Source organism: Oreochromis aureus, unplaced genomic scaffold (genome assembly GCF_013358895.1).
Source record: "Oreochromis aureus strain Israel breed Guangdong unplaced genomic scaffold, ZZ_aureus HiC_scaffold_362, whole genome shotgun sequence".
NCBI classification, from domain to species: domain Eukaryota; kingdom Metazoa; phylum Chordata; class Actinopteri; order Cichliformes; family Cichlidae; genus Oreochromis; species Oreochromis aureus.
The window spans coordinates 1-72089 of NW_024108911.1; the positions used below are offsets into that span (position 1 = coordinate 1).

The window sequence follows — 72089 nt, forward strand, 5'->3', positions numbered from 1 at the left end:
AGAGAATATTGTATAATATGATCAGCTATATGAAATGTATCTTTTATCTTATTATTAAGCACATGTTTATGTGACTTTTCACCTAGTAACTTGTGTGATGAACCTATGCAGCTACTAACCGCTTCCTGTCTTCAGAGAACATTTAGATATAAAGACAAGAACACGCAAATGAAGAAAAGGGAAAAACCCGCTGCTCTGAATGACGACCGTTGTACACACACACACACACACACACACACACAGAAAAGTATAAATAAAAGTGGAGACAGTCAATAGAGCGCAGTTCGTGCGTTCTAGGACTGCCCCTCGCGAGTGAAAAACTTCTGCAGTGTTTGTGTGTTTTCTGACTCAGACGTCTCAACTGAAGAACGGCAGGGTGATTTAAAGAAATCCCCTGTCAGTCACAATCAGCCAATGTTTCAGGTGAACCCACTGTGAGACCTGGCCCCACCCTATCATCTGACTCCCTGAGGTCAAATGGCTCAGGATGTGAGTGGGTGTTAAGGCCTGTCTCAAAACTGGATCATAGATAGCAGACAGTTGGTGTTTGTTCAAAGATCTATAAAACTGATGAATTCAAATTGGGAAGTTTCCCAAACCAACAGAGAGCTGATCCTGCTAACATCTGTTTTGTTAGTATTTAAAGCCTCACTCTGTCACAGAAAATCCACATAGAAAACAACAGAAACTCCACGTATCACTAAGTATAAAGTCTAAAAATAATGAATGAATCGAACCGCTCCTTTCTTGCATTATAAATTGTATTAGAATCATAACTATAGTGTTGCTGCTTGCTGATTTGAACATACTTTATCATTAACAATTTGTAACAGTAAAGTGGTTTCAAACCAGGATATGAGCATATACCAGTATTACCATATGATGTGAGGTGGCGGTAAGCCAGAACATTCACAGGGAATCGTGATGTCATCGCCATCAACAGCCTTATAGATGACCCCGTCAGGGAAACAAGTGAGGTCTGAGAGAGGGAGACCATCATTACTAATCACAGATTAGACAGAATAAAGAGCTTGAAGATGAATCTGAGTCCACATGAAACACACCAACGACATAAAGGAAGGTGTAGTGGCAATTCCTTTTGTTTGACAAACCAAACATCCCACAATTAAAAGTCCACAAGCCACTGCTGCACTGAGATAATATTTCGTACGCAGGCAAAAGAAGTCCACTGTCCAAACTTGAAAGTTGCGTTTTTATGGTTTATTCATCCAGTTTGGCAATAAGATCCATTTTTTTGTTACTTCCTGCTGCTTCTCCTGCTCTGGTAAAAAAACCATAGGCCCACCCCAGTGCATGCTGGTCCTATACCAATGTCCTTATTTATAGAAACAAAATGGCCCTACAGCTCTTACTGACTGATTTAACAAGGTAAACACCAAACAAACAAAACATTGAAACAAATATTAACCTACAAATAAACTTGTAAATAAACCCAAAAATGTAAGTAAACTAACAACAAACTTTAACAAATTTCAAAATAATAAAAATAAAGAACAAATAGCTCCAACAGAAGGCATTGATGACGATGGAGCTGTGCACATTAGTGGCATCGGCTGTGTCTCCAATGCTAACGTCTCTCAGTATCATCAACCCGCTCGTTACACTGCGCCGAGGCTCGTCATCCACTTCTACGAGGAGTGAGGGGGAAGAAGTGAAGAATAGGTCAATAATGTGAGTTTCTCACACAAAAATATTTAACAGATAAACTGTGGTCTAGTAAGATAAGCAGCAGCTGGTCCGGGGTCCTCCCTCACTTCCTCTGCTGAGATCTTATGAATTATTACCTTAGGACCTAAAACTTAGCAACACAGCCACCAGGTCGAAAGAGACAGACATGTATTTTGGCAACTCTAAGTTTTTTCTTTATAAGACAATACAATCAGACTCAAAGTGCAGCGAGAGGAGGTTTCACTGATCTGGTGATCTGTAGTAACTGAAACAGAGTAGTTTGGTCACGTGTTTGGACCCAGGTCATAAACTGCAAACATTAAATAAGGATTGACACCAAAATGTTTATAAACATTTGATTTATTTATTTAATATTAAACCTAAATCACAATTCATTTAGAGAAATGAAGCCCCAAATTTCTCTCACACAAACTTTTTAAGTAATCAGTTTGCTCATCAAGGACTTCGTTCTATGGCAACACTTCAAAGACAAAACCAAAAAAGTCACTTGCTGTACCTGTGAACAGCTGACCGTTGATTCTCCAGGTGATGCTGGGCCTCGGGATGCCGTCTCACAGTTTTACCCAGAGTGTACATCCCGTTCTGGGGCTCCTTCACCCAGTAAGGAGCCGCTGGAAAAAGAAGCAAACATTTAGCAATACAATAGAACAAACACATAGAAAATAAACTAGTCAGTGATAGATAGCACATTGTTGAATAAGCAGCAACACAAAGGCTGTGTTATGGTTTAATCTGAGCAATGAATCCCACATTTTCTGCCATGCCAGGAAATGCATCCTACAATTCTCAAAGTGCATTTTGAGAATTGTAGATCCATTGTTGTGGATTATTGTTATGTAAATGACACTACCTCGGCCTCTGCCAGGTTTTAAAACTGTTTTGTTAAAACCTGCACCCCTTAACATGGAAATCACGTCTTCACGTTCAGCAGAGCATCATAACCAGACTTGTTTGTTCCTGTGCGCTCAGCTCAGCAGCCTACCTTCCACAGTGACTGTGAAAAAGTGTGTGGTGGAGTCGTGGGTGTTGGAGGCGTTGCATTCATATTCGCCAACATCCTCCAGGGTGATGCTGTCGAAGTAAAGCCAGCGGTCAAAGTTAATAACATGAGCAGTTGTGTTTGCCAGGACACCATCCTTCTTCCATTCCACCTTAGGAGTGGGCCTGTAGAGACAGACAAATATAAGAACAGAGAAAGAAAAGTGTGACTGAGACAGAAGTGAACACGGAGGTAAAGATGTTGTTGGGATTCAGAGATTCTTTTATTGCTATCATATAATCTGCCTTATGATAAATGCATTAATAACATGTTTTACAGTATTATTTTATCAGTAATATTTCTTACAGGGTTCATATTGCATTGAATATGTTTGTCATCACATTCATTCTATTCACAGGTTGAGTTCATTTTATACACAATGCATATCTGTGCTTGTTTAGAGTTGATGTTCCATCCAAGAGGGTTTTAAGCTTCACTGGTGAGAGTGTCCAGGTGATACATGTTGAGGGAAGATGAGAACATAGCAGGTTAATTGCATGCATGCTTACAATACACATATTAATCTAGTAGCAGGCCTGAGCGAAGGCCCAAGTGTCTTCTGCTTCTTATTTGAGACCTGCGCCAATTCAGTCTACTTAGTGATTGATGACGAGGGTCCATTATTAGCTCTTAGACACCCTGAAGCTTGAAGTTTATTACCTTAAAAGGCAGGTGTTATCAAAAAGAGAAGTTACATGTCTGTTTATAGTTATTAGAGATGTACATGATGTACTCTTGTCTGTAAACAATGTATTTTTGACCTGTATTGACGTGTATGTGTGGGCGTTAATTTTCTATGCTATAAAACCAGCATTCAATGTATTTTTGTCAGAGGAAGACATATGCTGATGTTTCCTCTCCGGTGTTAATAAACTCATCGTTTGATTGCACTTTTCTGGACCCTCCGTCGTTTGTTGTCTGGTCTCCAGTTGATCGATCTCGCTTCAATGTGGATGAACAGAAGGACGAACACAAGAGAAAGTAGAGCTGAATGAACAGAGACTGCCCTAAGATTGATGTAATACACTTGGATCAGTGGTGTAGTGGTTAACACAAATGCCCAGCAGGTTTGCATCACCCATTCACACATATGTGAATATGTGAAGCCTTATACTCTGCAGATAGAACTGGCTATAATGGCGTAGATCAGGGGTAGGCAACTCCTGCAGGTTTTAGATGTGTCCTTAATCCAGCACAGCTGATTCAAATGGCTAAATTACCTCCTCAACATGTCTTGAAGTTCTCCAGAGGCCTGGTAATGAACTAATCATTTGATACAGATGTCTTGACACAGGGTGAGATCTAAAACCTGCAGGATGCCGGCACTCGAGGCCTGGAGTTGCCCACCCCTGGCATAGATCATCACCACCTGAGCTAGTGGGTGAAGTTGGGAGATATTAATTAAATATTGTTGGCTTAGATTCAACAACCAGCCTCCTGGAAAGGGGCTGGACTCCACCTGGAGGCCACCTGTGGTCCCATTTATATCACCACAGATTAGTGACTGCATGTTGGCTGTTTAAATATTGATTTTTTTCCCCTAGCAGTTTGATTTCCTGGGCTTTCGAGTCAGGTTACAGGTCCTGACTCTCATTCACGGCTGCGTGTCAAATGATAATTCAGGGTGCTCAGCAGAGGTGGGTGCCTGTCCTTCCCAGGGACCTCAGTGCTGATGTAGGCAATGAGCCGGTCACCTGGTGTGACCTGGAGGAGGGTAGCCGATCTATTCACCTGAGGTGAAAACAGCAGACTGCTGACAGGTGCGAGCAACCAAACAAAATGCAAAAACTTGGATGTTTCCAACTGGAAGAGCTGGAGGAAGTGGCTCAAATATCACAGTCAAAACGAGGGAGGAAAAGCCCCACATAAGTAAACTGTGTCAGGCTGACATGCATGACACATGTGCTGCATGTACACAAGCACACAAACACAGATACTTACAAGCCACTGGGCAAACATTCAAGTGTGACACTGTGACCCCTCAGGCCTATAACGCTGGAGAGACTGCCAGTGGGATGGAAAAGTTTGGGTTTTCTGCCAAGAAGAACGTCACCTAGGCAAAGTGAAATGAAAATGAGGTCAGTGTGCATGATCTTGCAAAAGTTTGCACACACAACATTTTGTAAACAACCTCATTGTATCTGGTAGATTACTAAGTTATTAAATAAAACTTTGTGTGACAGTGTGTTCCTGGATATATGGTTGGCACACACATCACCAGAGTGTAACTGAAGGTGTTTCAATTATTGATTGAAGAAATACAATCAATGGACACTGTGTCAAATTTACCATTCAACTGCTCAGCAAATATCCAGTTACTCATTTAATGCATTTACAACCTGCTGAAGTTCTGTGAAGAATTGGGGAGAAAGGTGATTGAAGTAACTTTAACCGGGCTGCTCTGAGTATTTTAGAAACAGCTGATCTTTAGGGTTTACAAAGAATGGTCTGAAAAAGAGAAGAGAGCAGTTCTCTGGGTCAAAGTTCATTTTCTTCATCTGGATGCAGCATTTTCAGTGGGACAGACATTTCATCCTTCATCCTAGTGACCTCTTCATCTGACTGGCCTCCTCAGCTTTATAAACAGTACAGAGACCAAAACTAACACCACTGTCTAACATTGAGCCACGAGTTCAGTTTCATGATTGTTCATGGGAAAACTGCCATGATGATTAGGCAGTTGTGTAGAGTTTGGCTGTGAAGTGTTTTACCTGTGCGCTCACTCGGCTTGACAGAGAGGGAGACAACAGTGGCAGGGAGAATAGTCCTGGCCTCTCTGTACTGGGCGTGGCAGATGTAGTCCTCTTTGCTGTCACTCGTCATCAGGTTCGCGAAGTCAGTGGCGGTCCTAGCCTGTTTGGCGCCCCCCCCCCACACGCACACATAAAACATATTAGGGATTGTACATTAACATAAAACTCTTGTCGGAACCATACTGAATTTCACCAGAGAAACACACACACACACACACACACACATATATGAAGAGAGAGAGAGTATGCATAGTATGCAAACGGCCACCAAACAGCCATCATAATTCGTCGTACAATGAGAACAGGACAAATCAACATAATGTATTGTTTGGAGTTTCGTCTGTTACTGTTACTATTTTTACCATTTCTTTTTGGAGCAACTGTAACCCACATTATTTCCTTAGGGATTAATAAAGTATTCTGATTCTGATTCTGATCGTTTCAGGATGACCTGCCATTATCCAATGACACATCTGCTTACCTGTATCTTTTGCTCGTTTCTCCTCCTCTTCTTTTCTATTTTTTCTAAACTGAGCACCTGATGGCTTTCAACTTTTCTTGTCCATCTTCCTCTATATACTGGACTGTATGTAGCGGAGGTGACAATAAAGTTTACTTTGACTTCAGCAGCGAGCAGGCGCACCGAGGGCTCTCGCGCTCACTTTTCGCGTATAGAATTTCGAAAAAACCTCGGTGCAAATTATAAGTCTGTATCATGATGTCTGGTGTTTTCGTGTTTGTTGTTTTGTTCTTATTTTGTTTTATTTTGCGAGTTGGTTATTAGATGCTGCGCCAGCCAGCCAGAGAATCCCCCGCCGCCCCGCCCTCTCCTCCCTGTGCCGCAAGCAGCAGGCGCACCTCGCAAACGGAGGGCGCCCTTACTCCCAGCAAATGGGCGATAGAAAACCGATCGGTGCCTATGCCATTCAATTTTTTTTTTTTTTTTTTTTTTTTTGCCGATGCCCGTGATGCCGCCCCGGGCAACTGCCCGTGTCGCCCGTATCAAAAACCGCTACTGCACGAAGTACAGCTTCCCGTCCAGGCCGATCGTCACTCTCTCACTCCGAGTAATGTGCATCAAATCTGAGCCAGGACGGGGACAGTTTAATGTAGGTGGGAAATAAAGTTCAAAACATGGAAACTGCAGTGAAAGGTAAAAATGTTTTTAATGTCAGTGTAAAATTAAATTGGTTAGTTTGCCTCAAAAATGCACAATAAGCACCTCGCTTTATTGCGCTGCAGCCTCAATATTGATAAGCTGATAACAGTTGTAGAAAAATGGAGGCAGAGTGGACATAAACAAAGAGCCTGTGTGCCACAGAGGCTGGCAGCTGATGACCGGGACAGGAAACAGATCGGCACACTCACTCGTGTTTATCCAGTGGATGCTGGGAGGAGGCGAGCTTTCTGGACGGTTGCAGGACAGAACCATACTGTCTCCCTCGAGTCTTTGCTCACGCACGACTTGCTGTTTTATGAGAACTGGCTGAGCTGAAACACAAAGCAGCAGAATACAAGTTAATGGGGTTTGGGGGAAGGCTGCTAGTGAGTCATGAGCGAGTGAAGCTGTTATGTGCTGGACTATCTCAGGGGCATGCATCCAGATCAGACTGGATTTATACCCCAGAGAAATTCATTTTTTAAATCTCAGGCGACTATTTAATATTATTTACTCCACTGCCAGACCAAAAGAAGGGTTAGCAGTTTTGGCACTTGATACCGAGAAGGCAGATTGAATGGCCCTATTTGTTCGAAATATTGGAAAGATTTAAATACGTAAAGATCCAACTATTTTTGGTTATATGATATGTTATACTGATACAACTACTAATAAAAATTACACTCTACATGGATGATGTGCTATTATATATCACCCAGCCAGAAAAAACTATTCCTGCCATAGTAGACAAAATTAAGTTATTTGGGTCTTTCTCTGGATAAATACACATACATACAAAAAATTTGAATATTACAATGTTTATTTATCGGATAAAATAAGTTAAATGTCACTGTTATTATTGTCCGGCCGGAAACAGCGGGGGTATCCAACTTCAGAGGCTGCGTCCACCTGAGGACCCGGCCTTCGCGGTCTAAGTGGGCCGGGACCCCCAAAAGCCGGATAGACCGGAAATGAGCGACTGTGAAATTGGACGGTCTAGCCTTCAGGATTACATCACGAGCTCTCTCGGTGGAGTGAAACTCTGCCGTCTGCTCCTTGCTATCTAAATATAACCGGACGCTGGCGTAGATTCTCGACCATCTAAGACTTCTGTTTAATCAGTTTTCTGTTTGACGTTTATTCAGCTGTGTGAAAACCCCGGTGAGTTTCTTTGATTCAGCTCTGAGTGGTACTGTCATGGTCTGGGTGAGTCATGGTATTTTTCCACAGCAGCAGATCTCCTCCTCTAGGTGGAGCCTCGTGCTACTCCCTGAATTCCCACCTGATGGCAATTACACCGGCAGTATATATGACCGACGCTCACAACTAGTCTTCGCCACATTATCTGCTAACCAATGCTAGTCCGTGGCCTCACATATCTCCTGTTGAATCATAGTGTGTGTACTTACCTTGTTCTCCTGTTTCTTAGTCGTTCCCGGAGCTCGTCTCTCAAACGTCGCCATACTCACTCTCCTGGATTCTAGTCTACTGCTGCCAGTAAAACCTCTGATTCATTTTGCCTCTCATCTGCCTGCCACCCAGGTACGAACCTGGTTGAGAGCCAAACCTTTTGTCCTGGTGAGTAGGCCAGCGCTGGGGTTCTATGTTGGTCCGCCAGGTGTTTGTTTCGGGCCCTAGTGCGAAGTAGGGAGGCTCGTGTGGCCCTCCATGCCCACCTCCAACCTTCAAAGGCAGGAAACAGGGGTGGATGGAAGCCCAGAGATGCCTTGAAGGGGGACAGACCTGTGGCCGAAGAGGTGAGGCTCTTATGTGCGTACTCTATCCAAGAGAGTTGTTCGCTCCAGGTGGTCTCGTGGGTGGAGGCCACACATTGGAGGGCCGCCTCGTGCTCTTGGTTTGCCCGCTCCGTTTGTCCATTTGTCTGCGGATGAAAGCCAGAAGAGGTACTAACCAGAGCTCCCAGGCCAGAACGCAACTCCTTCCAGACTCATGACATGAATTGTGGATCACGAGTCACATTTCCGGGGGTGGCGAATTGGCGAGAGAACACATTGGGTTTTATTTTACGTGATCCAGGCCTGTAGGTGATAGTGAAGTGAAAACGAGTGAAGAACGAGTGAGCTGTGCCCTTAAGCCAGTGACACCACTCCTCCAAAGCAAGCTTAATGGCCAGAAGTTCCCGATCCTCCACATCGTAGTTTTGTTCTGCTGGGAAAAGGCGACGAGAATAATACGCACAGGGGTGGAGCTTACCATTCTTTTGTTGAGAGAGCATGGCCCTCACCCCTGAGTCCGAACCGTCCACCTCCAAGATGAACTGCAGGCTGAGATCCAGTTGTGTGAGGATGGGAGCTGAGGCGAAACCCTCCTTGAGGAGTGTGAAGGCTTCCTGAGCTGGTTCAAATCAATGGAAAGGAACCTTGGGAGAAGTGAGACGGGTTAATGGCAGGGCAGTTCCGGATGAAACGGCGATAGAAATTTGCAAACCCTAAGAAACATTGGAGCTGCTTTCGATCACCGAGCTGGGTCGGCTCTAAGACTGCTCTGTTCAGTGATATAGCCCAAAATGAAACAGTGCTAACATGAAACTCAAATTTCTCTCCTTTCACAAATAGCCGGTTTTCTAGAAGGCATTGCAGGACCTGTCTGACATGACGTTTGTGTTCAGAAACTAACCTTAAGAAGATGACGATGTCATCCAGGTAAACAAAGGCGAAGTGGTTGATGAAATCCTGGAGCACGTCGTAAACCAAAGCCTGAAAGACAGCTGGAGTATTGGTAAGTCCAAACGGCATGACAAGATATTCAAAATGGCCAAGGTGAGTATTGAAAGCCGTCTTCCATTCATCCCCCTCCTTTATTCTCACCAGATGATATGCATTGTGCAGGTCTGGTTTGTCCACCATACTTCGCCTTTCCTGTTGGTGGATGGATTGGTGGATGGAGATGTGAAGGTCTGCTTACCAGGGGTACGCGCTGAGCGAGAGCTTGAGTGAGCTGGTGATTAATATGTTGCAGCATTTGCTCGTGTTGTTCCAGTGATGCTTCCGGCAGGGGCGGATCTAGAAGGGTGGCATGGGGTGGCAAGTGCCACCCTAAAATGATCCCTTGCCACCCCAAGTGCCACCCCAGTTTTGCATATGACAGTGTTGTTTATTAAAATAAGATAGCATTAACAGTTCGAGCATAGTTACAGTCAACAGTGAATATAAATGCTAAAACTGAATATATTGGATAGTGTCCCCCCGCCTCCACCATTAACAAATGGTTCAGCCCATAGCACAGAGTGGCTTTTTTCTTGTTTTCAGTAGCAAGCGATGCTTATGATTGTGCCAGAGCACATTTTGAACAACACCATGGGAATTTCGGATTTTACACAGGTGGTTGGATGTTACACTCTGGAAATGGAAGCAAGGTGAGTGTTATTAACCCTCCGTGGTCCACGGACACGCTGCACCTCCAAATCACATGACTGATGTAAGCTGACATAGCAACAAGCTGCAGCCACGCTGAGTCTCTGTTTCAGCCCACATTGAAAGTTCGGACTTCAAAATTTTTAAATTTTAATTACAGGCCAGTAAATCCAGAGTTATGATAATATATATAAGCCACGCTTTTTTCTAAATACTGTCGTCACGTTTTTGTGTAAAGAAAGAAAAAAAGCTACCTCTTTCCTATCAGTGGAAAAATGCACCATGTCGACCAAAAAGTCAACACGTGGGATTTGGTTGTTTAGGAAGAGGGGAAAGTTTTGGGAGTGACGGTAACGGCAGCGAGACAGAGCGAGCGAGAGAGAGAGAAAGTTTTTAGATGTGGGAGATTTGTGATGTTTAGTGTGGAGTGTATACTTAGTGTGTTGTGTTGTCTTGTGTAGTTGTTCTGTTGTGTAGTCGTTTTGTTTTGTGTGTCAGTGAGGGCACTAATGAATGTCACTAAGGCACATTTGCAACGTAAACACTGTCACTAAGTAGAAAACCAGCGGAGTGATACACCTGCTGTTGTCAGGCCTGCAGGTTTATCCCTGTGCTGTTCTCCTCTGTCTTTTGGTGGACAAACTTTTTTTTTTTACTGGCACTCATCATTTGTGGGGCATCTTATTGCAACACCTGATTGTTCTCTCATTTTAGTTTTAGTAATATTTTTAAATGGTTGTACAAAATGAAAAAAACGGCAGGTGTATTGGCTGCATTTTTAGAGAAATAGGTGTATATGTTTACAAAAGTACAATTTATATTTGCATTTCAAGTTATAAAAATTTACTCAACATGTCTGTGGTTTTTTTTTTTTTTACAGTAAAAAAATACTACTAGGATTTTAAGTTCTGTGTGTGATTTCAGATCAGTAATACTAATGCAGTATGTCAGTGGAAAAAAAACAACTAAATTCAGTTGAGCTGAAAAGAATGATACCAAACAAGGCAAGGGGAAAAAATCAAATGAAACAATTTGAGGGTGAAATACAAACGTAAACTCAAAAGGAGTCAAAAATGGCCGGTTGTATGTCAGACCTCAGTGGGTTAATCCAACAAATCATGAAAAATTCGGTTTAAATTTTTGTTCGTGACAGTGCAGATTTCTGACAGTTTGTATAATTTAAGCTGTAACAATGTGATTGTTTTCTAACAAAAAACAGTGAAACTTAAGTTAGACTTGTGTTTGTAAATGAACCGCCCCATGTTGTGCAGCTTTCTGGATTTTATACTTATTGGGCTACATATTTATTTATTATACAGGCTATACAGTACATAAGATCAAAACTCACATGTTTTATGTAACTAAAGTGTGTAATTATGTGGGCTACAGACAATAATTAAGTTATAGACTATATTTATATGAAAAACGTGTATACTTACTGCATTTGAATCATTTTAACCATATGTAACCACCTGCATATGTGTTTGGGGGAAAAAAAAAAGGCTTTGATTTTGCCACCCCATTTGATTTCTTTGCCACCCTCATGCCACCCTAAGAAAATTTCTCTAGATCCGCCCCTGGCTTCCGGTGAAGCGACGGTCTGCTGAACTTGGTCCGGGTTCGCTGAGTGCATTTCTGGCTGGATTGTTTCTGTCACAGTTCTCTGAGGACTCAAATGCGAAACTCTGATTCTTGGAATGAACACAGAATTTATTAGAAACATCAACAGGCTCAACAGTCCAGGCAACGGTGCTATATACAATGGTGTCAGGGGTAAGGGCTCTGGGAAATCCAAGGTGGGGAAGACAGGGGAAAAACACTCTCGCTCCTCTTCGGTTACACACTGCTCACCACCAGCCACTCTCCAGCCAGCCACTCTCCACTCACTCACAACTCCCCTCTTGGGAAACACAGGGATGAGTCCAGGGAATCCATATACAAGAAAATACACTTTAGCACGAGGGCACAGAATCAACAAGAGCTATGAACTGATCTTTTAAACCGGGGCTACACTGACGCGAGTCATACAACGATCCAGCGATGAGTAACTTCCTTTCCTCGGCTTAAATAATGGCAGGGATAATGAGGCGCAGGTGTTCACTCTCCACAGGTGTGTGGGCCGAGGGCAGGCACCCACAATGAGTTCTACCCCACAGAGAGAAAGAGAGAACGAGAGAGGAAAAGAGAGAGTGAGTGTCATGGTCTGCAGGGCAGACTAAAACCTAAACTGGAGAAACTAAGAACAGCGAAAACTACGACAATGACGACTGAGACGACTATAAACAAGACTTAGTGCTGGGACATGAAAGAACTATGAAACGTATACTAGAACAAGGAACATGAACTGCACAGAGTCTTGAAACCTGACATGACCTGAAGGAAGAAACACAGATGACGCCACACTGACAAAGAGAAACACGGGGCTTAAATACACAGAGGGATAACGAGGGGAACGAGGCACAGGAGGAGAACACACCTGGGAGTAATCAGACATGACAAGACCAGGGGGAAGCAGAACTCAATACACTGACATAGGACACAGACTTTCAAAGTAAAACAGGAAACATAACAGATGCAGACTTGACTAGGGGAGACAGCAACCATGGAACACAGAAACAGAAACCAAAAGACTAGAAAAGATAAACAATCACAAAAATCAAAGTTCAATAATGATACAAAAACTCAAAACACAAGGTCACTGACCCAGGACCCTGACAGTGAGAGAGAAAAACAATAATACTGCTGATCAGCTTCCTGCTGATCCACCAGGACGTGACAAAAACTGGCCTACTGCGTATTACAAAAAATAAGACTCACAAAATACCTGAATAATAACGGAAGCATGAACCAAAACACTCGAAACAGCAACTAGGAAAGCCATGGAGTGAAAAGAGAGATGACACTCGCTGTTAAAATAATAAAGAAATGAAATTATGGCCCATCAGGAAGCTGAGTTGGATTTTCTTAGGATCTCCGCTCTGCCTTTTGTGGATGACCTGGTTCTTCTGTTGGCTTCATCAAATGATGACCTCCAGCTTACAGTGGGACAGATTGGAGCTCAGAGGGCATTAGCATCTCCAAGCCTGAGACCATGGTTCTCAGCCAGAAAGAGTGCTAGCATGAAGTCAGCCTAAACTGTGGCCATGAGCTCAGGTTTGTGACCGAAGGATACAAGGTACCAAAATAAGCTTCCTTCCTTGGTGTCTGGGCTCTCCCTCACCGATAGATGAGGAGCTTGGTCATTCAGCAGGGATTCAGAGTAGAACTGACTCTTCACAAAGGAGCCGATTGAGATAGTTTGCCTTTGGGCCAAAAAACAGAATGGACAAGCTGGAGAGATGATGTCTCTCAGCTGGCTTGGGAATGCCTCAGTGTCTCCCCGGAATAGTTGTGTCCCTGCTTAGACTCCTGACCCTGCAAGACATGCTGGATAAGCAACAGAAGATGGATGGTTGGATGGATGAAAACCAGACTCAAATATGTTCCCTAAGATTTGTGCACTCAAATACAGAAACACCCCGGGACAGTCAGGGATGTTAAGAGGTTAATAACTTTGGTCAGACCTGAACTCTCTCACTCTCTCTCTCTCACACACACACACACACACACACACACACACAGAGAAATGAGCTACTAGTTAAGGATATGCGTGGTCCATGTTTATTAGTTGACAGTTGGGTTAGGCAGGTACAACATCAGCACACCTCAATATTGCAGTAACCTCCTCCCACCCCACGCACCCCGTCTCCTGTATACATATGTGTGTTTTTTTCCCCATCTACGTATAAAAAAAAATCTGCGACAAAAAACAAACAGACAGACAGGGCTGTACAGCAGAGTCAGAGCAGAGAGACAGACGGACGGGAGTGGGGGGTGTAGTTTTTCTTTTACAGGAAAATCCACTGAAAAGACCAAAACCAGTGCTGCATGTGGGTTCACTTTTTGTCTGAAAACTTTGAAAAATCAAGTTTTCTCTAGTAGCAGGATTTGTTTGTTTTTTCTTTTGACACCTGAAGTGAGCATTGAGGGGAAATCACAAGACGCCCTGTCCTAAAATGTAGGACAGGCCTGTCATTGAGTCGTAGACTTCTATACAGCCAGAGGAGTCGCCCCCTGCTGGGCTCTGGAAAGAATGCAGGTTTGAGGCATTTCTAGGTTGACTTCACCTTTTTCAGGCCCAAAAGCTGCATCGATCCTTTAGATCAGTGGTTCTCAAACTTTTTACATTATTCCCCACATGGGACAAAGAAAAATTTTCACGCCCCATCGCATCCCCATCGCGCGGCTGCGGGGGCCACTGTACAAGGGCGCATCTGCGGGACAGACGCACCTGAGCAGCATCTCCACGCCTCGCTGGGTTAAAACAGAATGAACTAGGTCCTGTTGTTGTTGTTGTTGATGTGTGTAGGCTGTAGCCGAAAAGCTGCAGCTGCGTGTGTAAGTCGACAGCCGCAATAAAGAAGTGTACTGAAGTGCGAACATGTGGCCGGGTCTCTAGTGCCCCAATCCTGGGTTTCGGCACCACTGTAAACGATGCATGACAGACCCGAGCACACGTTCGCACTTTTCAGTACACTTCTTTATTGCGGCTGTCGACTTACACACGCAGCTGCAGCTTTTCAGCGGATGTGCATATTATTAACGTAACTGCTGCGAATTTCTTTGTTCCGCCATAAAAGTGATTCCTTGGTTTTGGTCTTTTCTGCTCGGTTTGCATGAATCGCGTCGTCGGGTTTGTCTCTCTGCTCGACAAACTTTAAGAATAAGCGTCAGCTCTGGGTCCGAACACGGGGGTCCCTGTGTGTAATCCTGCGTCACATATTTTCATCAGATTGATTTTTTATTGATCAGCAGTGGCATCAGTGCAGCGTGTCCAAGGCAACGAAAAAAACCCTCTGAGCTATAAGACTGTTTCCAGTGCGGGTCCATCCAGAGAACATCATCTCTGCCATTAAACAGCTCTGCCACAGCGAGCTGTAGGAACATTTATGACATAGCTTTTTAATAATCAGTATTATTAGCTGCATTGCTACGCGTTATAAAGAAACTGAATGTGGGGGAGTGGGGATACAAACTACAAGTATAAAATCAAACAGAGCAAAAGATTAAAAAAAACAAATGGCAATTCAATGATTTTAGAAAAGAAGCAATGGAAATTAAAAAAAAAAACTGACAATCTCAAGGTTCTATTTACATTCAGAGAGCGATTACATCTGATCCTCTTTCTACTCCGCCTCCTCCCTCGCTCCGTCAGAGGGTCCGTTTTGCTACAGAGGACCCGCCATGTGGGCCTCCACTTCATGTGTTCATCAGTATATGTGTGTGTGTGTGTGTGTGTGTGTGTGTGTGTGTGTTTTGCAGTGGGCATGTGTGTGTCTAGCTGGGCCGGTTTAGGATGCTCGACATGGAGGGAATAACAGGGGGAGGCGGGTCTGCATTAACGGGGGAGGCGGGGCCCAAGCTCTTGTTGCCGTGGGGATCAGATGCCCGGCCGCTGTACTGGCCGATGAAGGAGCCGTCCTCGTTGAACTGGATGTCCACACTGTCCCCGTATTCAGCCAGAGAGTCGACGCTGCCCATCTTACTTTCCTCCAGAGACTGCTGGCTGTCCGAGCGCTTCTCATCGCCATCGCTGGAGGACGGCACAGAGACTCAGTGTAAATTCTCACAGACAAAAAAGTGAAGTCTGATAAATGAAGAAACATGCTGTGTAGCATCACACGGACACGGTGACGTCATAACTGTGTCAAATTTGTGAAATCTGTCCCAAACTGAAAATGGAAAGAAAGAAACTGCATGAGTGTAAGTACATCCTCTTTAACATTAATCATGTAAAGGACGATCAAGTTATTATAAGTATTTAAATAAAAAAATGAAATGATATAAAATAAATAATTTCCAAAATGCAGGAAAGACAAATATGAAATAACATAATATAAAATAACACATTAATAAAATGTTAATAACATGCTAATAAAATGCTATTCTTCCTGGTGTTCAAGGACTCCAGACTGATGCTGATTATGCTAATGATGCCCACTTAAACAAAAAATCAAAGAAATGCACACAGAATGAAAAGTTTCATTAAATCTGAACAGCATCACGACACAAACACACAAACACGCATGTGAGAGTTACAGAGGGGTGAACTGTCCTACCTCTCCAGGGATCTGCAGGCCGAGCATTGAAGGGAGAAAGAAAAGTGAATGAAAGGAAGGAGAGCTGCGAGCATGACGAGCTGCACGCTCAGATGAACCCGTCAAACTCGGATGTTTCAGAAACAAAACAAAAATTTAATAATTTGATTTACTGCAGGAATATTATCACTGTTTATATAAATTGCTGAGACAACACAAAGGATTTTGTGCAAAACAAAACAACACACTGACTCGAATCGTAGGGTCGCTCTGTGTTTTGTGCTCTTGCTGTATTTTGTACCTGCAGGGCCACCGTAGCACTTTGTTCTTTGTGGAAGCAAATGCATTTAAAGCATAACCTGTAATCATGAGTGACATTCAAAAAGGCCCACCTGTACTCTCCAAAGGCTTCATCTTTCATTGGTCGAGCTTCAGAGTCCACCTCCTTGCTTTCTTTGTCCTTCACTGTGAAAACAAAGAAACTTTTAACTCTGCGTTAGAGTCTGTGTGAGTCAGAGACTGTGAGTCCAGCTGCGCACCGTGCTGTACCTGCGAATCTGTCGCCCTTGCTGCATTTGATAAGGCAGAGCATGAGCAATATGAGAACCAGCAGCACGATGGCGCTGATGAGTCTGATCAGCCAGCCTTGGGTGGCGAACCTGCCGGTTATCTCTGACGGCACTGAGAGAACAGAGACAGATCATCACAGAAATGTTTGGAATGATGATTTTCCCACAGGTGGCGAGATAGTGCTAGATTTGTCAATCTGCAAAGATTGTAGCGTCAGTGTCTACTTCTCTGATCTTCTAGACAACAGATACTTTTATTAAACTGAGAAAAACAAACTCTGCATACTTACGTGGTTCCACGGTCTTTGCCTCGCCTTCCCAATAAGTGGAGTTTCCATGCACGACCCTCAGGTGGTACTGAGCTCCTGGTTGGAGGCCCGTCAGCGTATAGAAACCCTGCGTAGTGTTGACCGTTTCTGACTTCTCCCACCCACCGCCTCCTGCAGCCACACGACAGAGAAGAATGAAACATATTCCTAAAGCTGTTCCTCCTCTCATTTAATGAACTGTCATCTGATTCTTCTGCTCTTTCTAATAATTCTGCTGTGATGTTGATCCAGAGACGCTGCAGAAGCAAAACAGTGTGAAAAATCATATTTAAATCATTGGATACGCACGAAACATCAGAGAGTCGTGACAGTTTAATCTACGTGTTATCATCATAACATGTTGGGAGCTGTTTACTTGTTCTTGGTTCACTGCAGGTTCTTCAGGCTCATCTCACTTTGGATTGAACCATTAATGAGGCTGTCATGTTTTTAGACCAAAGTATAACTTCGAGAGAAAAAAGCCTTAAAAGTTTATTTTTTTGGACATTTGAGTGTTTTTTAACATTTGACTGTCGAGCCTACTCATGCTGCTCTTCGTCACTGAAGTTTAAACCTCTGTTCGATCATTTAGAGTCAGGAGTTTCAAAATAATTGGTTGAATCACCGCCGGGAACTGTTATCAAGATTGGCTGTGCAGACTCTGAGAAGGACTCAGACATGTTTTCCTTCCTTACAGCAGGCGAAGCACACGTTCTTTCAGTAACTGTCACTCTCCAGCTCCTTTATTGCTCTTTTAGAGTCATTGTCCACACATGCTCACAGCCCCCCCCCCCAAACTTCCTCTCCCTGCAATCTGTCCTGTCCTTACCGCTCTTCTTGAAGTATTGGATGTGGAAGCCGTGGTTTCGGTTTCTCTCTCCGGGCACCCAGCTCAGGTTGACTGATGTGTTACCAGAGGTTACTGTGATGTTTTTCGGAGGCTCTAGAAGGCAGAGGGGTGGAGAAAACGAGGTAAATTTGAGAATTTGGTTTTATTTCACTAAATAAAGCCGAACACTAAACGGTGTGAGGCAGAATTCTGAAGTTTCACCTCCATCAAGCAGAGTGGCTCCCCTGCGTGTGATGGGAGGGCCTTCTCCAGTCTTTGTGCGTGCTATCACTTTGAAGACGTAATGGCTGTCGCGATCCAGGTTGTCCAGCGTGATGTGCTTTACTTTGGGATCATTGACATTCAGTATCTCCACAGGACTGTTTTTGCTCTCCACCTCTACAGATGAAACACAAACCAGGCAGAACAACATGACTAAGACTGCTTGGCGACCAAACGCTGTTTCCAGAAAGTTTAATAAATAAAACTTAAAGAGGGACAAAGAAAAAAATGTGAAATCTGAGGGGAAACACCAGAAAGTAAAATTACCACAGAATTCAAGGATGAACACAAAAACCATGAGAAAAGTCACAATAGTTAAACTTCATCTTATTTTCATGACGCAGCAGGATCAGACCTCACCCTGTTGGTACTGCACTATGTATCCCTGCAGAATGCCGTTGGTCTCAGCTGGAGGGCTCCAGGAGAGATTCAGGGATTTTTCTGTCGGGCTTTCAAACTCCAGAGATGCAGGAGGACCAGGAACTGCACAAACACAGAACAGTTCCAGATGAGGTCTGTGTACTTTGAGAACTGGTCCTGAACTCTTAGACATGAATATGAATGTCGTGTCGTAAGCTTTCGGGTCACGTGCAGAGGTTGCAATGGGCTGGAACGATCAAGAACAGCATTCTGATACCTTCAAATAATTGGTAATTCAATCAGACAGCTAACTTACTACATAATGCTGCTCAGATCAGCTGACCTGTGACTGGTGGAACCTGTTAAATCGCACTTCGATCCGTGGTCACATGAACCTCAAACAGCAGCGTTTGGTTGAAACTCACCTCCCTCCGGCGTGTGGAAGCGGTGCGGCGGGGAGTGAGGACTCTCCCCTTTGCTGTTAAACGCAGTGACCGTCAGCTCATACTCAGAAAACAGTCGCAGCCCCGTCACCTCCGCTGAGGTCTTGCTATGGTCAACCTCCTCCACCTGCCAGCTGTGCTCGTCCGTCTCACTCGATTGTTTTGACCTTCCTCTCTCCTCCTCATGTTGGGATTGTCTGAGAGACCTCCGGCTCCGTTCGGCCTTGGGACCCAGCCTCTTATAGTAGATCTGAAACAAGCATAGAGAAACATGAACACACTTTATGTGCTTTGATAAAGTTACAGCTGAAAATGAAATAAAAATTCAGAACACGATAAAAACTTTTATTAGCCTGTGTTTTCATCCATTATTTTACTAATCAAAGATGTCACTCTGGACTATTTTCTGGGGTTTGAAAGATTATAAAGTTTCTCAGTATTAAAGATGTGCAGAGGCTCAAAGCCAAAGTCCAATTAAATAGTTTGAAGCATCGCACCAAGTAATAACCTGACATGAACAGAGGATTTAAACATCAAGAGCATTTCTGTGACGTGAGTCAGGTCATTAAACTCAATGAGAAGTGCTACCCTGTATCCCAGCAGCCGACCTCGGACCCTCTCGGCTTCGTTCCAGCTCACTCTGACGGTGCTGTTCATCACCGTGGTTGAAACTCCAGTCGGAGCTTCCTCTGGCTCTGAGAGAAGCAGCAAGGCATGACCATAAGAAATCAGCACAGCAGCAATGTTATTTGCAGAAACTCGCACTTTATGACTGTGTGTGTGTGTGTGTGTGTGTGTGCACAGATCTGTGACCATCTGGTTTTCTGTCAGAGACAACTTCATTACATTAGTAAATGCCCATGCTACAGTACTGATTGGTCTGTGTTGCTAAGCAATATGGTGATGTCATAATATAGCACGTGAACCTGAAACGATGAACAGTTGAACAACATGGGTCATTTTAGCCCGTTGGTAAGAACCTTTGGATGGTGTGATGTCACGTGTTGCTGATGATGATGATAAAACACTGAGCTTTCCAAAGACCAGTGAAGGCCTCAGAGCTGGAGGTAACTGAAGGAAACCGTGACGACTGCTGTGAGGAATCCCCTCGGCAGTCATCACGTTGTTACCTCCTAACTACCCTCTTACTGAACAGTTCTCTAAGCCTGTGAACGAACGCCTGTGCAACATGCTAAACATAAATAAGTCAGTCTGAGCTGAAACTCGTATTTCTCATCAAAATTACAACATTACAAAAGAGGCAATTATTGATTAACATGCCGAACATTCAGTGTGAGATATTAAACCCTCAGCTCAATCATTCCCATCATCCACTCATTGAGATTCTTGACTTTTGACCTAAAGACATTTCCCAGCATGATCTAAGCACCGACAGGAAGCTTCACTCAGTTCAACCGTACTCAGCATTTGTAAAACTCTTAAAAGTACTGCCTTTAAGAGGATCAAAGGAAGCACGTCTCTGCATGTGCTTCCTGTTGCTCCTTATCTGATCATCCACATCCTGTGCACCAAACTGTCGCTGCTGCTGCAAGTGCCTCTCATCTAAAGTCACCTATCACAAGAAAACTGCTTATTCTACTAAAGGATCAAAGAAAAAACAACCACTTTAATCACTACGTGTAAGCACATAGTTAATTGCTCCTAGATAAACTTCATCATAGCTAAAAGCTGAACTCTAACTGTATTTTGGAACTCACATTTCCTGCGTTATACCCTGTTTTAATATATCATTGTGTGGATGCTTTAAGCATCCACACTATTGAGTTCCTGTTTCTCTTTATTCTTTATTGTGTGGATGCTGGAGGCATCCACACTATTGAGTTCCTGTTTCTCTTTATTCTTTATTATTGTGTGGATGCTTTAAGCATCCACACTATTGAGTTCCTGTTTCTCTTTATTGTGTGGATGCTTTAGGCATCCACACTATTGAGTTCCTGTTTCTCTTTATTCTTTATACTTTATTATTGTGTGGATGCTGGAGGCATCCACACTATTGAGTTCCTGTTTCTCTTTATTTTTTATTGTGTGGATGCTTTAAGCATCCACACTATTGAGTTCCTGTTTCTCTTTATTCTTTATTGTGTGGATGCTTTAAGCATCCACACTATTGAGTTCCTGTTTCTCTTTATTCTTTATTGTGTGGATGCTGGAGGCATCCACACTATTGAGTTCCTGTTTCTCTTTATTCTTTATTGTGTGGATGCTGGAGGCATCCACACTATTGATTCCTGTTTCTCTTTATTCTTTATTATTATTATTCCGGGTGTTTCCAGACGTTTTTTTCGCCGTGGATCTACTTCCACAATTTTCAGCCGATTTTCACCGTTCAAATTTTAAACTATTCTGCTAATTTTTCCCTTTCCGGCTATATCTTTTGGTATTTTATACTGTTATACTTTTAAAATATTAAGCTTTTTCCTTTAATTTGTCCCATTGAAATGAATGGAAACTTCCATAATTCTGCTAAAACTTGCTTGTTTTTGAAACTTAACTACTTTTTCCTACTTTCACGTAGAACAACCATTCAAACTTTAAAATGTTCTCAAATTATTGGGCTATTCAGGAATAAATCAGCTTTTTCAAATCTTTTACCGTTTTACTTTTATCCCTCTTTAAGTTTTGAGTTGCAAAATTGTGATTTTTCACAAAATACATGCGTTGTTATGGTTGCTATGCACTTGGCTTCCAGTGTGCCACTGAAGGTTTTGCAGTCTTCTCTTCATGTCCGAACAACTTCTTGCTACTTGCTCAATTTTCACTCAACTTCCACAAATTATACATCAAAACGTAGGTATTTTTGCTGGCTTTCAGAAAATGTCACCATCATTGTTGTGAGATTTATAGAATTTTGGCAAATCTCCTCAGACCAACACAAAGTCTCAAAATCCCCATAGAAAGTCAATGGAGAGCTTGTTCAAAATCACAGCTTGATTTCTGTAATGAGAGGCATATTCGAATCGTCATATCTCCTTAACGAAGCAAAGTTAAGACATGAGGCTTGTCCCAGTATATCTTCAGACACTCCTGACGCTCACAATTCAAGAATTTCTTTCTCACCTATTACCGTTCTGAAATGAGTTAGACTTGTTTGAGGGTAGGAAATTCGTCCTTCGCTCAGATTTCTTCAGATTTCAAACTCTGGAAATGATGCACTTTTTCTCTCGTCATATCTTTTGATGGATTTCCACAGAGACCTGAAAATTTCCATGACTGTTCACCAAAGCCTGCTGTCTCTTACGGTGAAAAAATGATATTGATACTCCAAATAGATTTAGAGTTAGAAAGCGTTGTTTGAGGGCAAGTCAAGGCAGTTTTGCTTTGTTCTACTCAGTTATGGTGCATTAGAAGTCATATATCTTCAATAATTTATATTTTATCGCTGAATTATGAAGACCTGCAGATTCCCCATCTCTTCTGAACAAAATGGTGTTAGAATGAGCATTCTAGCCCCTACGGTTAGGAAATTATGGCCATTTGTTCGAGGGGAGTCCTGAATGTGAGAAATACACTGAAGAAAACCCATAGCTCTCTCTGTGTCTGTCTGTGTAAGTGCTGATTACAGCAGGTGCAGCCAATTTAGCTGACCTAGATATGCCAAGCCCAGACTCTCAACAGCCTCTGCACACTTTGCTCTCTGTGTGTGTGTGTGTATCAATATTTCTCCCATGTTAAAGTATTACTCCTCCATAATAGTATTTGTGCTGAATCAAAGTACTTCTACTACATCTTAGTACTTCTGCTCAATCATAGTATTTCTGCTGAATCATAGTATTTTGCCATATCATGGTATTTGTGATAAAGCATTGTATTTCCACAAAATAACAGTATTATGTACTGTTATATTATTACTACTCATAGTATTTCTGCCAAATCATAATATAACTGCAAAATAAAGATTTTTGAGCCAAATCATAGTGTTTGTGCTAAATCCTAGTAAATCTGCTCAGTGATATAACTTCTGCTATGCTGTAGTGCTTTTTGCTAGATTATAGAATTTCTTCTAAATCAAAGTATTTCATGTAAATCATAGAGCAGTTTTACAGTCATCTTACTGTTAAGCCATAAATTACGTTTGTTTGAGGGTGGAAATCTGTCCTCCTCTCACTTTTCAAACTCTGAAAATGAAGCCGTTTTTCTCTCTCATCATATCTCCGTGACGGAGGTAAAAGGAGCAATGAAAATCGCAGTGAAAGTTCAGCAAAGTCTGCTGATTGACCCAGTACAAGAATTGTGCTTCTATCCCACCTAGTTTTGGAGTTACATGACGTTTTGTAACTCCAAAAATCGGCGTTACGCCTCTCATCGCGATCTAAATCTGACAGTTCATCTCCCGTTTTCCAAACCGCTGCTCTCTTTCCCAGTGGCACAGTTGGTAATGGCGCGGTCGGCAGCCTAAAGATCACGGGTTCAATTCCACCTTGGTCAACATTTTTTTTCCTAGAAATTAATACACTATCACAGACAAGTAATTCATATTCATCATTTATTACAATTCTGCAAAGTTTTATGATTTTAGCAGCTTTTCTAATATGGACCTCAGATTCTTCTTAACACTCCATGGCACAAATACTCTTCCCTTTAGGCTCTGTGTATCTGTGTGTGTATCAATATTTTTCCCATTTTAAAGTATTACTCCTCCATAATTGCATTTCTGTTAAATCAAAGTACTTTTACTACATCTTAGTACTTCAATCAATCATAGTATTTCTGCTGAATCATAGTATTTTTGCCATATCATGGTATTTGTGATAAAGCATTGTATTTCCACAAAATAACAGTATTATGTACTGTTATATTATTACTGCTCATAGTATTTCTGCCAAATCATAATATAACTGCAAAATAAAGATTTTTGAGCCAAATCATAGTGTTTGTGCTAAATCCTAGTAATTCTGCTCAGTGATATAACTTCTGCTATGCTGTAGTGCTTTTGCTAGATTATAGAATTTCTTCTAAATCAAAGTATTTCATGTAAATCATAGAGCAGTTTTACAGTCATCTTACTGTTAAGCCATAAATTACGTTTGTTTGAGGGTGAAATCTGTCCTCCTCTCACTTTTCAAACTCTGAAAATGAAGCCGTTTCTTCTCTCATCATATCTCCGCGATGGAGGTAAAAGGAGCAATGAAAATCGCAGTGAAAGTTCAGCAAAGTCTGCTGATTGACCCAGTACAAAATTGTGCTTCTATCCCACCTAGTTTTGAGTTACACAACGTTTTGTAACTCCAAAATCGGCGTTTTACGCCTCTCACCGCGATCTAAATCTTACAGTTCATCTCCCGTTTTCCAAACCGCTGCTCTCTTTCCCAGTGGCACAGTTGGTAATGACTCCGGTCAGCAGCCCAAAGATCACGGGTTCAATTCCACCTTGGTCAACATTTTTTTTTCCCTAGAAATTAATACACTATCACAGACAAGTAATTCATATTCATCATTTATTACAATTCTGCAAAGTTTTATGATTTTAGCAGCTTTTCTAATATGGACCTCAGATTCTTCTTAACACTCCATGGCACAAATACTCTTCCCTTTAGGCTCTGTGTATCTGTGTGTGTATCAATATTTTTCCCATTTTAAAGTATTACTCCTCCATAATTGCATTTCTGTTAAATCAAAGTACTTTTACTACATCTTAGTACTTCTGCTCAATCATAGTATTTCTGCTGAATCATAGTATTTTTGCCATATCATGGTATTTGTGATAAAGCATTGTATTTCCACAAAGTCATAATATTTCTTCTAAATCATATTATTTCAATCAAATCTCAGGAGTTGTGCTAAAACACAGTATTATTACCAAATCATAGTATCTGTACCCAAACATATCTGTTCAACTTATTTAACTCTTCTCAACAGTCCAACACCTCTTCTTCACCCCGTTTCAGCAGAATTGAGTTTTTTCACCCTTTTCAGCACAAATCCCAGCTTTTTCAGGTGTTTTCAACAGAAATCTCTTTTATTTCTGATTGCTGATCTCTTTGTTTTTCAGCTGCCTGCCCTCTTTCCAGGTGGCGCAATCAGTAATGACACGGCTCTGCAGCTCAAAGGTCGTGGGTTCAATCCCACCTTGGTCAACATTTTTTTTTTCACTACAAATTTATACACTATCACAGACCTGTAATTTATATTGCTAATTTTTTCACTACAAATGAGTAGTGCAAAAACATACTATGTCTGCAACATCACAGTATATCTGTTATGTTATAGTATTACTACTAAATCACAGTATTTCTGCCAATTCAAGGAGGCTGACTGTTACTAAGTGCATCAGTGTACATAGGTCATCTCTTGTGTTGGAGTGCCCTCTTGTGGCGCCTTTTGGGTAGTGTCTTAGTAAAGCGTGAACACTGCAAAGAAGTGGTATCAGACTGGTTTGTAGTGGACGAATTTGTTGCCAGTTTATTTCATCTTTAATCCGTATTCATGTTGTAATGTGGTAACTTTTGTGGCACAAATACCACAATATGGCAGAAATACTATGTTTTGGCACAAATACTTTGATTTGGTATACTTTAGCTTCTTCACCCCTTTTCAGCAAAATTTTCATTTTTTCACCCCTTTTCAGCACAAATCCCAGCTTTTTCAGGTGTTTTCAACAGAAATCTCTTTTATTTCTGATTGCTGATCTCTTTGTTTTCAGCTGCCTGCCCTCTTTCCAGGTGGCGCAATCAGTAATGACACGGCTCTGCAGCTCAAAGGTCGTGGGTTCAATCCCACCTTGGTCAACATTTTTTTTCACTACAAATTTATACACTATCACAGACCTGTAATTTATATTGCTAATTTTTTCACTACAAATGAGTAGTGCAAAAACATACTATGTCTGCAACATCACAGTATATCTGTTATGTTATAGTATTACTACTAAATCACAGTATTTCTGCCAATTCAAGGAGGCTGACTGTTACTAAGTGCATCAGTGTACATAGGTCATCTCTTGTGTTGGAGTGCCCTCTTGTGGCGCCTTTTGGGTAGTGCCTTAGTAAACGTGAACACTGCAAAGAAGTGGTATCAGACTGGTTTGTAGTGGAGGAATTTGTTGCCAGTTTCTTTCATCTTTAATCCGTATTCATGTTGTAATGTAGTAGTACCACAATATGGCAGAAACACTATGTTTTGGCACAAACGTAAAAACGCCTGCACCTGTTTTGGCGGGAAAAAGTACACAGCCTCTCTGATTGGTGGATTCAAATTCAGCAGCTCCCAGGCTGCTTGACTGACCTAAGTTTCTTCTCTCTCCCTGTGTGTGTGTGTGTGTGTGTGTGTGTGTGTGTGTGAGAGAGAGAGAGAGAGAGAGAGAGAAAGCCTTTTCATGGGATGATCTCATTGTAAGATTCAAATTCAATATATTTAGACTGGTTGACTGAATTGGATCTTGTGTGTGTGTATGTGTGTGTGTGTGTGTGTGTGAGAGAGAGAGAGAGAGAGAGAGAGAGAAAGCCTTTTCATGGGATGATCTCATTGTAAGATTCAAATTCAATATATTTAGACTGGTTGACTGAATTGGATCTTGTGTGTGTGTGTGTGTGTGTGTGTGTGTGTGTGTGTGTGTGTGTGTGTGTGTGTGTGAGAGAGAGAGAGAGAGAGAGAGAGAGAGAAAGCCTTTTATGGGATGATCTCATTGTAAGATTTAAATTCAATATATTTAGACTGGTTGAATGAATTGGATCTTGTGTGTGTGTGTGTGTGTGTGTGTGTGTGTGTGTGTGTGTGTGTGTGTGTGTGAGAGAGAGAGAGAGAGAGAGAGAGAGAAAGCTTTTTATGGGATGATCTCATTGTAAGATTTAAATTCAATATATTTAGACTGGTTGATTGAATTGGATCTGTGTGTGTGTGTGTGTGTGTGTGTGTGTGTGTGTGTGTGTGTGTGTGAGAGAGAGAGAGAGAGAGAGAGAGAGAGAGAGAAAGCCTTTTATGGGATGATCTCATTGTAAGATTTAAATTCAATATATTTAGACTGGTTGACTGAATTGGATCTGTGTGTGTGTGTGTGTGTGTGTGTGTGTGTGTGTGTGTGTGTGTGAGAGAGAGAGAGAGAGAGAGAGAGAAAGCCTTTTATGGGAGCATCTCATTGTAAGATTCAAATTCAATATATTTAGACTGGTTGACTGAATTGGATCTTGTGTGTGTCTCTCTCTGTGCATGTGTGTTTCCATATGTGTCCATATTTGTGATTGTGCGGCTGTTATAATTTTTTTTTGCCGATTTTTTCATTTAACAAGTACATTTGAAGGATCCTTAGCATGTACAGCATTTTTCAGCTGTCCATTTTGCTTTTCCAATTTTTCTGTTTAAGTTGTTACTATTGCGCTAAATCATAGCATTTCTGCTGTTTTATAAGATTTGTGCTAAATATAGTATTTCTGATTAATTATAGTTTTTCTACCAAATCACAGTATTACTACTAAAACATAGTATTTCTGCCAAATCTTGATAGTTCTGCTATGTTATTGTACTTGTAATTAATTATAGTATTTGTGCCAAAGCATAGTATTTCTGCCAAATCTTAGTATTATTGCTAAATCATAGTATTTGAGCAAAATCATAGTATTTGAGCAAATTCATTCTTTTGTGCCATAGCATAGTATATTTGCTGAATCACAGCATTTCTGCTATGTTGTAGTATTTGTCCTAAATCACAGTATTTGTGCAATGTTTAGGTATTTTGGTTAAATAAAGTATCCCTGTAATCTTGTACCATGTTTGCTAAATTCCTGTATTTCTGAGAAGATATCATGTTTCTGCTAAGTTACAATATTTCTGCTAAGTTCTGCTAGGTTATTTTATTTCTGCCAAGTATTATGTTTTCTTTACATTATTGTAGTTCTGCTAAGTATTTACATTTTTGCTAAGTTCTTATGCTTCTGCAAAGTTATTACAATTTTTTGCTATTTTTCAGCTTTTTCAGCTAATTTTAGCAGACAGCTTCAGCGTTACAGCATCCACACTGCATTTTCGCAGGAAATGCAAATTTTTCTAGTTATTCTTGGTGTTTCCGTACGTTTTTCGCCGTGGATCTACTTCCACAATTTTCAGCCGATTTTCACCGTTCAAATTTTAAACTATTCTGCTAATTTTTCCCTTTCCGGCTATATCTTTTGGTATTTTATACTGTTATACTTTTTAAAATATTAAGCTTTTTCCTTTAATTTGTCCCATTGAAATGAATGGGAAACTTCCGCAGTTCTGCTAAAACTTGCTTGTTTTTGAAACTTAACTACTTTTTCCTACTTTCACGTAGAACAACCATTCAAACTTTAAAATGTTCTCAAATTATTGGGCTATTTAGGAATAAATCAGCTTTTTCAAATCTTTTACCGTTTTACTTTTATGCCTCTTAAAGTTTTGAGTTGCAAAATTGTGATTTTTCACAAAATACATGCGTTGTTATGGTTGCTATGCACTTGGCTTCCAGTGTGCCACTGAAGGTTTTGCAGTCTTCTCTTCATGTCCGAACAACTTCTTGCTACTTGCTCAATTTTCACTCAACTTCCACAAATTATACATCAAAACGTAGGTATTTTTGCTGGTTTTCCGAAAATGCCACTATCATGGTTGTGGGATTTATAGAATTTTGGCAAATCTCCTCAGACCAACACAAAGTCTGAAAACTCTCCATAGAAAGTCAATGGAGAGTGTGTTCAAAATCACCGCTTGATTTCTGCAATGAGAGGCATATTCGAATCGTCATATCTCCTTAACGAAGCGACGTTAAAACATGAGGCTTGTCCCAGTATATCTTCAGACACTCCTGACGCTCACAATTCAAGAATTTCTTTCTCACGTATTACCGTTCTGAAATGAGTTAGACTTGTTTGAGGGTAGGAAATTCATCCCTCGCTCAGATTTCTTCAGATTTCAAACTCTGGAAATGAACCACTTTTTTCTCTCGTCATATCTTTTTAATGGATATCAACAGACACCTGAAAATTTCCAAGATTGTTCACCAAAGCCTGCTGTCTCTTACGGTGAAAAATGATATTGATACTCCAAATAGATTTAGAGTTAGAAAGCGTTGTTTGAGGGCAGGTCAAGGCAGTTTTGCTAAGCCTCTACTCAGTTATGGTGCATTACAAGTCAAATATCTTTAAAAATTCATATTTTAATGATAAATTGTCAACAGTGTAAGATTCCCCATCTCTTCTGAACAAAGCGGTGTAAGAATGACCGTTCTAGCCCCTACGGTTAGGAAATTATGGCCATTTGTTTGAGAGGAATCCTCACTATGAGAAATTCACTGCAGAAATCCTGTCTCTGTGCTCTGTGTGTAAAAGCGGCTGCACCTGTTTTGGTGGGAAAAAGTATACAGCCTCTCTGATTGGTGGATTCAAATTCAGCAGCTCCCAGGCTGCTTGACTGAGCTAGAAACTTACTTCTCTCTCCCTGTGTGTGTGTGTGTGTGTGTGTGTGTGTGTGTGTGTGTGTGTGTGAGAGAGAGAGAGAGAGAGAGAGAGAGAGAGAAAGGCTTGTTATGGGATGATCTCATTGTAAGATTTAAATTCAATATATTTAGACTGGTTGACTGAATTGAATCTTGTGTGTGTGTGTGTGTGTGTGTGTGTGTGTGTGTGTGTGTGTGTGTGTGTGTGTGACAGAGAGAGAGAGAGAGAGAGAGAGAGAAAGGCTTGTTATGGGATGATCTCATTGTAAGATTTAAATTCAATATATTTAGACTGGCTGACTGAATTGGATCTGTGTGTGTGTGTGTGTGTGTGTGTGTGTGTGTGTGTGTGTGTGTGTGACAGAGAGAGAGAGAGAGAGAGAGAGAGACAGAGAAAGCCTTTTTATGGGATGATCTCATTGTAAGATTTAAATTCAATATATTTAGACTGGTTGACTGAATTGGATCTTGTGTGTGTGCGTGTGTGTGTGTGACAGAGAGAGAGAGAGAGAGAGACAGAGAAAGCCTTTTATGGGATGATCTCATTGTAAGATTCAAAATCAATATATTTAGACTGGTTGACTGAATTGGATCTCTGTGTGTGTGTGTGTGTGTGTGTGTGTGTGTGTGTGTGTGTGTGTGTGTGACAGAGAGAGAGAGAGAGAAAGGCTTGTTATGGGATGATCTCATTGTAAGATTTAAATTCAATATATTTAGACTGGTTGACTGAATTGGATCTTGTGTGTGTGTGTTTGACAGAGAGAGAGAGGGAGAGAGAGAGAGAGAGAGAGAGAGAGAGAGAGAAAGCCTTTTTATGGGATGATCTCATTGTAAGATTCAAAATCAATATATTTAGACTGGTTGACTGAATTGGATCTGTGTGTGTGTGTGTGTGTGTGTGTGTGTGTGTGTGTGTGTGTGTGTGTGAGAGAGAGAGAGAGAGAGAGAGAAAGCCTTTTTATGGGATGATCTCATTGTAAGATTTAAATTCAATATAGTTAGACTGGTTGATTGAATTTGATCCTGTGTGTGTCTGTCTGTGCATGTGTGTTACCATATGTGTACATATTTGTGGTTGTGTGACTGTTATACTTTTTTTGCTGTTTTTTTTTTTCATTTAACAATTACATTTGAGGGACCCTTAGCATGTTCAGGATTTTTCAGCTGTCCATTGTGCTTTTCCAATTTTTCTATTTAGGTTATTACTATTGTGCTAAGTCATAGCATTTCTGCTGCTTTCCAGTATTTGTGCTAAATACAGCATTTCTGCTAAATCATACTATTTCTTCTATTTCATCAGATTTGTGTTAAATATAGTTTTCTGCTACAAAATAGTATTTCTGCCAAATATAGTATTTTTGATTAATTATAGTTTTCTACCAAATCATAGTACAGTTTTACTGCTTTTTATATGGCTTCTAAGACAACCAATCATATCCGAGGGCTTGCACATTCAAATTTGCATATTGTTGCCTTCATGGCTTCCCAGCCAGCCAATCATATCAGACGGCTGGCACATTCAAATTTGCATATGGGGGATTCATGGCTTCTAAGACAACCAATCATATCTGAGGGCTGGCACGTTACAATTTGCATATTGTTGCCTTCATGGCTTCCCAGCCAGCCAATCATATCTTAGGCCTTGCACATTCAAATTTGCATATTGGGGCAATCATGGCTTCTAAGACAACCAATCATCTATGTCATATATCTATGATATTTCATATTTTTATTTTAAATGGTCAACATTTCAAGATTCTCCCATGTCTTCTGAACACAACGGTCTAAGAATGACCGTTTTAGCCCCTACGGTTAGGAATTTATGGCTGTTTGTTTGAGGGGAGTCCTCACTATGAGAAATAGACTGCAAAATCCTGTCTCTCTCTGTGCTGTAAAAGCCTGCACTTGGTGCACCAGTTTTGGCAGGAAAAAGCACACAGCCCCTCTGATTGGTGGATTCAAATTGAGAATCTCACAGCTGTTTGACTGACCTAGAAACATGCTGTTAACAGCCCCTGTTCACTTGCTGATGCTATGTGTGTGTGTGTGTGTGTGTGTGTGAGCCTGAGTGTGGGTGTGAGTGTTTGTGTGTGTGTGTGTGTGTGTGTGTGTGTGTGTGTGTGTGTGTGTGTGTGTGTGAGAGAGAGAGAAAGACACACACAAAGCCCTTTTAGGGCAGCATCTCATTCTTGGATAAAAATATAATATATTCAGACTGGTTGACTGGCATAGACCCTGTGTGTGTGTCTCTCTCTGTACATTTGTGTATCCATATTTGATTTTGTGTGTATTTGTTGATTTGTGTATCCATATTTAATTTTGTGTGTATCTGTTGGCTGTTCTTATTTGTATTTCTAAATGTATTTTTATTTTATTTTTCACAGGTGAACAAAAGTTAGTTTTGAGCAAACTTAACCATGTTCCTTTTATTCAGCTTGTCATTTTACCTTTCCAATATTTTCACTTAAGTTATTACTATTCTGCTCAATCATAGTATCTGTTCTAAATCATTGTTATTGAGCTATATTGTAGAATTTCTGCTAAATCATAGTATTTCTACTATATTATATTTTCTTTCTAAATATATCATTTCTGCTATAGAGTAGTATTTCTGTAATATTTAAGAATGTTTGGCTAAATATATTCTTTCTGTTATCTTGTACTATTTCTCCAAAATTCTTGAATTTTTGGGAAGTTATCGTGTTTCTGGTAAGTTACAATATTTCTGCTAAGTTACAATATGTTACAATATCTATGCTATTGTATTTCTGCCAAGTATTATGTTTCCTCTAAGATATTGCAGTTCTGCTAAGTTACTACATTTTAGCAACGTTCCTTTGCTTCTGCAAAGTTTTTACAATTTTTGCAACTTTTCAGCTTTTTCAGCTAGTTTCAGCTGACAGCTTCAGCGTTCCAGCATCCACACTGCATTTTCGCAGGAAATGCAAATTTTTCTAGTTGTGTGGATGCTGGAGGCATCCACACTATTGAGTTCCTGTTTCTCTTTATTCTTTATTATTATTATTATTATGTGTGCCTATGACAAGAGGCACACATATTACTATTCCTCGGATTTATTATTATTATGTGTGCCTATGCCAAGAGGCACACATATTACTATTCGTCGGATTTATTATGTGTGCCTATGCCAAGAGGCACACATATTACTATTCGTCGATTTATTATTCTTATTATTATTATTATTATTATTATTATTTTCCTTTTTCCGCCTGAAATTTTGCAGTGTATCTCGACCCGCAGAGTTTTTGGACAAGCTTCATATATGTTACCTCATTTTGTGCGGCTGGATCTGGAATGGTGTGCTATGACTTTTGGTGTTTATGAATATTATAGTTTTTTAAATATTAATATTTTAGTGAAAATTTTCGCGCTCCTCTGCCAAACAGTTTTGACAATAGGGGTACATATGTTACATCATTTTGTGCGGCTGGAGCTGGGCTAGTATGGTGTGACTTTTGGTGTTTATAACTTTTATAGTTTTTGAAATATTTAGATTTTAGTGCAAATTTAGGCCAATTTCTAGGCTCCTGAGAAAGATTCTGCTTTTGGCACCATAGAAACAGACTTCATTTGTGGTGTCTTGGCTCTCTCTAGTGGTATACCGGGAGTAGTACAGCCGAAAAGATTTTATCCTTGTGTTGAAAACTCCATATCCCACAATTCATAGCACGCCTCTACAGAGTGAACAATGGCGGCCACCACTTCGTTTTATATGTCTTTTATTCGTGTTTCTAGGTCACAAAATAAACTTTTAAGATATTTTCAGGCGAGAATGTAGGTGTGTAAACTTCAAATATCTGCTTGTTTTATCAAGACATCCCATATTTAGCGACAGTGCTCTGACAACGTCGGTCCTGCCTGACAGCTAGCCGGCTACCTAGCTAGCTGCCGCACTTGGCTGCAAATGGATAGCGAGGGACTCTCTCTGTCGTTTCACCTCCCGGTCTCTCGCAAATGCTCGCATAGAATCGGAGTTACAGCTGGATGTGGAAAAAATAACTGAGTTGTTTGGTGGTGCTATAGCGCGGAGCTACAACAGTGGGCAGCTATCCACCGGTGTATGACAGAAAGGACATGCCGCGACCGCCGATCGACCGGTGTTTGCTAACGCGGAGGTCAATCGTGGATCAGGAAAGCGAAGGCAGGGCGTGAGGTGAACTGAATTTCAGGTAAGAAGTTATGACCTGCACTCTATTTGGGTCAGATATAAACAGAGTTTAGGTGTAGTTTATTTAGCAGCAGTTCTCTTATGTGTTGCTGATAGCCGGCTAGCTAGCTAGCGCCGCTAGCATAGTTAGCTAACACCGCTAGCGACCCTTCGTGAAAAAGCACCCAGGCTTGGCTTATATTGAGGCGGGTGAAACTCGTGTCAGCACCCGGTCGCTCGCCGACAGTATGTGTTTTAGCTGGACTTATTTTTCGTTTATATGGACCGATGATTTATTTATTTATTCATTTTAGTAACGGTATAAACAGTGAAAGGTGGTGGATTGGCCAGATGTAAACTTCAAATATCTGCTCGTGTTACCAAGACATCCCATATTAGCTCTGATGTTTTCGGTGCCTGCAAAGAGCTAGACAGGTAGCTAGCTAACCCGAGCTGGCTGTCTTTTGACTCAGGGTCATAGCTGGACTTATTTTTCGTTTTTATGAGCCGATGAGGGTTTTTTTTTTTTAGTGGTACAAACAGTGAAAGGCGGTGGATTGTCCAGATGCTGGTCGATGTGGAAAAAATAACTGAGTTGTTTGGTAGTCGCTGACGCGAGCTACAACCGAGGGCAGCTATCCACGGTGTGTGTCAGAAAGAACATGCGGGGAACGAGGCGGCGGCGACCGCCGATCGACGGTGGTAGATCGTGGATCAGGGAAACCGAAGGCAGGAGAAGCAGGCGGCTGCCGGTCGGGCGTGGTGAACTGAATTTCAGGTAAGAAGTTATGACCTGCACTCTATTTGGGTCAGATATAAACCGAGTTTAGGTGTAGTTTATTTTCGTTGTGCTGACTTTTTACAATCAGTTATAATAACTCGTACTGCGTGGTAGCTAGCACGATGGAGTTTCTATACAGCTGTGTGCCCGCTAAGTTACTGATGTTGAACTTTATGACAGCCTCCCTGTCATTCTCTCGCCTGTTCAAACTTCAGTCATGAAACTGATCAATGATCGGCTTTTTTCTCTTGTTTGTTTATCGCGCTAAACAACAGCAGCACGTTTAAGCTTGATCAGCTGTTGTTAGAATTCATTTGATTTTAATTTCTAGTATCAGCTGATGTTTGCTGGAGCCACAGCTGTAGAAGCGGCTGGTCGAAACCAGGAGATGACCTTACTGAATCATCAGAGCTGAACTGGTGATGGAGAAACAGGTTTACCTTTTTTTTAGGTGACATGAATGAGTTGAAGGAAGTTATGAACTGTTTCTGAGAGAAATAAACACCAAGCTCCTTTTTTATTTAGCTGACAGCTGGTAACTGTGCAGGGGCGGATCTAGCAAAGCTTTTGCCAGGGGCCAGGTAGGGCATTAACAGAGAAAGGTGGACACAAAGATATACTTTTCTTTCTTACTCTCATACAGGGAGTGCAGAATTATTAGGCAAGTTGTATTTTTGAGGAATAATTTTATTATTGAACAACAACCATGTTCTCAATGAACCCAAAAACACATTAATATCAAAGCTGAATGTTTTCGGAAGTAGTTTTAGTTTGTGTTTAGTTTTAGCTATTTTAGGGGGATATCTGTGTGTGCAGGTGACTATTACTGTGCATAATTATTAGGCAACTTAACAAAAACAAATATATACCCATTTCAATTATTTATTTTACCAGTGAAACCAATATAACATCTCCACATTCACAAATATACATTTCTGACATTCAAAACAAAACAAAAACAAATCAGCGACCAATATAGCCACCTTTCTTTGCAAGGACACTCAAAAGCCTGCCATCCATGGATTCTGTCAGTGTTTTGATCTGTTCACCATCAACATTGCGTGCAGCAGCAACCACAGCCTCCCAGACACTGTTCAGAGAGGTGTACTGTTTTCCTCCTTGTAAATCTCACATTTGATGATGGACCACAGGTTCTCAATGGGGTTCAGATCAGGTGAACAAGGAGGCCATGTCATTAGTTTTTCTTCTTTTATACCCTTTCTTGCCAGCCACGCTGTGGAGTACTTGGACGGCGTGTGATGGAGCATTGTCCTGCATGAAAATCATGTTTTCTTGAAGGATGCAGACTTCTTCCTGTACCACTGCTTGAAGAAGGTGTCTTCCAGAAACTGGCAGTAGGACTGGGAGTTGAGCTTGACTCCATCCTCAACCCGAAAAAGGCCCCACAAGCTCATCTTTGATGATACCAGCCCAAACCAGTACTCCACCTCCACCTTGCTGGCGTCTGAGTGGGACTGGAGCTCTCTGCCCTTTACCAGTCCAGCCACGGGCCCATCCATCTGGCCCATCAAGACTCACTCTCATTTCATCAGTCCATAAAACCTTAGAAAAATCAGTCTTGAGATATTTCTTGGCCCAGTCTTGACGTTTCAGCTTGTGTGTCTTGTTCAGTGGTGGTCGTCTTTCAGCCTTTCTTACCTTGGCCATGTCTCTGAGTATTGCACACCTTGTGCTTTTGGGCACTCAGTGATGTTGCAGCTCTGAAATATGGCCAAACTGGTGGCAAGTGGCATCTTGGCAGCTGCACGCTTGACTTTTCTCAGTTCATGGGCAGTTATTTTGCGCCTTGGTTTTTCCACACGCTTCTTGCGACCCTGTTGACTATTTTGAATGAAACGCTTGATTGTTCGATGATCACGCTTCAGAAGCTTTGCAATTTTAAGACTGCTGCATCCCTCTGCAAGATATCTCACTATTTTTGACTTTTCTGAGCCTGTCAAGTCCTTCTTTTGACCCATTTTGCCAAAGGAAAGGAGGTTGCCTAATAATTATGCACACCTGATATAGGGTGTTGATGTCATTAGACCACACCCTGCTCATTACAGAGATGCACATCACCTAATATGCTTAATTGGTAGTAGGCTTTCGAGCCTATACAGCTTGGAGTAAGACAACATGCATGAAGAGGATGATGTGGACAAAATACTCATTTGCCTAATAATTTTGCACTCCTGTATAAAATATTTAGCTTTTATTAAATAGTTATCTGAATCTTACAACCAAAGTTTGTATAATAATACACAAGATTGGCTGTAGACCATTGTTCATCATTCAGAACACTGTGTAAAAATAACAAAAACAAAAAGTGAATGCAAAAGTGCATAAATATTTATTTTACGTGTTTGATATGTGTGGCGGGCGTGGTCTGCAGTGCCGCTGCAGGGGGAGGTGGACCCACCTGAGGGGCATCTGCAATCACACCTCTCGGGCATAGTCTGTGCTCTCTCGGCTGTTTTTTGGGTGTGTGTCGGGCTGTGAGGGTACACCAACCATGTGTGAAAAGTGGTCCATAACGTACTGGTTCAAAGTGTGTTCGTGCAAACATTGTCGGGGTCTGCCGTGGTACAGAGGGACTTCTGCTTATGAACCTGTGTGCACAGCGTCTGCAAATCCGGGCTGTACAAAGTGACCTCATCTTTACCCAAAACTGTAAGCTGTCATCTGTGAGGCGCGAGCGGTGTTTGTTTTTACCATAATTCATGGTGGAGAATGGCTGCTCTTCTGAGTTTTGCTGTCTGTAGCCGTATGAATGGAAAACTACACAGATTAGCACTTGGCATAGGCACACATAAAATTTCTTCTGAAATTTTCGCTTTCTAGTTATTATTATTATTATTATTATTATTCTCCAGTTTCCGCCTGAAATTTTGCAGCGAATCTCGCCCGCAGTTTTGAGACAAGCTTCATATATGTTACCTCATTTTGTGCGGCCGGATCTGGAATGGTGTGCTATGACTTTTGGTGTTTATGAATTTTATAGTTTTTAAATATTAATATTTTAGTGAAAATTTTCCCGCGCTCCTCTGCCAAACAGTTTTGACATTAGGGTTACATATGTTAGATCATTTTGTGCGGCTGGAGCTGGACTATTATGTTATGACTTTTGGTGTTTATAACTTTTATAGTTTTTAAATATTAATATTTTAGTGCAAATTTAGGCCAATTCATCTTTTGGCGCCAAATAAACAGACTTCATTTGTGGTGTGTTGGCTCTCTCTAGTGGTATGCCGGGAGTGGTACAGCCTGTGTACCCTTATTTGGATTACCGTAATGATGACAATTTCAGCGGTGCGCACAGCGTCGCTGCTTTCAGGAGCCCTTGGAATTTTTAAGGTTGCGCAAATCATTCAAAAGTTACGGTAATGCTTGGTGGAAAACTCAATATCCCACAATTCATAGCACGCCTCTACAGAGTGAACAATGGCGGCCACCACTTCGTTTTATATGTCTTTTATTCGTGTTTCTAGGTCACAAAATAAGCTTTTAAGATATTTTCAGGCGAGAATGTAGGTGTGTAAACTTCAAATATCTGCTTGTTTTATCAAGACATCCCATATTTAGCGACAGTGCTCTGACTACGTCGGTCCTGCCTGACAGCTAAGCCCGGCTACCTAGCTGGCTACCTAGCTAGCTGCCGCACTTGGCTGCAAATGGATAGCGAGGGACTCTCTCTGTCGCTTCACCTCCTGGTCTCTCTCGCAAATGCTCGCATAGAATCGGAGTTACAGCTGGATGTGGAAAAAAATAACTGAGTTGTTTGGTGGTGGAGCTACAACAGAGGGCAGCTACCCACCGGTGTGTGACAGAAAGGACATGCCGCCAACGAGACATATGAGGCCGGGCAGGCGATTGCTAACGCGGTGGTCAATCATGGATCAGGGAAAGCGAAGGCAGGGCGTGAGGTGAACTGAATTTCAGGTAAGAAGTTATGAACTGCACTCTATTTGGGTCAGATATAAACCGAGTTTAGGTGTAGTTTATTTAGCAGCAGTTCTCTTATGTGTTGCTGATAGTCGGTTAGCTAGCTAGCGCCGCTAGCATAGTTAGCTCGCGCCGCTAGCAACCCTTCGTGAAAAAGCACCCAGGCTTGGCTTATATTGAGGCGGTGAAACTCGTGTCAGCACCGGTCGCTCTCTATTTGGGTCAGATATAAACCGAGTTTAGGTGTAGTTTATTTAGCAGCAGTTCTCTTATGTGTTGCTGATAGCCGGCTAGCTAGCTAGCGCCGCTAGCATAGTTAGCTCGCGCCGCTAGCAACCCTTCGTGAAAAAGCACCCAGGCTTGGCTTATATTGAGGCGGTGAAACTCGTGTCAGCACCGGTCGCTCTCTATTTGGGTCAGATATAAACCGAGTTTAGGTGTAATTTATTTTCGTTGACCTTTACAATCGTAATGCCACGGGAGTTTATATACAGCTGTGTGTGTACTAAGTTACTGACGTTGGACTTTATTTTATTCATTAGGGTTAGTTCATAGAGTTGCCGTGCCGTATAAACGGAATCGTCCCACATTCAGAGAAAACATTATGATTTATTCTGTCGTTACGAAGCCTCCCTGTCATTCTCTCGCGTGTTGAAACGTCAATCATGAAACTGATCAATGATCGGCTGTTCGCTCTTATTTATCGCGCTAAACAACAGCAGCACGTTTAAGCTTGATCAGCTGTTGTTAGAATTCTTTTGATTTTAATTTCTAGTATCAGCTGATGTTTGCTGGAGCATGAAGATGAAATCAGGAGATGTCCTTACTGAATCATCAGAGCTGAACTGGTGATGGAGAAACAGGTTTACACTTTAGGTGACATGAATGAGTTGAAGGAAGTTATGAGTTGTTTCTGAGAGACAAAGACCAAGCTCCTTTTTGTGTAGCTGACAGCTGGTAACTGTGCAGGGGCGGATCTAGCAAAGCTTTTAGGGGGAGCTAGGGCATTAACAGAGAAAGGTGGACACAAAGATATACTTTTCTTTCTTACTCTCATATAAAATATTTAGCTTTTATTAAATAGTTATCTGAATCTCACAACCAAAGTTTGTATAATAATACACAGGATTGGCTGTAGACCATTGTTCATAATTCAGAACACTGTGTAAAAATAACAAAAAACAAAAAGTGAATGCATGTGTGAAAAGTGGTCTATAATGTAATGCTTCAAAGTGTGTTCATGCAAACATTGTCGGGTCTGCCGTGGTACAATGGGACTTCTGCTCATGAACCTGTGTGCACAGCGTCTGCAAATCGGCGCTGTACAAAGTAACTTCATCTTTACACAAAACTGTAAGCTGTCATCTGTGAAGCGTGAGCGGTGTTTGTTTTTACCATAGTTCATGGTGGAGAATGGCTGCTCTTCTGAGTTTTGCTCTCTGTAGCCGTATGAATGGCAAACTACAGTGATTAGCAGCGGCATAGGCACACATAAAATTTCTTCTGAAATTTTCGCTTTCTAGTTGTGTGGATGCTGGAGGCATCCACACTATTGAGTTCCTCTTGGGACTTCCGTACACTTTTCGCCGTGGATCTACTTCCACAATTTTCAGCCGATTTTCACCGTTCAAATTTTAAACTATTCTGCTATTTCTGCTAATGATGGCTATGTCTTTTGGTATTTTATACTATTATACTTTTTAAAATATTAAGCTTAATTTGTCCCATTGAAATGAATGGGAAACTTCTGCAATTCTGCTAAAACTTGCTTGTTTTTGAAACTTAACTACTTTTTCCTACTTTCACCTAGAACAACCATTCAAACTTTAAAATGTTCTCAAATTATTGGGCTATTCAGGAATAAATCAGCTTTTTCAAATCTTTTACCGTTTTACTTTTTATGCCTCTTAAAGTTTTGAGTTGCAAAATTGTGATTTTCACAAAATACATGCGTTGTTATGGTTGCTATGCACTTGGCTTCCAGTGTGCCACTGAAGGTTTTGCAGTCTTCTCTTCATGTCCGAACAACTTCTTGCTACTTGCTCAATCGTCACTCAACTTCCACAAATTATACATCAAAACGTAGGTATTTTTGCTGGCTTTCCGAAAATGTCACTATCATTGTTGTGAGATTTATAGAATTATGGCAAATCTCCTCAGACCAACACAAAGTCGGAAAACTCTCCATAGAAAGTCAATGGAGAGTTTGTTCAAAATCACCGCTGGATTTCTGTAATGAGAGGCATATTCGAATCGTCATATCTCCTTCACGAAGCAAAGTTAAGACATAAGGCTTGTCCCAGTATATCTTCAGACACTCCTGACACTCACAATTCAAGAATTTCTTTCTCACCTATTACCGTTCTGAAATGAGTTAGACTTGTTTGAGGGTAGGAAATTCGTCCTTCGCTCAGATTTCTTCAGATTTCAAACTCTGGAAATGAACCACTTTTTTCTCTCGTCATATCTTTTTCATAGATTTCCACAGAGACCTGAAAATTTGCATGACTGTTCACCAAAGCCTGCTGTCTTACGGTGAAAGAATGATATCGATACTCCAAATAGATTTAGAGTTAGAAAGCGTTGTTTGAGGGCAAGTCAAGGCAGTTTTGCTTTGCTCTACTCAGTTATGGTGCATTAGAAGTCAAATATCTTTAATAATTCATATTTTAATGATAAATTGTCAACACTTTAAGATTCCCTGATCTCTTCTGAACAAAATGGTGTAAGAATGACCGTTCTAGCCCCTACGGTTAGGGAAATTATGGCCATTCGTTTGAGAGGAATCCTCACTATGAGAAATTCACTGCAGAAATCCTGTCTCTGTGCTCTGTGTGTGTAAAACGGCTGCACCTGTTTTGGCGGGAAAAAGTATACAGCCTCTCTGATTGGTGGATTCAAATTCAGCAGCTCCCAGGCTGCTTGACTGACCTAGAAACTTACTTCTCTCTGTGTGTGTGTGTGTGTGTGTGTGTGTGTGTGTGTGTGTGTGTGTGTGTGTGTGTGTGTGAGAGAGAGAGAGAGAGAGAGAGAGAGAAAGGCTTGTTATGGGATGATCTCATTGTAAGATTTAAATTCAATATATTTAGACTGGTTGACTGAATTGAATCTGTGTGTGTGTGTGTGTGTGTGTGTGTGTGTGTGTGTGTGTGTGTGTGTGTGTGTGTGTGTGTGTGTGTGTGAGAGAGAGAGAGAGAGAGAGAGAAAGCCTTTTATGGGATGATCTCATTGTAAGATTTAAATTCAATATATTTAGACTGGTTGACTGAATTGGATCTTGTGTGTGTGTGTGTGTGTGTGTGTGTGTGTGTGTGAGAGAGAGAGAGAGAGAGAGAAAGGCTTTTTATGGGATGATCTCATTGTAAGATTTAAATTCAATATATTTAGACTGGTTGACTGAATTGGATCTTGTGTGTGTGTGTGTGTGTGTGTGTGTGTGACAGAGAGAGAGGGACAGAGAAAGGCTTGTTATGGGATGATCTCATTGTAAGATTTAAATTCAATATATTTAGACTGGTTGACTGAATTGGATCTTGTGTGTGTGTGTGTGTGACAGAGAGAGAGAGAGAGAGAGAGAGAAAGCCTTTTTATGGGATGATCTCATTGTAAGATTCAAAATCAATATATTTAGACTGGTTGACTGAATTGGATCTTGTGTGTGTGTGTGTGTGTGTGTGTGTGTGTGTGTGTGTGACAGAGAGAGAGAGAGAGAGACAGAGAAAGCCTTTTTATGGGATGATCTCATTGTAAGATTTAAATTCAATATATTTAGACTGGTTGACTGAATTTGATCCTGTGCGTGTCTGTCTGTGCATGTGTGTTACCATATGTGTACATATTTGTGGTTGTGTGACTGTTATACTTTTTTTTTTGCTGCTTTTTTTTTTCATTTAACAATTACATTTGAGGGACCCTTAGCATGTTCAGGATTTTTTCAGCTGTCCATTTTGCTTTTCCAATTTTTCTATTTAGGTTATTACTATTGTGCTAAGTCATAGCATTTCTGCTGCTTTCCAGTATTTGTGCTAAATACAGCATTTCTGCTAAATCATACTATTTCTTCTATTTCATCAGATTTGTGCTAAATATAGTGTTTCTGCTACAAAATAGTATTTCTGCCAAATATAGTATTTTTGATTAATTATAGTTTTCTACCAAATCATAGTACAGTTTTACTGCTTTTTATATGGCTTCTAAGACAACCAATCATATCCGAGGGCTTGCACATTCAAATTTGCATATTGTTGCCTTCATGGCTTCCCAGCCAGCCAATCATATCTTAGGCCTTGCACATTCAAATTTGCATATTGGGGCAATCATGGCTTCTAAGACAACCAATCATCTATTTCATATATCTATGATATTTCATATTTTTATTTTAAATGGTCAACATTTCAAGATTCTCCCATGTCTTCTGAACACAACGGTCTAAGAATGACCGTTTTAGCCCCTACGGTTAGGAATTTATGGCTGTTTGTTTGAGGGAGTCCTCACTATGAGAAATAGACTGCAAAATCCTGTCTCTCTCTGTGCTGTAAAAGCCTGCACTTGGTGCACCAGTTTTGGCAGGAAAAAGCACACAGCCCCTCTGATTGGTGGATTCAAATTGAGAATCTCACAGCTGTTTGACTGACCTAGAAACATGCTGTTAACAGCCCCTGTTCACTTGCTGATGCTATGTGTGTGTGTGTGTGTGTGTGTGAGCCTGTGTGTGTGTGTGTGTGTGTGTGTGTGTGTGTGTGTGTGTGTGTGAGAGAGAGAGAGAGAGAGAGAAAGACACACACAAAGCCCTTTTAGGGCAGCATCTCATTGTTGGATAAAAATATAATATATTCAGACTGGTTGACTGGCATAGACCCTGTGTGTGTGTCTCTCTCTGTACATTTGTGTATCCATATTTGATTTTGTGTGTATTTGTTGATTTGTGTATCCATATTTAATTTTGTGTGTATCTGTTGGCTGTTCTTATTTGTATTTCTAAATGTATTTTTATTTTATTTTTCACAGGTGAACAAAAATTAGTTTTGAGCAAACTTAACCATGTTCCTTTTATTCAGCTTGTCATTTTACCTTTCCAATATTTTCACTTAAGTTATTACTATTCTGCTAAATCATAGTATCTGTTCTAAATCATTGTTATTGAGCTATATTGTAGGATTTCTGCTAAATCATAGTATTTCTACTATATTATATTTTCTTTCTAAATATATCATTTCCGCTATAGAGTAGTATTTCTGTAATGTTTAAGAATGTTTGGCTAAATATATTCTTTCTGGTATCTTATACTATTTCTCCGAAATTCTTGTATTTTTGGGAAGTTATCGTGTTTCTGGTAAGTTACAATATTTCTGCTAAGTTCTGCTATGCTATTGTATTTCTGCCAAGTATTATGTTTCCTCTAAGATATTGCAGTTCTGCTAAGTTACTACATTTTAGCAACGTTCCTTTGCTTCTGCAAAGTTTTTACAATTTCTGCAACTTTTCAGCTTTTTCAGCTAGTTTCAGCTGACAGCTTCAGCGTTCCAGCATCCACACTGCATTTTCGCAGGAAATGCAAATTTTTCTAGTTATTATTATTATTCTTCAAGTTGCTTCCGTACGTTTTTCGCCGTAGAACTACTTCCACAATTTTTGTGCTATTTTCACCGTTCAAATTTTAAACTATTCTGCTATTTTTGCTCTTTCCGGCAATGACTTTTGGTATTTTCTGCTATTATACTTTTTAAAATATTACGTTTTTTTCCTTTAATTTGTCCCATTGAAATGAATGGGAAACTTCCGCAATTCTGCTAAATTTTGCTTGTTTTTGAAACTTAACTACTTTTTACTACTTTCACGTAGAACAACCATTCAAACTTTAAAATGTTCTCAAATTATTGGGCTATTCATGGATGATTCAGCTTTTTCATATCTGTTACCGTTTTCATCTTATCCCTCTTCAAGTTTTGAGTTTCATCTTTGTGATTTTTCACAAAATACATGCGTTGTTATGGTTGCTATGCAGTTGGTTCTAAGTGAGCCACTGTACCTTTGGCAATTTTCTCTGCATGTCCGAACAACTTCTTGCTACTCGCTCAATTTCCACTCAACCCACACAAATTATACATCAAAACGTAGGTATTTTTGCTGGCTTTCAGAAAATGTCACTATCATTGTTGTGGGATTTATAGAATTTTGGCAAATCTCCTCAGACCAACACAAAGTCTCAAAAATCCCCATAGAAAGTCAATGGAGAGTTCGTTTAAAATCACCGCTTGATTTCTGTAATGAGAGGCATTTTCGAATCGTCATATCTCCCCAACGAAGCGAAGTTAAGACATGAGGCTTGTGCCAATATATCTTCAGACACTCCTGATGCTCACAATTCAAGAATTGTTTTCTCATCTATTACCATTTGGCCATGAATTGGGTTTGTTTGAGGGTAGGAAATTCGTCCCTCGCTCAGATTTCTTCAGATTTCAAACTCTGGAAATGAGACACTTTTTTCTCTCGTCATATCTTTTTGATAGATTTCCACAGAGACCTGAAAATTTCCATGACTGTTCACCAAAGCCTGCTGTCTCTTACGGTGAAAGAATGATATCGATACTCCAAATAGATTTAGAGTTAGAAAGCGTTGTTTGAGGGCAAGTCAAGGCAGATTTTGCTTGCCTCTACTCAGTTATGGTGCATTAGAAGTCAAATATCGTCAATAATTCATATTTTAATGATAAATTGTCAACACTTTAAGATTCCCCATCTCTTCTGAACAAAACGGTGTAAGAATGACTGTTCTAGCCCCTACGGTTAGGAAATTATGGCCATTTGTTTGAGAGGAATCCTCACTATGAGAAATTCACTGCAGAAATCCTGTCTCTGTGCTCTGTGTGTGTAAAAACGGCTGCACCTGTTTTGGCGGGAAAAAGTACACAGCCTCTCTGATTGGTGGATTCAAATTTAGCAGCTCCCAGGCTGCTTGACTGAGCTAGAAACTTGATTTTTCTCTGTGTGTGTGTGTGTGTGTGTGTGTGTGTGTGTGTGTGTGTGTGTGTGTGTGTGAGAGAGAGAGAGAGAGAGAGAGGGCTTAGAGAGAGAGTTTTATTGGAGCATCTTATTGTATGATTTAAATTCAATATATTTAGACTGGTTGACTGAATTTGATCCTGTGTGTGTCTCTCTGTGCTTGTGGGACTTTTTGCAGCTGTTCATTTTGCTTTTCCAATTTTTCTATTTAAGTTATTACTATTGTGCTAAGTCATAGCATTTGTGCTGCTTTTCAGTATTTGTGCTAAATACAGCATTTCTGCTAAATCATACTATTTCTGCTATTTTATAAGATTTGTGCTAAATACAGCATTTGTGCTAAATCATACTATTTCTGCTATTTTATAGGATTTGTACTTAATATAATATTTCTGCTTAATTATAGTATTTGTGCTAAAACATAGTATTTCTACTAAACGCAGTATTTCTGGGTAATCATAGTATTTCTATGTATTCCTGCCAGCTCCTCAGGAAGCCAATCCTCTGTGAGGACTGTAATTTTCAAATTGACATATCAAGTCATGCACGGCTTCCCAGCCAGCCAATCATATCTGAGTCCTGGCACATTCAAATTTGCATATTGGGATCATGGCTTCCCAGCCAGCCAATCATATCTGAGTCCTGGCACATTTAAATTTGCATATTGTTCCTTCATGGCTTCCCAGCCAGCCAATCATATCTGAGTCCTGGCACATTTAAATTTGCATATTGGGACCTTCATGGCTTCTAAGCCCACCAATCATCTATGTCATATATCTCTAATATTTCATATTTTTATTTTAAATGGTCAGCATTTCAAGATTCCCCTATGTCTTCTGAATAAAATGGTCTAAGAATGACTGTTTTAGCCCCTACGGTTAGGAAATTATGGTCATTTGTTTGAGGGGAGTCGTCATTATGAGAAATAGACTGCAAAAAGTCCTGTGTCTCTCTGTGCTGCGTGCACCTGTTTTGGCGGGAAAAAGTGCACAGGCTCTCTGATTGGTGGATTCAAATTCAGCAGCTCCCAGGCTGCTTGACTGAGCTAGAAACTTACTTCTCTCTGTGTGTGTGTGTGTGTGTGTGTGTGTGTGTGTGTGTGTGTGTGTGTGTGTGTGTGTGAATTGTGTGTGTGTGTGTGTGTGAGAGAGAGAGAGAGAGAGAGAGAAAGCCTTTTTATGGGATGATCTCATTGTAAGATTCAAATTCAATATATTTAGACTGGTTGACTGAATTGGATCTGTGTGTGTGTGTGTGTGTGTGTGTGAGAGAGAGAGAGAGAGAGAGAGAGAAAGCCTTTTATGGGATGATCTCATTGTAAGATTCAAATTCAATATATTTAGACTGGTTGACTGAATTGGATCTTGTGTGTGTGTGTGTGTGTGTGTGTGTGTGTGTGTGTGTGTGTGTGTGTGTGAGAGAGAGAGAGAAGCCTTTTTATGGGATGATCTCATTGTAAGATTTAAATTCAATATATTTAGACTGGTTGACTGAATTGGATGTGTGTGTGTGTGTGTGTGTGTGTGTGTGTGTGTGTGTGTGTGACAGAGAGAGAGAGAGAGAGAGAGAGAGAGAGAAAGCCTCTTTATGGGATGATCTCATTGTAAGATTCAAATTCAATATATTTAGACTGGTTGACTGAATTGGATCCTGTGTGTGTGTGTGTGTGTGTGTGTGTGTGTGTCTCTGTGCATGTGTGTGTTCCATATGTGTCCATATTTGTGATTGTGTGGCTGTTATATATTTTTTTATCGATTTTTTTTCATTTAACAAGTATATTTGAAGGACCCTTAGCATGTTCAGCATTTTTTCAGCTGTCCATTTTGCTTTTTCAATTTTTCTGTTTAAGTTATTACTATTGTGCTAAATCATAGCATTTCTGCTGTTTTATAAGATTTTGCTAAATTTAGTATTTCTGATTAATTATAGTTTTTCTACCAAATCATAGTACAGTATTTTTGCTTTTTATAGGATTTTTATAGGATATTTATATTGCTTGATATAGTATTTCTGCTTATTATAGGATTTGTGCTTAATATAGTATTTCTGCTAAATGTAGTATTTATGCTTAATCATAGTATTTCTATATATTTCTGCCAGGTCCCCAGGCAGCCAATCCTCTGTGAGGACTGAGGCATTCAAATTTACATATCAACGGCTTCTCACCCAGCCAATCTTATCTTAGGGATGCAACATTCAAATTTACAAATCAGGGCCTGCACGGCTTCCCAGCCAGCCAATCATATCTGAGGTCTGCCCTTTCTTCTCTCGTCATATCTCAGCGACAGATGTACAAAGAGCAATGCAAATCACAGTCAAAGTACACCAAAGTCCGCTGATTCACCCAGTACAAAATTATGCTTCTAGTCCAACTAGTTTTTGAGTTACACGACGTTTTATAACTCCAAAAACGGCGTTTTTCGCCTCTCACCGCAATCTAATTCTGACTGCTCATCACCCTGTTTTCCAGGCGCCGCTCTCTTTCCCAATTCTGCAAACATTTATGATTTTAGCAGCTTTTCTAATATGGACCTCAGATTCTTGTTAACACTCCATGGCACAAATACTGTTCCCTTTAGGCTCTGTGTATGTGTGTGTATCAATATTTCTCCCATTTTAAAGTATTACTCCTCCATAATTGTATTTCTGTTAAATCAAAGTACTTTTACTACATCTTAGTACTTCTGCTCAATCATAGTATTTCTGCTAAATCATAGTATTTTTGCCAAATTATGGTTTTTTGTGCCAAATCATAACATTTGTTTTATGTTATAGTATTACTACTAAGTGGAGGAATTTCTGTCATGTTACAGTATATGTGCTGATTACAGTATTTCTGCTAAATCATAGTATTTCTACTATATTATATTTTTCTTTCTAAATATAGCATTTCTGCTATATAATTTTATTTCTGCTATGTTATAATATTTGTGCTAAACCAGAGTATTTCTGCTGAAACATAGTATTTCTGCCAAATGATAGTATTTCTGTCAAATTACAGTATTTGTGCTAAAACATAGTATGTTTTTTTAAAATTTCAATATTAATAGTATTTTACAGTGTCTCTGGTAAATCGCAGCATTTCTGCTATGTTGTACTGTTTTTCTAAATCATAGTATTTCTGTAATGTTTAAGAATGTTTGGCTAAATATATTCTTTCTGTTATCTTATACTATTTCTCCTAAATTCTTGTATTTTTGACAAGTTATCGTGTTTCTGGTAAGTTACAATATTTCTGCTAAGTTCTGCTATGCTATTGTATTTCTGCCAAGTATTATGTTTCCTCTAAGATATTACAGTTCTGCTAAGTTACTACATTTTAGCAAAGTTCCTTTGCTTCTGCAAAGCTTTTACAAATTCTGCAACTTTTCAGCTTTTTCAGCTAGTTTCAGCAGACAGCTTCAGCATTACAGCATCCACACTGCATTTTCGCAGGAAATGCAAATTTTTTTTCTAGTTGTGTGGATTAAGCATCCACACTATTGAGTTCCTGTTTCTCTTTATTCTTTATTATTATTCTTCAAGTTGCTTCCAGACGTCAGAGAACTACTTCCACAATTTTTGTGCTATTTTCACCGTTCAAATTTTAAACTATTCTGCTATTTTTGCTCTTTCCGGCAATGACTTTTGGTATTTTCTGCTCTTATACTTTTTAAAATATTACGTTTTTTCCTTTAATTTGTCCCATTGAAATGAATGGGAAACTTCCATAATTCTGCTAAATTTTGCTTGTTTTTGAAACTTAACTACTTTTTACTACTTTCACGTAGAACAACCATTCAAACTTTAAAATGTTCTCAAATTATTGGGCTATTCATGGATGATTCAGCTTTTTCATATCTGTTACCGTTTTCATCTTATCCCTCTTCAAGTTTTGAGTTTCATCTTTGTGATTTTTCACAAAATACATGCGTTGTTATGGTTGCTATGCACTTGGTTCTAAGTGAGCCACTGTACCTTTGGCAATTTTCTCTGCATGTCCGAACAACTTCTTGCTACTCGCTCAAATTCCACTCAACCCACACAAATTATACATCAAAACGTAGGTATTTTTGCTGGCTTTCAGAAAATGTCACTATCATTGTTGTGGGATTTATAGAATTTTGGCAAATCTCCTCAGACCAACACAAAGTCTCAAAATCCCCATAGAAAGTCAATGGAGAGTTTGTTTAAAATCACCGCTTGATTTCTGTAATGAGAGGCATTTTCGAATCGTCATATCTCCCCTTAACGAAGCGAAGTTAAGACATGAGGCTTGTGCCAATATATCTTCAGACACTCCTGATGCTCACAATTCAAGAATTTCTTTCTCATCTATTACCATTTGGCCATGAATTGGGTTTGTTTGAGGGTAGGAAATTCGTCCCTCGCTCAGATTTCTTCAGATTTCAAACTCTGGAAATGAGACACTTTTTCTCTCGTCATATCTTTTGATAGATTTCCACAGAGACCTGAAAATTTCCATGACTGTTCACCAAAGCCTGCTGTCTCTTACGGTGAAAGAATGATATCGATACTCAAATAGATTTAGAGTTAGAAAGCGTTGTTTGAGGACAAGTCAAGGCAGATTTTGCTTGCCTCTACTCAGTTATGGTGCATTAGAAGTCAAATATCGTCAATAATTCATATTTTAATGATAAATTGTCAACATTTTAAGATTCCCCATCTCTTCTGAACAAAGCGGTGTAAGAATGACTGTTCTAGCCCCTACGGTTAGGAAATTATGGCCATTTGTTTGAGAGGAATCCTCACTATGAGAAATTCACTGCAGAAATCCTGTCTCTGTGCTCTGTGTGTGTAAAACGGCTGCACCTGTTTTGGCGGGAAAAAGTACACAGCCTCTCTGATTGGTGGATTCAAATTTAGCAGCTCCCAGGCTGCTTGACTGACCTAGAAACTTGATTTTCTCTCCTGTGTGTGTGTGTGTGTGTGTGTGTGTGTGTGTGTGTGTGTGTGAGACAGAGAGAGAGAGAGAGAGAGAGGCGAGAGAGTTTTTATGGGAGCATCTTATTGTATGATTTAAATTCAATATATTTAGACTGGTTGACTGAATTTGATCCTGTGTGTCTCTCTGTGCTTGTGGGACTTTTGCAGCTGTCCATTTTGCTTTTCCAATTTTTCTATTTAAGTTATTACTATTGTGCTAAGTCATAGCATTTGTGCTGCTTTTCAGTATTTGTGCTAAATACAGCATTTCTGCTAAATCATACTATTTCTGCTATTTTATAAGATTTGTGCTAAATACAGCATTTGTGCTAAATCATACTATTTCTGCTATTTTATAGGATTTGTACTTAATATAATATTTCTGCTTAATTATAGTATTTGTGCTAAAACATAGTATTTCTACTAAACGCAGTATTTCTGGGTAATCATAGTATTTCTATGTATTCCTGCCAGCTCCTCAGGAAGCCAATCCTCTGTGAGGACTGTAATTTTCAAATTGACATATCAAGTCATGCACGGCTTCCCAGCCAGCCAATCATATCTGAGTCCTGGCACATTCAAATTTGCATATTGGGACCTTCATGGCTTCCCAGCCAGCCAATCATATCTGAGTCCTGGCACATTTAAATTTGCATATTGTTGCCTTCATGGCTTCCCAGCCAGCCAATCATATCTGAGTCCTGGCACATTTAAATTTGCATATTGGGACCTTCATGGCTTCTAAGCCCACCAATCATCTATGTCATATATCTCTAATATTTCATATTTTTATTTTAAATGGTCAGCATTTCAAGATTCCCCTATGTCTTCTGAATAAAATGGTCTAAGAATGACTGTTTTAGCCCCTACCTAGGGTTAGGAAATTATGGTCATTTGTTTGAGGGAGTCGTCATTATGAGAAATAGACTGCAAAAGTCCTGTGTCTCTCTGTGCTGCGTGCACCTGTTTTGGCGGGAAAAAGTGCACAGGCTCTCTGATTGGTGGATTCAAATTCAGCAGCTCCCAGGCTGCTTGACTGAGCTAGAAACTGTACTGTCTCTCTCTCCTGTGTGTGTGTGTGTGTGTGTGTGTGTGTGTGTGTGTGTGTGTGTGTGTGTGTGTGTGTGTGAGAGAGAGAGAGAGAGAGAGAGAGAGAGAGAAAGCCTTTTTTATGGGATGATCTCATTGTAAGATTCAAATTCAATATATTTAGACTGGTTGACTGAATTGGATGTGTGTGTGTGTGTGTGTGTGTGTGTGAGAGAGAGAGAGAGAGAGAGAGAGAAAGCCTTTTCATGGGATGATGTCATTGTAAGATTCAAATTCAATATATTTAGACTGGTTGACTGAATTGGATCTTGTGTGTGTGTGTGTGTGTGTGTGTGTGTGTGTGTGTGTGTGTGTGACAGAGAGAGAGAGAAAGCCTTTTTATGGGATGATCTCATTGTAAGATTTAAATTCAATATATTTAGACTGGTTGACTGAATTGGATCTGTGTGTGTGTGTGTGTGTGTGTGTGTGTGTGTGTGTGTGTGTGTGAGAGAGAGAGAGAGAGAGAGAGAGAGAGAGAAAGCCTCTTTATGGGATGATCTCATTGTAAGATTCAAATTCAATATATTTAGACTGGTTGACTGAATTGGATCTTGTGTGTGCGTGTGTGTGTGTGTGTGTGACAGAGAGAGAGAGAGAGAGAGAGAAAGCCTTTTTATGGGATGATCTCATTGTAAGATTCAAATTCAATATATTTAGACTGGTTGACTGAATTGGATCCTGTGTGTGTGTGTGTGTGTGTGTGTCTCTGTGCATGTGTGTTTCCATATGTGTCCATATTTGTGATTGTGTGGCTGTTATATATTTTTTATCGATTTTTTTCATTTAACAAGTATATTTGAAGGACCGTTAGCATGTTCAGCATTTTTTCAGCTGTCCATTTTGCTTTTCCAATTTTTCTGTTTAAGTTATTACTATTGTGCTAAATCATAGCATTTCTGCTGTTTTATAAGATTTTTGCTAAATTTAGTATTTCTGATTAATTATAGTTTTTCTACCAAATCATAGTACAGTATTTTTGCTTTTTATAGGATTTTATAGGATATTTATATTGCTTGATATAGTATTTCTGCTTATTATAGGATTTGTGTTTAATATAGTATTTCTGCTAAATGTAGTATTTATGCTTAATCATAGTATTTCTATATATTTCTGCCAGGTCCCCAGGCAGCCAATCCTCTGTGAGGACTGAGGCATTCAAATTTACATATCAGGGCCTGCACGGCTTCTCACCCAGCCAATCTTATCTTAGGGATGCAACATTCAAATTTACAAATCAGGGCCTGCACGGCTTTCCAGCCAGCCAATCATATCTGAGGTCTGCCCTTTCTTCTCTCGTCATATCTCAGCGACAGATGTACAAAGAGCAATGCAAATCACAGTCAAAGTACACCAAAGTACGCTGATTCACCCAGTACAAGAATTATGCTTCTAGTCCAACTAGTTTTTGAGTTACACGACGTTTTATAACTCCAAAAAACGGCGTTTTTCGCCTCTCACCGCAATCTAATTCTGACTGCTCATCACCCTGTTTTCCAGGCGCTCGCTCTCTTTCCCAATTCTGCAAACATTTATGATTTTAGCAGCTTTTCTAATATGGACCTCAGATTCTTGTTAACACTCCATGGCACAAATACTGTTCCCTTTAGGCTCTGTGTGTGTGTGTGTATCAATATTTCTCCCATTTTAAAGTATTACTCCTCCATAATTGTATTTCTGTTAAATCAAAGTACTTTTACTACATCTTACATCTTAGTATTTCTGCTCAATCATAGTATTTCTGCCAAATTATGGTTTTTGTGCCAAATCATAACATTTGTTTTATGTTATAGTATTACTACTAAGTGGAGGAATTTCTGTCATGTTACAGTATATGTGCTGATTACAGTATTTCTGCTAAATCATAGTATTTCTACTATATTATATTTTTTCTTTCTAAATATAGCATTTCTGCTATACAATTTTATTTCTGCTATGTTATAATATTTGTGCTAAACCAGAGTATTTCTGCTGAAACAGTATTTCTGCCAAATGATAGTATTTCTGTCAAATTACAGTATTTGTGCTAAAACATAGTATGTTTTTTTTAAATTTCAATATTAATAGTATTTTACAGTGTCTCTGGTAAATCGCAGCATTTCTGCTATGTTGTACTGTTTTTCTAAATCATAGTATTTCTGTAATGTTTAAGAATGTTTGGCTAAATATATTCTTTCTGTTATCTTATACTATTTCTCCTAAATTCTTGTATTTTGACAAGTTATCGTGTTTCTGGTAAGTTACAATATTTCTGCTAAGTTCTGCTATGCTATTGTATTTCTGCCAAGTATTATGTTTCCTCTAAGATATTACAGTTCTGCTAAGTTACTACATTTTAGCAAAGTTCCTTTGCTTCTGCAAAGCTTTTACAAATTCTGCAACTTTTCAGCTTTTTCTGCTAGTTTCAGCAGACAGCTTCAGCATTACAGCATCCACACTGCATTTTTAGGAAATGCAAATTTTTTCTAGTTGTGTGGATGCTTTAAGCATCCACACTATTGAGTTCCTGTTTCTCTTTATTCTTTATTATTGTGTGGATGCTGGAGGCATCCACACTATTGAGTTCCTGTTTTCTTTATTGTGGATGCTTTAAGCATCCACACTATTGAGTTCCTGTTTCTCTTTATTCTTTATTATTGTGTGGATGCTGGAGGCATCCACACTATTGAGTTCCTGTTTCTCTTTATTCTATTATTATTCTTTTTTGCTTCCGATTTTCACGTTTTTCAAACTACTTTAACAATATTCAGCTATTTTGCTCAAATTTTAAACTATTCTGCTATTTCTGCTAATTCCAGCTATGACTTTTGGTATTTTCTGCTATTATACTTTTTAAAATATTAAGCTTTTTTCCTTTAATTTGTCCCATTGAAATGAATGGGAAACTTCCATAATTCTGCTAAAACTTACACTTTTTGAAACTTAACTACTTTCTCATACTTTCGCCTAGAACAACCATTCAAATTTTAAAATGTTCACAAATTATTGGGCTATTCATGAATGATTCAGCTTTTTCATATCTGTTACCGTTTTCATCTTATCCCTCTTTAAGTTTTGAGTTTCATCTTTGTGATCTTTCACAAAATACATGCGTTGTTATGGTTGCTATGCACTTGGTTCTAAGTGAGCCACTGTACCTTTGGCAATTTTTCTTCATGTCCGAACAACTTCTTGCTACTTGCTCAATTGTCACTCAACTTCCACAAATTATACATCAAAACGTAGGTATTTTTGCTGGCTTTCAGAAAATGTCACTATCATGGTTGTGGGATTTATAGAATTTTGGCAAATCTCCTCAGACCAACACAAAGTCTTAAAACTCTCCATAGAAAGTCAATGGAGAGTTTGTTCAAAATCACCGCTTGATTTCTGTAATGAGAGGCATTTTAGAATCGCCATATCTCCTTAATGAAGCGAAGTTAAGACATAAGGCTTGTCCCAATATATCTTCAGACACTCCTGACGCTCACAATTCAAGAATTTCTTTCTCACCTATTACCGTTCTGAAATGAGTTAGACTTGTTTGAGGGTAGGAAATTCGTCCTTTGCTCAGATTTCTTCAGATTTCAAACTCTGGAAATGAACCACTTTTTTCTCTCGTCATATCTTTTGATGGATTTCAACACAGACCTGAAAATTTCCATGACTGTTCACCAAAGCCTGCTGTCTCTTACGGTGAAAGAATGATATCGATACTCCAAATAGATTTAGAGTTAGAAAGCGTTGTTTGAGGGCAGGTCAAGGCAGTTTTTGCTTCGCCTCTACTCATTTATGGTGCATTAGAAGTCAAATATCTTTAATAATTCATACTTTAATGATAAATTGTTAACACTTTAAGATTCCCCATCTCTTCTGAACAAAACGGTGTAAGAATGACCGTTCTAGCCCCTACGGTTAGAAAATTATGGTCATTTGTTTGAGGGGAGTCGTCATTATGATAAATAGACTGCAAAAATCCTGTGTCTCTCTGTGCTGCGTGCACCTGTTTTGGCGGGGAAAAAAGTGCACAGGCTCTCTGATTGGTGGATTCAAATTCAGCAGCTCCCAGGCTGCTTGACTGAGCTAGAAACTTACTTCTCTCTCCTGTGTGTGTGTGTGTGTGTGTGTGTGTGTGTGTGTGTGTGTGTGTGTGTGTGTGTGTGTGTGTGTGTGTGAGAGTGAGAGAGAGAGAGAGAGAGAGAGAGAGAGTTTTTATGGGATGATCTCATTGTAAGATTTAAATTCAATATATTTAGACTGGTTGACTGAATTGGATCTTGTGTGTGTGTGTGTGTGTGTGTGAGAGAGAGAGAGAAAGAGAGGCGAGAGAGTTTTTATGGGAGCATCTTATTATATGATTTAAATTCAATATATTTAGACTGGTTGACTGAATTTGATCCTGTGTGTGTCTCTCTGTGCATGTGTGTTTCCATATGTGTCCATATTTGTGATTGTGTGACTGTTATACTTTTTTTGCTGATTTTTTCATTTAACAATTACATTTGAGGGACCCTTAGCATGTTCAGGATTCTTTCAGCTGTCCATTTTGCTTTTCCAATTTTTCTATTTAAGTTATTACTATTGTGTTGAGTCATAGCATTTCTGCTGCTTTTCAGTATTTGTGCTAAATACAGCATTTCTGCAAAATCATACTATGTCTGCTATTTTATGAGATTTGTGCTAAATACAGCATTTCTGCTAAATCATACTCTTTCTGCTATTTCATAAGATTTGTGCTAAATATAGTGTTTCTGCTATTTCTGCCAAATTTAGTATTTTTGATTAATTAGGGTTTTCTACCAAATCATAGTACAGTTTTACTGCTTTTATAGGATTTTAGAGGATATTTATATTGCTTAATATAGTATTTCTGCTTTTTATAGGATTTGTGCTTAATATAGTTTTCTAAAAATGTAGTATTTATGCTTAATCATACTATTTCTATATATTTCTGCCAGGTCCCCAGGCAGCTAATCTTCTGTGAGGACTGATACATACAAATACATATCAGGGCCTGCACGGCTTCCCAGCCAGCCAATCATATCTGGGGTCTGCCCTTTCTTCTCTCGTCATATCTCAGCGACAGATGTACAAAGAGCAATGCAAATCACAGTCAAAGTACACGAAAGTACGCTGATTCACCCAGTACAAGAATTATGCTTCTAGTCCACCTAGTTTTTGAGTTACACGACGTTTTGTAACTGCAAAACGGCGTTTTTCGCCTCTCACCGCAATCTGATTCTGACTGCTCATCACCCTGTTTTCCAGGCGCCGCTCTCTTTCCCAGTGGCGCAGTTGGTAATGACACAGGTCTGCAACCCAAAGGTCGTGGGTTCAATTACATCTTGGGCAACATGTGTTTTTTTCCTACAAATTAATACACTATCACAGACCACTAATTCATATTCATCATTTATTACAATTCTGCAACCTTTTATGATTTTAGCAGCTTTTGTAATATGGACCTCAGATTCTTCTTAACACTCCATGGCACAAATACTGTTCCCTTTAGGCTCTGTGTGTGTGTGTGTGTGTGTGTGTGTGTGTGTGTGTGTGTGTGTGTGTGTGTGTGTGAGAGAGAGAGAGAGCGAGAGAGAGCCTTTGATGGGAGCATCTTATTATATCACTTAAATTCAATATATTTAGACTGGTTGACTGAATTTGGTCCTGTGTGTGTCTCTCTGTGCATGTGTGTTTCCATATGTGCCCATATTTGTGATTGTGTGACTGTTATACTTTTTTTTTGCTGATTTTTTTTTTCAATTAACAATTAGATTTGAGGGACCCTTAGCATGTTCAGGATTTTTCCAGTTGTCCATTTTGCTTTTCCAATTTTTCTATAAGTTATTACTGTTGTGCTAAGTCATAGCATTTCTGCTGCTTTTCAGTATTTGTGCTAAATACAGCATTTCTGCTAAATCATACTATTTCTGCTATTTTATGAGATTTGTGCCAAATACAGCATTTCTGCTAAATCATACTCTTTCTGCTATTTCATAAGATTTGTACTAAATATAGTGTTTCTGCCAAATATAGTATTTCTGCTTAATTATAGTATTTCTGCCATTTTATAGTATTTGTGCTAAAACATAGTATTTCTACTAAATGTAGTATTTATGCTTAATCATACTATTTCTATATATTTCTGCCAGGTCCCCAGGCAGCTAATCCTCTGTGAGGACTGATACATATAAAATTTACATATCAGGGCCTGCACGGCTTCCCAGCCAGCCAATCATATATGAGGTCTGCCCTTTCTTCTCTCGTCATATCTCAGCGACAGATGTACAAAGAGCAATGCAAATCACAGTCAAAGTACACGAAAGTACGCTGATTCACCCAGTACAAGAATTATGCTTCTAGTCCACCTAGTTTTTGAGTTACACGACGTTTTGTAACTCCAAAAAATGGCGTTTTTCGCCTCTCACCGCAATCTAATTCTGACTGCTCATCACCCTGTTTTCCAGGCGCTCGCTCTCTTTCCCAGTGGCGCAGTTGGTAATGACACAGGTCTGCAACCCAAAGGTCGTGGGTTCAATTACACCTTGGTCAACATGTTTTTTTTCCTACAAATTAATACACTATCACAGACCACTAATTCATATTCATCATTTATTACCATTCTGCAAACTTTTATGATTTTAGCAGCTTTTCTAATATGGACCTCAGATTCTTGTTACTCCATGACACAAATACTGTTCCCTTTAGGCTCTGTGTGTGTGTGTGTGTGTGTGTGAGTGTGTGTGTGTGTGTGAGAGAGAGAGAGAGAGAGAGAGCGAGCGCCTTTTTATGGGATGATCTCATTGTAAGATTCAAATTCAATATATTTAGACTGGTTGACTGAATTGGATCTTGTGTGTGTGTCTCTCTGTGCATGTGTGTTTCCATATGTGTCCACATTTGTGATTTTTTGGCTGGTACATGTTTTTTTTGCCGATTTTTTCATTTAACAAGTATATTTGAGGGAACCTTAGCATGTTCAATGTTTTTTTTTAGCTGTCCGTTTTGCTTTTCCAATTTTTCTGTTAGTTATTACTATTGTGCTAAATGATAATATTTCTGCTATTTTATAAGATTTGTGCTAAATATAGTACTTCTGCCAAATATAGTATTTCGGATTAATTATAGTTTTTCTACCAAATCATAGTACAGTATTTTTGCTTTTTATAGGATTTTTATAGGATATTTATATTGCTTAATATAGTATTTCTGTTTTTATAGGATTTGTGCTTAATATAGTATTTCTGCTTTTTATAGGATTTGTGCTTAATATAGTTTTTCTAAAAATGTAGTATTTATGCTTAATCATACTATTTCTATATATTTCTGCCAGGTCCCCAGGCAGCTAATCCTCTGTGAGGACTGATACATACAAATACATATCAGGGCCTGCATGGCTTCCCAGCCAGCCAATCATATCTGAGGTCTGCCCTTTCTTCTCTCGTCATATCTCAGCGACAGATGTACAAAGAGCAATGCAAATCACAGTCAAAGTACACCAAAGTCCGCTGATTCACCCAGTACAAGAATTATGCTTCTAGTCCACCTAGTTTTTGAGTTACACGACGTTTTGTAACTGCAAAAAACGGCGTTTTTTGCCTCTCACCGCAATCTGATTCTGACTGCTCATCACCCTGTTTTCCAGGCGCTTGCTCTCTTTCCCAGTGGCGCAGTTGGTAATGACACAGGTCTGCAACCCAAAGGTCGTGGGTTCAATTACACCTTGGGCAACATGTTTTTTTTCCTACAAATACACTATCACAGACCACTAATTCATATTCATCATTTATTACAATTCTGCAAACTTTTATGATTTTAGCAGCTTTTCTAATATGGACCTCAGATTCTTGTTAACAGTCCATGGCACAAATACTGTTCCCTTTAGGCTCTGTGTATGTGTGTGTGTATCAATATTTCTCCCATTTTAACGTATTACTCCTCCATAATTGTATTTCTGTTAAATCAAAGTACTTTTACTACATCTTAGTACTTCTGCTCAATCATAGTATTTCTGCTAAATCATAGTATTTTGCCAAATTATGGTTTTTGTGCCAAATCATAACATTTGTTGTATATTACAGTATTACTACTAAGTGGAGGAATTTCTGTCATGTTACAGTATATGTGCTGATTACAGTATTTCTGCTAAATCATAGTATTTCTACTATATTATATTTTTCTTTCTAAATATAGCATTTCTGCTATATAATTGTATTTCTGCTATGTTATAATATTTGTGCTAAACCAGAGTATTTCTGCTGAAACATAGTATTTCTGCCAAATGATAGTATTTCTGTCAAATTACAGTATTTGTGCTAAAACATAGTATTTTCTTTTAAATTTCAATATTAATAGTATTTTACAGTGTCTCTGGTAAATCGCAGCATTTCTGCTATGTTGTACTGTTTTTCTAAATCATAGTATTTCTGTAATGTTTAAGAATGTTTGGCTAAATATATTCTTTCTGTTATCTTATACTATTTCTCCAAAATTCTTGTATTTTTGAGAAGTTATCGTGTTTCTGGTAAGTTACAATATTTCTGCTAAATTCTGCTATGCTATTGTATTTCTTCCAAGTATTATGTTTCCTCTAAGATATTACAGTTCTGCTAAGTTACTACATTTTAGCAAAGTTCCTTTGCTTCTGCAAAGTTTTTACAAATTCTGCAACTTTTCAGCTTTTTCTGCTAGTTTCAGCAGACAGCTTCAGCATTACAGCATCCACACTGCATTTTCGCAGGAAATGCAAATTTTTCTAGTTATTATTATTATTATTCTTCAAGTTGCTTCCGACGTTTTTTTCGCGTGGATCTACTTCCACAATTTTCAGCCGATTTTCACCGTTCAAATTTTAAACTATTCTGCTATTTTTGCTCTTTCCGGCAATGACTTTTGGTATTTTCTGCTATTATACTTTTAAAATATTAAGTTTTTTTCCTTTAATTTGTCCCATTGAAATGAATGGGAAACTTCCATAATTCTGCTAAAACTTGCTTGTTTTGAAACTTAACTACTTTCTCATACTTTCGCCTAGAACAACCATTCAAACTTTAAAATGTTCACAAATTATTGGGCTATTCATGAATGATTCAGCTTTTTCATATTTGTTACCGTTTTCATCTTATCCCTCTTTAAGTTTTGAGTTGCAAAATTATGATTTTCACAAAATACATGCGTTGTTATGGTTGCTATGCACTTGGCTTCCAGTGTGCCACTGAAGGTTTCATGAGTCTTCTCTTCATGTCCGAACAACTTCTTGCTACTTGCTCAATTGTCACTCAACTTCCACAAATTATACATCAAAACGTAGGTATTTTTGCTGGCTTTCCGAAAATGTCACTATCATTGTTGTGGGATTTATAGAATTTTGGCAAATCTCCTCAGACCAACACAAAGTCGCAAAACTCTCCATAGAAAGTCAATGGAGAGCTTGTTCAAAATCACCGCTTGATTTCTGTAATGAGAGGCATATTCGAATCGCCATATCTCCTTAACGAAGCAAAGTTAAGACATAAGGCTTGTCCCAGTATATCTTCAGACACTCCTGACGCTCACAATTCAAGAATTATTTTCTCACCTATTACCGTTCTGAAATGAGTTAGACTTGTTTGAGGGTAGGAAATTCGTCCTTCGCTCAGATTTCTTCAGATTTCAAACTCTGGAAATGAACCACTTTTTTTCTCTCGTCATATCTTTTAATGGATTTCCACAGAGACCTGAAAATTTCCATGACTGTTCACCAAAGCCTGCTGTCTCTTACGGTGAAAGAATGATATCGATACTCCAAATAGATTTAGAGTTAGAAAGCGTTGTTTGAGGGCAAGTCAAGGCAGATTTTGCTTGCCTCTACTCAGTTATGGTGCATTAGAAGTCAAATATCGTCAATAATTCATATTTTAATGATAAATCGTTAACACTGGAAGATTCCCCATCTCTTCTGAACAAAACGGTGTAAGAATGACTGTTCTAGCCCCTACGGTTAGGAAATTATAGCCATTTGTTTGAGAGGAATCCTCACTATGAGAAATTCACTGCAGAAATCCTGTCTCTGTGCTCTGTGTGTGTAAAAACGGCTGCACCTGTTTTGGCGGGAAAAACTACACAGCCTCTCTGATTGGTGGATTCAAATTTAGCAGCTCCCAGGCTGCTTGACTGACCTAGAAACTTGATTTTTCTCCTGTGTGTGTGTGTGTGTGTGTGTGTGTGTGTGTGTGTGTGTGTGTGTGTGTAAGACAGAGAGAGAGAGAGAGAGAGAGGCGAGAGAGAGGTTTTATGGGAGCATCTTATTGTATGATTTAAATTCAATATATTTGGACTGGTTGACTGAATTTGATCCTGTGTGTTTCTCGCTGTGCTTGTGGGACTTTTTGCAGCTGTCCATTTTGCTTTTCCAATTTTTCTATTTAAGTTATTACTATTGTGCTAAGTCATAGCATTTGTGCTGCTTTTCAGTATTTGTGCTAAATACAGCATTTCTGCTAAATCATACTATTTCTGCTATTTTATAAGATTTGTGCTAAATACAGCATTTGTGCTAAATCATACTATTTCTGCTATTTTATAGGATTTGTACTTAATATAATATTTCTGCTTAATTATAGTATTTGTGCTAAAACATAGTATTTCTACTAAACGCAGTATTTCTGGGTAATCATAGTATTTCTATGTATTCCTGCCAGCTCCTCAGGAAGCCAATCCTCTGTGAGGACTGTAATTTTCAAATTGACATATCAAGTCATGCACGGCTTCCCAGCCAGCCAATCATATCTGAGTCCTGGCACATTCAAATTTGAATATTGGGACCTTCATGGCTTCTCAGCCAGCCAATCATATCTGAGTCCTGGCACATTTAAATTTGAATATTGGGACCTTCATGGCTTCTCAGCCAGCCAATCATATCTGAGTCCTGGCACATTTAAATTTGCATATTGTTGCCTTCATGGCTTCCCAGCCAGCCAATCATATCTGAGTCCTGGCACATTTAAATTTGCATATTGGGACCTTCGTGGCTTCTAAGCCCACCAGTTATCTATGTCATATATCTCTAATATTTCATATTTTTATTTTAAATGGTCAGCATTTCAAGATTCCCCTATGTCTTCTGAATAAAATGGTCTAAGAATGACTGTTTTAGCCCCTACGGTTAGAAATTTATGGCTGTTTGTTTGAGGGGAATTCTCACTATGAGAAATAGACTGCAAAAATCCTGTCTCTCTCTGTGCTGCCTGTGTAAAAGCCTGCACTTAGTGCACCAGTTTTGGCGGGAAAAAGCACACAGCCTCTCTGATTGGTGGATTCAAATTGAGAAGCTCACAGCTGTTTGACTGACCTAGAAACATGCTGTTAACAGCCCCTGTTCCCTTGCTGCTGCTGCTGCTGTGTGTGTGTGTGTGTGTGTGTGTGTGTGTGTGTGTGTGTGTGTGTGTGTGTGTGTGTGTGTGTGTGAGAGAGAGAGAGAGAGAGAGAGACAGAGAGAGAGAAAGAAAGACACACACAAAGACCTTTTTTAGGGCAGCATCTCATTGGTGGATAAAAATATAATATATTCAGACTGGTTGACTGGCATAGACCGTTTGTGTGTTTCTCTCACTGTACATTTGTGTATCCATATTTGATTTTCTGTGTATTTGGTGAATAGTGTATCCATATTTGATTTTGTGTATCTGTTGGCTGTTCTTATTTTTTTTTTCTAAATGTATTTTTATTTTATTTTTCACAGGTGAACAAAAATTAGTTTTGAGCGAACTTAACCATGTTCCTTTTATTCAGCTTATCATTTTACCTTTCCAATATTTTCACTTAAGTTATTACTATTCTGCTCAATCATATTATCTGTTCTAAATCATTGTTATTAAGCTATATTGTAGGATTTCAGCTAAATCATAGTATTTCTACTATATTATATTTTTCTTTCTAAATATAGCATTTCTGCTATAGAATAGTGTTTCTGCTATATTATAATATTTGTGCTAAACTGGAGTATTTTTGCTAAAACATAGTATTTATATAAAATTACAATATTCATAGTATATTACAGTGTCTCTGGTAAATCACAGCATTTCTGCTATGTTGTACTATTTTTCTAAATCATAGTATTTCTGTAATGTTTAAGAATGTTTGGCTAAATATATTCTTTCTGTTATCTTATACTATTTCTCCTAAATTCTTGTATTTTTGAGAAGTTATCATGTTTCTGGAAAGTTACAATATTTCTGCTAAGTTCTGCTATGCTATTGTATTTCTGCCAAGTATTATGTTTCCTCTAAGATATTACAGTTCTGCTAAGTTACTACATTTTAGCAAAGTTCCTTTGCTTCTGCAAAGTTTTTACAATTTCTGCAATTTTTCAGCTTTTTCAGCTATTTTCAGCAGATAGCTTCAGCTTTAAGCATCCACACTGCATTTTACTTGAAAGGAAATGCAAATTTTTCTAGTTCTAGTTGCTTCCGTGACGTTTTTTGGACTTTAACTACTTTAACAATTTTCAGCCCGATTTTCACCGTTCAAATTTTAAACTATTCAGCTTTTTCTGCTAACGACTGCTATGACTTTTGGTATTTTTAACTCTTATACTTTTTAAAATATTAAGCTTTTTTTCCTTTAATTTGTCCCATTGAAATGAATGGGAAACTTCTGCAATTCTGCTAAAACTTGCTTGATTTTGAAACTTAACTACTTTCTCATACTTTCGCCTAGAACAACCATTCAAATTTTAAAATGTTCACAAATTATTGGGCTATTCATGAATGATTCAGCTTTTTCATATCTGTTACCGTTTTCATCTTATCCCTCTTTAAGTTTTGAGTTTCATCTTTGTGATTTTCACAAAATACATGCGTTGTTATGGTTGCTATGCAGTTGGTTCTAAGTGAGCCACTGTACCTTTGGCAATTTTCTCTTCATGTCCGAACAACTTCTTGCTACTTGCTCAATTTTCACTCAACTTCCACAAATTATACATCAAAACGTAGGTATTTTTGCTGGCTTTCAGAAAATGTCACTATCATTGTTGTGGGATTTATAGAATTTTGGCAAATCTCCTCAGACCAACACAAAGTCTGAAAACTCTCCATAGAAAGTCAATGGAGAGTTTGTTCAAAATCATCGCTGGATTTCTCTAATGAGAGGCATTTTCGAATCGTCATATCTCCTTAACGAAGCGAAGTTAAGACATGAGGCTTGTGCCAATATATCTTCAGACACTCCTGACGCTCACAATTCAAGAATTTTTTTCTCATCTATTACCATTTGGCCATGAATTGGGTTTGTTTGAGGGTAGGAAATTTGTCCCTCGCTCAGATTTCTTCAGATTTCAAACTCTGGAAATGAGGCACTTTTTTCTCTCGTCATATCTTTTGATGGATTTCCACAGAGACCTGAAAATTTCCATGATTGTTCACCAAAGCCTGCTGTCCCTTACGGTGAAAGAATGATATCAATACTCCAAATAGATTTAGAGTTAGAAAGCGTTGTTTGAGGGCAAGCCAAGGCAGTTTTAGCTTACCTTTACTCAGTTATGGTGCATTAGAAGTCAAATATCTTCAATAATTCATATTTTAATGATAAAGTGTCAACACTTTAAGATTCCCCATCTCTTCTGAACAAAGCGGTGTAAGAATGACCGTTCTAGCCCCTACGGTTAGGAAATTATGGTCATTTGTTTGAGGGGAGTCGTCATTATGAGAAATAGACTGCAAAAGTCCTGTGTCTCTCTGTGCTGCATGCACCTGTTTTGGCGGGAAAAAGTGCACAGGCTCTCTGATTGGTGGATTCAAATTCAGCAGCTCCCAGGCTGCTTGACTGAGCTAGAAACTTACTTCTCTCTCCCTGTGTGTGTGTGTGTGTGTGTGTGTGTGTGTGTGTGTGTGTGTGTGTGTGAGAGAGAGAGAGAGAGAGAGAGAGAGAGAGAAAGCCTTTTTATGGGATGATCTCATTGTAAGATTCAAATTCAATATATTTAGACTGGTTGACTGAATTGGATCTGTGTGTGTGTGTGTGTGTGTGTGTGTGTGTGTGTGTGTGACAGAGAGAGAGAGAGAGAGAGAGAGAGAAAGCCTTTTCATGGGATGATCTCATTGTAAGATTCAAATTCAATATATTTAGACTGGTTGACTGAATTGGATCTTGTGTGTGTGTGTGTGTGTGTGTGTGTGTGTGAGAGAGAGAGAGAGAGAGAGAGAGAGAAAGCCTTTTATGGGATGATCTCATTGTAAGATTCAAATTCAATATATTTAGACTGGTTGACTGAATTGGATCTTGTGTGTGTGTGTGTGTGTGTGTCTGTGTGTGTGTGACAGAGAGAGAGAGAGAGAAAGCCTTTTCATGGGATGATCTCATTGTAAGATTCAAATTCAATATATTTAGACTGGTTGACTGAATTGGATCTTGTGTGTGTGTGTGTGTGTGTGTGTGTGTGTGTGTGTGTGTGTGTGTGTGTGTGTGAGAGAGAGAGAGAGAGAAAGCCTTTTTATGGGATGATCTCATTGTAAGATTTAAATTCAATATATTTAGACTGGTTGACTGAATTGGATCTTGTGTGTGTGTGTGTGTGTGTGTGTGAGATTATCTCATTGTAAGATTTAAATTCAATATATTTAGACTGGTTGACTGAATTGGATCTTGTGTGTGTGTGTGTGTGTGTGTGTGTGTGTGTGTGTGTGTGTGTGTGTGTGTGTGTGTGACAGAGAGAGAGAGGGCGAGAGAGCGTTTTTATGGAAGCATCTTATTGTATGATTTAAATTCAATATATTTAAACTGGTTGACTGAATTTGGTCCTGTGTGTCTCTCTGTGCATGTGTGTTTCCATATGTGTACATATTTCTGATTGTGTGACTGTTATACTTTTTTTTGCTGATTTTTTTTTCATTTAACAATTATATTTGAGGGACCCATGTTCAGGATTTTTTCAGCTGTCCATTTTGCTTTTCCAATTTTTCTATTTAAGTTATTACTATTGTGCTAAGTCATAGCATTTCTGCTGTTTTTCAGTATTTGTGCTAAATACAGCATTTCTGCTAAATCATACTCTTTCTGCTATTTCATAAGATTTGTGCTAAATATAGTGTTTCTGCCATTTCTGCCAAATTTAGTATTTTTGATTAATTAGGGTTTTTCTACCAAATCATAGTACAGTTTTACTGCTTTTATAGGATTTTTAGAGGATATTTATATTGCTTAATATAGTATTTCTGCTTTTTTTATACGATTTGTGCTTAATATAGTTTTTCTAAAAATGTAGTATTTATGCTTAATCATACTATTTCTATATATTTCTGCCAGGTCCCCAGGCAGCTAATCCTCTGTGAGGACTGATACATACAAATACATATCAGGGCCTGCACGGCTTCCCAGCCAGCCAATCATATCTGGGGTCTGCCCTTTCTTCTCTCGTCATATCTCAGTGACAGATGTACAAAGAGCAATGCAAATCACAGTCAAAGTACACGAAAGTACGCTGATTCACCCAGTGCAAGAATTATGCTTCTAGTCCACCAATCTGATTCTGACTGCTCATCACCCTGTTTTCCAGGCACCTGCTCTCTTTCCCAGTGGCGCAGTTGGTAATGACACAGGTCTGCAAACCAAAGGTCATGGGTTCAATTACACCTTGGGCAACATGTGTTTTTTCCTACAAATTAATACACTATCACAGACCACTAATTCATATTCATCATTTATTACAATTCTGCAACCTTTTATGATTTTAGCAGCTTTTGTAATATGGACCTCAGATTCTTGTTAACACTCCATGGCACAAATACTGTTCCCTTTAGGCTCTGTGTGTGTGTGTGTGTGTGTGTGTGTGAGAGAGAGAGAGAGAGAGAGAGAGCCTTTTGATGGGAGTATCTTATTATATCACTTAAATTCAATATATTTAGACTGGTTGACTGAATTTGGTCCTGTGTGTGTCTCTCTGTGCATGTGTGTTTCCATATGTGCCCATATTTGTGATTGTGTGACTGTTATACTTTTTTGCTGATTTTTTTTTTTTTCAATTAACAATTAGATTTGAGGGACCCTTAGCATGTTCAGGATTTTTCCAGCTGTCCATTTTGCTTTTCCAATTTTTCTATAAGTTATTACTGTTGTGCTAAGTCATAGCATTTCTGCTGCTTTTCAGTATTTGTGCTAAATACAGCATTTCTGCTAAATCATACTATTTCTGCTATTTTATGAGATTTGTGCGAAATACAGCATTTCTGCTAAATCATACTATTTCTGCTATTTCATAAGATTTGTACTAAATATAGTGTTTCTGCCAAATATAGTATTTCTGCTTAATTATAGTATTTCTGCCATTTTATAGTATTTGTGCTAAAACATAGTATTTCTACTAAATGTAGTATTTATGCTTAAACATACTATTTGTATATATTTCTGCCAGGTCCCCAGGCAGCTAATCCTCTGTGAGGACTGATACATATAAAATTTACATATCAGGGCCTGCACGGCTTCCCAGCCAGCCAATCATATCTGAGGTCTGCCCTTTCTTCTCTCGTCATATCTCAGCGACAGATGTACAAAGAGCAATGCAAATCATAGTCAAAGTACACGAAAGTACGCTGATTCACCCAGTACAAGAATTATGCTTCTAGTCCACGTAGTTTTTGAGTTACACGACGTTTTGTAACTCCAAAAAACAGCGTTTGCCGCCTCTCACCGCAATCTAATTCTGACTGCTCATCACCCTGTTTTCCAGGCGCCGCTCTCTTTCCCAGTGGCGCAGTTGGTAATGACACAGGTCTGCAACCCAAAGGTCGTGGGTTCAATTACACCTTGGGCAACATGTGTTTTTTCCCTACAAATTAATACACTATCACAGACCACTAATTCATATTCATCATTTATTACAATTCTGCAAACTTTTATGATTTTAGCAGCTTTTCTAATATGGACCTCAGATTCTTGTTAACACTCCATGGCACAAATACTGTTCCCTTTAGGCTCTGTGTGTGTGTGTGTATCAATATTTCTCCCATTTTAAAGTATTACTCCTCCATAATTGTATTTCTGTTAAATCAAAGTACTTTTACTACATCTTAGTACTTCTGCTCAATCATAGTATTTCTGCTAAATCATAGTATTTTGCCAAATTATGGTTTTTGTGCCAAATCATAACATTTGTTTTATGTTATAGTATTACTACTAAGTGGAGGAATTTCTGTCATGTTACAGTATATGTGCTGATTACAGTATTTCTGCTAAATCATAGTATTTCTACTATATTATATTTTTCTTTCTAAATATAGCATTTCTGCTATATAATTGTATTACTGCTATGTTATAATATTTGTGCTAAACCAGAGTATTTCTGCTGAAACATAGTATTTCTGCCGAATGATAGTATTTCTGTCAAATTACAGTATTTGTGCTAAAACATAGTATTTTTAAAAAAAAAAAAAATTTCAATATTAATAGTAAATTACAGTGTCTCTGGTAAATCGCAGCATTTCTGCTATGTTGTACTGTTTTTGTAAATCATAGTATTTCTGTAATGTTTAAGAATGTTTGCCTAAATATATTCTTTCTGTTATCTTATACTATTTCTCCTAAATTCTTGTATTTTTGAGAAGTTATCGTGTTTCTGGTAAGTTACAATATTTCTGCTAAGTTCTGCTATGCTATTGTATTTCTGCCAAGTATTATGTTTCCTCTAAGATATTGCAGTTCTGCTAAGTTACTACATTTTAGCAAAGTTCCTTTGCTTCTGCAAAGCTTTTACAAATTCTGCAACTTTTCAGCTTTTTCTGCTAGTTTCGGCAGACAGCTTCAGCATTACAGCATCCACACTGCATTTTTCGCAGGAAATGCAAATTTTTCTAGTTATTCTTCAAGTTGCTTCCGTGACGTTTTTTCGTCCGTTAACTACTTCCACAATTTTCAGCCGATTTTCACCGTTCAAATTTTAAACTATTCTGCTATTTTTGCTAATTCCTGCTATGACTTTTGCTATTTTCTGCTCTTATACTTTTTAAAATATTAAGCTTTTTTCCTTTAATTTGTCCCATTGAAATGAATGGGAAACTTCCATAATTCTGCTAAAACTTACTCTTTTTTGAAACTTAACTACTTTGTCATACTTTTGCCTAGAACAACCATTCAAATTTTAAAATGTTCACAAATTATTGGGCTATTCATGAATGATTCAGCTTTTTCATATCTGTTACCGTTTTCATCTTATCCCTCTTTAAGTTTTGAGTTTCATCTTTGTGATTTTTCACAAAATACATGCGTTGTTATGGTTGCTATGCAGTTGGTTCTAAGTGAGCCACTGTACCTTTGGCAATTTTCTCTTCATGTCCGAACAACTTCTTGCTACTCACTCAATTTTCACTTAACTTCCACAAATTATACATCAAAACGTAGGTATTTTTGCTGGCTTTCAGAAAATGTCACCATCATTGTTGTGAAATTTATAGAATTTTGGCAAATCTCCTCAGACCAACACAAAGTCAGAAAACTCTCCATAGAAAGTCAATGGAGAGTTTGTTCAAAATCATCGCTTGATTTCTGTAATGAGAGGCATATTCGAATCGTCATATCTCCTTAACGAGCGAAGTTACGACATGAGGCTTGTCCCGTATATCTTCAGACACTCCTGACGCTCACAATTCAAGAATTATTTTCTCACCTATTACCGTTCTGAAATGAGTTAGACTTGTTTGAGGGTAGGAAATTCGTCCTTCGCTCAGATTTCTTCAGATTTCAAACTCTGGAAATGAACCACTTTTTTCTCTCGTCATATCTTTTAATGGATTTCCACAGAGACCTGAAAATTTCCATGATTGTTCACCAAAGCCTGTCTCTTACGGTGAAAGAATGATATTGATACTCCAAATAGATTTAGAGTTAGAAAGCGTTGTTTGAGGGCAAGTCAAGGCAGTTTTTGCTTTGCTCTACTCAGTTATGGTGCATTAGAAGTCAAATATCTTTAATAATTCATATTTTAATGATAAAGTGTCAACACTTTAAGAATCCCCATCTCTTCTGAACAAAAGCGGTGTAAGAATGACCGTTCTAGCCCCTACTGTTAGGAAATTATGGTCATTTGTTTGAGGGGAGTCGTCATTATGAGAAATAGACTGCAAAAGTCCTGTGTCTCTCTGTGCTGCGTGCACCTGTTTTGGCGGGAAAAAGTGCACAGGCTCTCTGATTGGTGGATTCAAATTCAGCAGCTCCCAGGCTGCTTGACTGAGCTAGAAACTTACTTCTCTCTCCCTATGTGTGTGGTGTGTGTGTGTGTGTGTGTGTGTGTGTGTGTGACAGAGAGAGAGAGAGAGAGAGAGAAAGCCTTTTTATGGGATGATCTCATTGTAAGATTCAAATTCAATATATTTAGACTGGTTGACTGAATTGGATCTTGTGTGTGTGTGTGTGTGTGTGTGTGTGTGTGTGTGTGTGTGTGTGTGTGAGAGAGAGAGAGAGAGAGAGAGAGAAAGCCTTTTTATGGGATGATCTCATTGTAAGATTCAAATTCAATATATTTAGACTGGTTGACTGAATTGGATCTTGTGTGTGTGTGTGTGTGTGTGTGTGTGTGTGTGTGTGTGTGTGTGTGACAGAGAGAGAGAGAAAGCCTTTTTATGTGATGATCTCATTGTAAGATTTAAATTCAATATATTTAGACTGGTTGACTGAATTGGATCTGTGTGTGTGTGTGTGTGTGTGTGTGTGTGTGTGTGTGTGTGTGTGTGTGAGAGAGAGAGAGGGAGGAGAGAGAGAGAGAGAGAGAGAGAGAGAAAGCCTTTTATGGGATGATCTCATTGTAAGATTCAAATTCAATATATTTAGACTGGTTGACTGAATTGGATCTTGTGTGTGTGTGTGTGTGTGTGTGTGTGTGACAGAGAGAGAGAGAGAGAGAGAGAGAGAGAGAGAGAGAGAGAGAAAGCCTTTTATGGGATGATCTCATTGTAAGATTCAAATTCAATATATTTAGACTGGTTGACTGAATTGGATCTTGTGTGTGTGTGTGTGTGTGTGTGTGTGTGAGCCTGAGTGTGTGTGAGTGTGTGTGTGTGTGTGTGTGTGTGTGTGTGTGTGTGTGTGACAGAGAGAGAGAGAGAGAGAGAAAGCCTTTTATGGGATGATCTCATTGTAAGATTCAAATTCAATATATTTAGACTGGTTGACTGAATTGGATCTTGTGTGTGTGTGTGTGTGTGTGTGTGTGTGTGTGTGTGTGTGTGAGAGCCTGAGTGTGTGTGTGAGTGTTTGAGTGTGTGTGTGTGTGTGTGTGTGTGTGTGTGTGTGTGTGTGTGTGTGTGTGTGAGAGAGAGAGAGAGAGAGAAAGCCTTTTATGGGATGATCTCATTGTAAGATTCAAATTCAATATATTTAGACTGGTTGACTGAATTGGATCTTGTGTGTGTGTGTGTGTGTGTGTGTGTGTGTGTGAGAGAGAGAGAGAGAGAGAGAGCCTTTTGATGGGAGCATCTTATTATATCACTTAAATTCAATATATTTAGACTGGTTGACTGAATTTGGTCCTGTGTGTGTCTCTCTGTGCATGTGTGTTTCCATATGTGCCCATATTTGTGGTTGTGTGACTGTTATACTTTTTTTGCTGGTTTTTTTTTTTCATTTAACAATTACATTTGAGGGACCCTTAGCATGTTCAGGATTTTTTCAGCTGTCCATTTTGCTTTTCCAATTTTTCTATTTAGGTTATTACTATTGTGCTAAGTCATAGCATTTCTGCTGCTTTCCAGTATTTGTGCTAAATACAGCATATCTGCTAAATCATACTATTTCTTCTATTTCATCAGATTTGTGCTAAATATAGTGTTTCTGCTACAAAATAGTATTTCTGCCAAATATAGTATTTTTGATTAATT

At 39.2% G+C, this 72089-nt stretch overlaps 2 protein-coding genes and 1 long non-coding RNA gene across 3 annotated transcripts; all 3 read right to left on the minus strand.

Moving 5' to 3' along the window:
* Positions 1-1522: 1522 nt before the first annotated feature.
* Positions 1523-6979, minus strand: LOC120436933 (neural cell adhesion molecule L1.1-like). Its single transcript, XM_039607756.1, has 6 exons — positions 6871-6979; positions 5461-5602; positions 4691-4802; positions 2693-2874; positions 2207-2321; positions 1523-1649 (listed from the first exon to the last, which is right to left on the minus strand). Exons 2-6 carry the CDS (start codon positions 5570-5572, stop codon positions 1640-1642), a joined length of 531 nt encoding a protein of 176 aa, XP_039463690.1. The 5' UTR covers positions 5573-5602; positions 6871-6979; the 3' UTR covers positions 1523-1639.
* Positions 6980-11792: 4813 nt separating this feature from the next.
* Positions 11793-12434, minus strand: LOC120436932. The gene is made up of 3 exons (XR_005610681.1): positions 12409-12434; positions 12053-12180; positions 11793-11935 (listed from the first exon to the last, which is right to left on the minus strand). It is a non-coding gene; the product is annotated as an uncharacterized LOC120436932 (long non-coding RNA).
* Positions 12435-17250: 4816 nt separating this feature from the next.
* LOC120436934 (neural cell adhesion molecule L1.1-like) lies at positions 17251-19769 on the minus strand. The gene is made up of 6 exons (XM_039607757.1): positions 19552-19769; positions 18946-19213; positions 18521-18643; positions 18101-18277; positions 17879-17992; positions 17251-17306 (listed from the first exon to the last, which is right to left on the minus strand). The coding sequence occupies exons 1-6, from the start codon at positions 19618-19620 to the stop codon at positions 17251-17253; spliced, it is 807 nt and encodes a 268-aa protein (XP_039463691.1). The 5' UTR covers positions 19621-19769.
* Positions 19770-72089: the final 52320 nt, after the last annotated feature.

Excerpts from the sequence above, each read along its gene's own strand:
- LOC120436934 (XM_039607757.1), bottom strand. The coding sequence starts at position 19,620 with ATGAACAGCACCGTCAGAGTGAGCTGGAACGAAGCCGAGAGGGTCCGA. Across the intron at positions 17,993-18,100 it reads AGCCACTCTGCTTGATGGAG|AGCCTCCGAAAAACATCACA; the intron begins GTGAAACTTCAG and ends TCTGCCTTCTAG. Across the intron at positions 17,307-17,878 it reads CCAATACTTCAAGAAGAGCG|CGTCTCTGGATCAACATCAC; the intron begins GTAAGGACAGGA and ends TTGCTTCTGCAG.
- LOC120436933 (XM_039607756.1), bottom strand. The coding sequence starts at position 5,572 with ATGACGAGTGACAGCAAAGAGGACTACATCTGCCACGCCCAGTACAGA. Across the intron at positions 2,875-4,690 it reads GAATGTTTGCCCAGTGGCTT|GCCCACTCCTAAGGTGGAAT; the intron begins GTAAGTATCTGT and ends CTGTCTCTACAG. Across the intron at positions 2,322-2,692 it reads TTTCACAGTCACTGTGGAAG|CGGCTCCTTACTGGGTGAAG; the intron begins GTAGGCTGCTGA and ends TTCTTTTTCCAG.